This window comes from Suncus etruscus, chromosome 19 (genome assembly GCF_024139225.1).
Source record: "Suncus etruscus isolate mSunEtr1 chromosome 19, mSunEtr1.pri.cur, whole genome shotgun sequence".
NCBI classification, from domain to species: Eukaryota; Metazoa; Chordata; class Mammalia; order Eulipotyphla; family Soricidae; genus Suncus; species Suncus etruscus.
Window position 1 is genome coordinate 38,492,340 of NC_064866.1, and position 72,089 is coordinate 38,564,428.

A 72,089-nucleotide genomic window follows, 5' to 3' on the forward strand; every position below is an offset into this window, starting at 1 on the left:
ACTATCTCTTAGGCCTCTGGACATGCTTTTTTTAAAAAAAATATGTTTTTATAGTTTGTACTCTTTAGATTTCAACTGAGAGGAAGTGACTTTGGGAAGTATATTAACTTCTGTTGAATAGCAAACCACTTCCAAATGTAGTGCTTACATTTTTTTAATTTTTATTGGAACCAAAGTGCATTACAAATCATTCACTGCATCATTTATGGTACATAGTGACAATAAATGAGGGACATTACCACCACCAGTGCTGTCCTCCCTTTGCCCCTATTCCCAGTATGCATCCCATATTTCCCTCCTCTACCCCCAGTATGCTAGTGCAACTGGTCTCCACTTTACAGCTTGTTGTATATTGAGCATCTATTCCACTGTCTTTGGAGATAAAAAGGATAAGAAAAAGGGGAGAAAAAATGGTGACAACTACCAAAAAAACAAAGAAGAGAGAGGAGAGAGAGAGAGAGAGAGAGAGAGAGAGAGAGAGAGAGAGAGAGAGAAATAAAAGAAAAATGGAAGAAAAAAGAAAAAAATGGACTCGGCAAACAAAAATAAAAATAAATCTCTAAATGATAACCACAAGAGTGAAAAAGAATGAGAAAAGTGTAAGAAAAAAGAGAAGGAAAATAAAGTAAAAAACCTAACAAATAAAAACAAAACAAAAAAAAAGTATGAGTGCTGGAGTGATAGGGTTTGGCGTTCCTCCCACTTTTTTTTTTTTTTTTGCATAGGCACAGTAAGCATTGGGGAAGAAAGGGAATTTCCGTGGCCTAAGAGATTCAGGGTTTCTTCATCCTTGAAGCATACCATCATGGGATCAACCCCTGACTCCATATATACTCATTACCCCATCCCAAAGGCTTTTTTGTGATGCCAGGAAAGTTTCCTCTCAGTTGTGTGTGAGAAAATCAAGCCACTGTAGCTAGCGATCTTGGTATATGTGCAGGTTATAGATCAGGGTCTAGGATAGAGTCTCTAGGTTCTAGAGGTTCCTATCCATCGTTGTTGTGGTGTTCAGTCTTCTGTAACACTTGCTCCCTGTTTTCATTCAGTCCCTAAGCCGAAGCCTAGGATATTATGGATCCAGAGGTTCTGCTCAGTCTCTGTTGTCCAAGTTGGACCTCTGCAATAAGACATCTTGTTGTTGTAGTTTTTATGTGTCCTGGACACAACCTAGGGTAGGGTTTTTCCAAGGTAGGCTCTGTTCAGTCACGGTTGTCAAAGTCAATTTTTTGTTGTTGGTGTTCTTATTTTTCACAGTTCAAAGGATGATATCGCTTCTAATTTCCATTTAGTGTTAGGTGATGTGATATGACAGCCTGGTCTTAGGTCAAGTTTTCCTTTCCTTTTTGTTATATCAAAACTGGCACAAGTTGGCGCCAGAGTAGTGTTATAAATCTCCCAATGGAGCTTAGTTCCTGGTGGTGTTGCCTGGAGCTGTATCATTTCCACATCGGGGATCTGGGGTTTTGGATTGGACTAACACTGTCCAATCTCCTGGGGATGATTGTATCCACATGACACATGTTCAGGATGGGAGGCACTCTTCTGCTATAAAAAAGTGAGTTCTTATCGCTAGAAGATAAGATCTTGTTTCTGTGTCCATGGTTTCACCTTTTTTACTGTGCCCATACAAAACCGTATGGTGTCATACTGTGTTGCTGGTGCTATTCTGGGTAAAGATGACAGGCTGCACACACAGTCTCTGTCGTCAGGTTTTGTTCTGAGCTTTTCTTCCAGTCAAGGCTTTTTGTACCAAAAAACACCAAAAATGGTAAGGATAGAGAAAAAATGTATATATTAAAATAGAATAAATAAATAAAACTGAGTTAAAAAGAAAAGGTATTCGAATAAAACAAGTGGTGGTGGAGGCTACTTGTATTTTTAGGAATACACATCTTAAGATGTATTGTTATACAGGTATTGAGCTTCCATAGGCAATATAAGACTCCCAATTAAGTCTTTTGATATATTCTTGTGGGGAGTAAAAGCCAAGGTACTTTTCGATTCACAGGCCTTGGAATTGAGTTTGAGAGATGCTTTGCTGCATTACGAGACCATATAGTGTCTTTGATCTGAGAGTTTTGCTGAGGCCAATTCCTGTATCATGCAACAGTCTACAATTTTGTGGGGGTGAGAGTGACCATCAAGCACGAGTCAGCAGGCATGCTGGTTGTAGTTCTTTGCCGAGGTATGAGAACGGGGACCCAGAGGGTGTCTTTCACTGAGGAGCTGGAAGGTGGTCTTTTGGGGCAGGAGGTCAATTGTGGTGCCTACCGAGTTAGGAACTGAGGGTAAAGAGGGTTAAATTAGGGAAAGATAACGGATCAGGATTGGGAGATGAGGGGATAGAAGAGACGCAGGGGTAAGGGAGAGGCAATACATGACAGGGGCTATATACTATCATCTATCTATCTATCTATGAATTGTTTGTGATTTCAGCTTGGAGTCAGTACGGAAAGTCATGTCTATAAAGAATGACTTTAAAGATCTATTTGAGTGTTATCATCCAAATCTTTGGTATTCCGTTTTCTTTCCTAGGAACTGAATAGAATGAAGAACATTTTTAGATAATGCTTAAAAAGTATATTTGTTTTAAAAATGAGTATTAGTAAAAAAAATGACACCACTGCAGGGCTTCCAGTATAAATACAGGAGGAGTTTCCCTCCCCTCCCATCCCCTCCCCCCAGAGCCCAGTTGCCAAACCTGGCCCTGAAGACCAGTTTGGCATGGGGGAATCTCGGTCTCCTGGACTAAGTGGTCATCCCAGAAGGCCATTGTCCAGCTGTCTGCCCAGATTCCCAGACATACCCGTAGGAGAGGAGCAGGAATCCGGGCATGGGGGATCGTCTGGGCCCATCTGCAGCCTCCCTCTCCAGTATCAAAAAGCATGGGGGGAGGAGTTTGCCTCCTCCCCATCCCCCCAGAGCTCAGGTGCCAGATCTGGCCTTAAAAGCCAGCTTGGTGTGGGGGGCTCTTGGTCTCCAGGACTAACTGGTCAGTCCTGGAGGTCTTTGGCCAGCTGTCTGTCCAGATTCCCAGCCATGCCAGTGGAAGAGGAGCAGTAATCCTGGCGTGTGGGATCTTCTGGGTCCAGCTACAACCTTCCTCTACAGTTTGATAAAGCATGGGAATGGAGATTCCCTCCTTACCCCTCAGAGTCCAGTTGCCAGACATGGCCCTGAAGACCAGTTTGGCATGGGGGTTCTTGGTCTCCTGGACTAAGTGGTCAGCCCTAAGGCCATTGGCTAGCTGTCTGCCCAGATTCCCAGCCATACCCGTAGGAGAGGAGCAGGATTTCTGTAGTGCCTTAAAGTTTAAAAAAAAAAAAAACCTGCTTCAGAGGTGGGTCAGGCCATACACAGACTGCTGCGGGTTTCTGTTGGGTGTAAGAGGTGCTCGGCGGTAACCTTGTGCCTTGCTATTTCCAGCCACCAGAGATTGGATTTCTTCAGTGTTCTTGCCAGAGGTCTTGCCTGCTTCAGAGGTGGGTCGGGCCATACACAGACTGATTCCTGCCAGTTTCTGCTGGGTGTCAGAAGCTCTTGGTGGTCATCTTGTGCCTTGCTGTTCCCAGCAGCCCGAGACTGGATTTCTTCAGCATCCCTATTAGTGGGCTAGCCAATCAATACCACCACCACCACAGCATGTAGAAAAACCCACAATACAAGTGTAACAAATGAAAAACAACACAGGCCAACACCAGGCAATGAAAATGAAGATGGCAATTCTGAAGACGCAAAAACGGCCAACCACCTAGTTAGACTCTCAGATATGGAGTTTAGAGAAGAAATATAGAGGATGTTCACAGAAATTAAAGAAAGTATAGAAGAGAACACAAATAAGAATCAAGAGAATATGAAGATAGAAATCAGAAAACTCCAAACTGAAATATCAGGTCAAATAACAGGTCTGGAGGCCGGAGAGATAGCACAGCTGTGCTTGCCTTGCAAGCAGCTGACCCAGGACCTAAGGTGGTTGGTTTGAATCCAGGTGTCCCATATGGTCCCACGTGCCTGCCAGGAGCTATTTCTGAGCAGACAGCCAGGAGTAACCCCTGACCACTGGGTGTGGTCCCAAAACAAAAACAAACAAGCAAACAAACAAAAATAACAGGTCTGAAAAACACAGTAAATGAATTGACAGACAAAATAGATAAGCTCTCCAGTAGGGTAAAAGAAGCTGAGGATAGAATTGTGTGCTGGAAGATGAGATGCATAACAACTCCATTCAGCAGAAGAGAATGGAAAAAAGCCTTAAAGCAAATAATCAGACAATGGAAAAACCAGTCTTAAAAGAAGAACTGAAAGACCTACTTTAAGACAAGACTGACCAACAGACACACCAACATTTTACACAATGATGGCAATAAATCCTATAACAATTCTTTCTCTCAACGTCAATGGACTAAATGCACCAGTTAAGAGACAGAAAGTGTGTAAATGGATCAAAAAACTCAATCCAAACTTCTGCTGCCTACAAGAAACGCACCTGTATAGTCAGAACAAACATTATTATATATAATAATAATAATAATAAATAAAAGGCTGGAGGAAAATCATGCAAGCAAACAACACCCATAAAAATGCTGGAGTGGCCATACTAATATCAGATGATGCAAACTTTATACTCAGAAATGTTGGAAAGGACAAATATGAACATTTTGTATTAATCAAGGGATATGTAGAGCAGCAAGAAATCACTCTCCTAAACATATATGCACCAAATGAGATTGGCACACATCACAAAGAATGAGAACAAGCAGTGTTGGTGAGGATGTGGAGAGAAAGAAACTCTTACTCACTTCTGGTGGGAATGCCATCTAGTCTAACCTTTAAGGAAAGCAATGTGGAGATTCCTCCAAAAACTGGAAACTGAGCTCCCATACGATCCAGCTATACCACTTTTAGGGATATACCCTAGGAACACAAGAAAACAATACAAAATTTCCTTCCTTACACCTATATTCATTACAGCACTATTTAGCATAGCAAGACACTGGAAACAAACAAGATGCCCTTCAACAGATGAATGGTTAAAGAAACTGTGGCACATATACACAATGGAATTTTATGCAGCCATCAGGAGACATGAAGTCATGAAATTTTCCTATACATGGATGTACATGGAATCTATTCTGCTAAGTGAAATAAGTCAGAGAGAGAGAAAGATGCAGAATATTATCACTCATCTATGGGGTTTAAGAAAGATTAAATACATTCTTGCAATAATTTTCAGAGACAAAAGAGAGAAGGGCTGGAAGTTCCAGCCCACTTCATGAACCTCACCACAAAGAGTGAGGAACTTAGTTAGAGAAATAACTACATAAAGAACTATCCTAACAATGAGAATGTATAAGGGAAATAGAAAGCCTGTGTAGAGTATAGGCAGGTGCGGGGTAGGGAGAAGGGAGAATTGGGACATTGGTGATGGGAATGCTGCAATGGGGATGGGGGTGTTCTTCATATGACAGAAACCCAACCACAATCACGTTTGTAATCAAGATGTTTAAATAAAATATTAAAACAATAAAAGATAAAAAGATAAAAAAACCGTTAAAAAAAAGAATCACACTCCCACATAGGGTTGAGCCAAAGCATGTATGTGCTCAATTCTGAGTCATTCCCTGATGAGGTGTTGTGAAATTTTTAAGACACTACCCCACTTTTTCCAAAGGCCTATTGTGCTTTATCTACAGCAGTGTGAAAGTTCTAGCTTCTCATTACTTTTTTTTTTATTTAAACACCTTGATTACATACATGATTGTGTTTGGGTTTCAGTCATGTAAAGAACGCCACCCATCACCAGTGCAACATTCCCACCACCAATGTCCCAAGTCTCCCTCCTCCCCACCTAACCCCTGCCTGTACTCTAAACAGGCTCTCCATTTCCCTCATACATTCTCATTATTAGGAAAGTTCAGAATGTAGTTATTTCTCTAGTTAAACTCATCACTCTTTGTGGTGAGCTTCCTCTGGTGAGCTGGAACTTCCAGCTCTTTTCTCTTTTGTGTCTAAAAATTATTATTGCAAGAATGTCTTTCATTTTTCTTAAAACCCATAGATGAGTGAGACCATTCTGTGTTTTTCTCTCTCTCTGGCTTATTTCACTCAGCATAATAGATTCCATGTACATCCATGTATAGGAAAATTTCATGACTTCATCTCTCCTGACAGCTGCATAATATTCCATTGTGTATATGTACCACGGTTTCTTTAGCCATTCATCTGTTGAAGGGCATCTTGGTTGTTTCCAGAGTCTTGCTATGGTAAATAGTGCTGCAATGAATATGGGTGTAAGGAAGGGGTTTTTGTACTGTATTTTTGTGTTCTTAGGGTATATTCCTAGGAGTGGTATAGCTGTATCATATGGGAGCTCGATTTCCAGTTTTTGGAGGAATCTCCATATCGCTTTCCATAAAGGTTGAACTAGACGGCATTCCCACCAGCAGTGGATAAGAGTTCCTTTCTCTCCACATCCCCGCCAACACTGTTTATTCTCATTCTTTGTGATGTGTGCCATTCTTTGTGGTGTGAGGTGGTATCTCATCGTTGTTTTGATTTGCATCTCCCTGATGATTAGTGATGTGGAGCACTTTTTCATGTGTCTTTTGGCCATTTGTATTTCTTTTTTGTCAAAGTGTCTGTTCATTTCTTCTCCCCATTTTTTGATGGGATTAGATGGTTTTTTCTTGTAAAGTTCTGTCAGTGCCTTGTATATTTTGGAGATTAGCCCCTTATCTGATGGGTATTGGGTGAATAGTTTCTCCCACTCAGTGGGTGGCTCTTGTATCCTGGGCACTATTTCCTTTGAGGTGCAGAAGCTTCTCAGCTTAATATATTCCCATCTGTTAATCTCTGCTTTCACTTGCTTGGAGAGTGCAGTTTCCTCCTTGAAGATGCCTGTAATGTCCTGGAGTGTCTTGTCTATGTGCTGTTCTATATATCTTATGGTTTTGGGGCTGATATCGAGGTGTTTAATCCATTTGGATTTTACCTTCGTACATGATGATTGCTGGGGGTCTAAGTTCAATTTTTTGCAAGTGGCTATCCAATTGTGCCAACACCACTTGTTGAAGAGGCTTTCCCTGCTCCATTTAGGGTTTCCTGCTCCTTTATCAAAAATTAGTTGATTGTATGTCTGGGGAACATTTTCTGAGTATTCAAGCCTATTCCACTGATCTGAGGGCCTGTCCTTATTCCAATACCATGCTGTTTTGATAACTATTGCTTTGTAGTACAGTTTAAAGTTGGGGAAAGTAATTCCTCCCATATTCTTTTTCCCAATGATTGCTTTGGCTATTCGAGGGTGTTTATTGTTCCAAATGAATTTCAAAAGTGTCTGATCCACTTCTTTGAAGAATGTCATGGGTATCTTTAGAGGGATAGCATTAAATCTGTATAATGCCTTGGGGAGTATTGCCATTTTGATGATGTTAATCCTGCCAATCCACGAGCAGGGTATGCATTTCCATTTCCGCGTGTCCTCTCTTATTTCTTGGAGCAGAGTTTTATAGTTTTCTCTGTATAGGTCCTTCACATTTTTAGTCAAGTTGATTCCAAGATATTTGAGTATGTGTGGCACTATTGTGAATGGGGTTGTTTTCTTAATGTCCATTTCTTCCTTATTACTGTTGGTGTATAGAAAGGCCATTGATTTTTGTGTGTTAATTTTGTAGCCTGCCACCTTGCTATATGAGTCTATTGTTTCTAGAAGCTTTTTGGTAGAGACTTTAGGGTTTTCTAAGTAGAGTATCATGTTATCTGCAAACAGTGAGAGCTTGACTTCTTCCTTTCCTATCTGGATTCCCTTGATATCTTTTTCTTGCCTAATCGCTATAGCAAGTACTTCCAGTGCTATGTTGAATAGGAGTGGTGAGAGAGGACAGCCTTGTCTTGTACCAGAATTTAGAGGGAAGGCTTTTAGTTTTTCTCCGTTGAGGATAATATTTGCCGTTGGCTTGTGGTAGATGGCTTCAACTAGATTGAGAAAGGTTCCTTCCATTCCCATCTTGCTGAGAGTTTTGATCAAGAATGGGTGTTGGACCTTATCAAATGCTTTCTCTGCATCTATTGATATAATCATGTGGTTTTTACTTTTCTTGTTATTGATGTTGTGTATGATGTTGATAGATTTACAGATGTTAAACCAGCCTTGCATTCCTGGGATGAAACCTACTTGATCATAGTGTATGATCTTCTTAATGAGGCATTGAATCCTATTTGCCAGGATTTTGTTGAGGATCTTTGCATCTGCATTCATCAGCGATATTGGTCTGTAATTTTCTTTTTTTGTAGCATCTCTGTCTGGTTTAGGTATCAAGGTGATGTTGGCTTCATAAAAGCTATTTGGAAGTGTTTCCGTTTGTTCAATTTCATGAAAGAGTCTTGCCAGGATTGGTAGTAGTTCCTCTTGGAAAGTTTGAAAGAATTCATTAGTGAATCCATCTGGGCCTGGGCTTTTGTTTTTCGGCAGACCTTTGATTACCATTCTAATTTCATCAATGGTGATGGGGGTGTTTAGATATGCTACATCCTCTTCCTTCAACCGTGAAGATTATAAGAGTCCAAGAATTTATCCATTTCTTCCAGGTTCTCATTTTTAGTGGCGTAGAGTTTCTCAAAGTAGTTTCTGATGACCCTCTGAATCTCTCTCATATCAGTAGTGATCTCTTCTTTTTCATTCCTAATACAAGTTATCAAGTTTCTCTCTCTCTCTTTCTTTGTTAGGTTTGCCAGTGGTCTATCAATCTTGTTTATTTTTTCAAAGAACCAACTTCTGCTTTCGTTGATCTTTCGGATTGTTTTTTGGGTTTCCACTTCATTGATTTCTGCTCTCAGCTTTATTTCCTTCTGTATTCCTATTTTTGGGTCCTTTTGTTGAGCATTTTCTAGTTCAATTAGCTGTGTCATTAGGCTACTCAGGTAAGCTCCTTCTTCATTCTTGATGTGTGCTTGCAAAGCTATAAATTTTCCTCTCAGTACTGCTTTTGCTGTGTCCCATAAGTTCTGAGAGTTTGTGTCTTGATTGTCATTTGTTTCCAGGAACCTTTTTATTTCCTCCTTGATTTCATCTCGGAACCACTGGTTATTGAGTATGAGGCTGTTTAACTTCCAGGTGTTAAGGTTTTTCTTAAGAGTCCCTTTGGAATTCACAAATAATTTCAGAGCCTTGTGGTCAGCAAAGGCAGTCTGCAAAATTTCTATCCTCTTGATATTATGGAGGTATGTTTTATGTGCCAGCATGTAGTCTATCCTGGAGAATGTCCCATGTACATTGGAGAAGAATGTGTATCCAGGTTTCTGGGGGTGGAGTGTCCTATATATATCCACTAAGCCTCTTTCTTCCATTTGTCTCCTCAGGTCTAGTATATTCTTGTTGGGTTTCAGTCTGGTTGACCTATCCAGTGTTGACAAAGCCGTGTTGAGGTCCCCCCACAATTATTGTGTTGTTATTGATATTATTTTTCAGATTTGTCAACAGTTGTATTAAATATTTTGCTGGCCCCCTCATTCGGTGCATATATGTTTAGGAGAGTTATTTCTTCCTGCTCTACATACCCCTTGATTAATATAAAATGTCCATCTTTGTCCCTTACAACCTTCCTGAGTATAATGTTTGCATTATCTGATATTAGTATGGCCACTCCAGCTTTTTTATGGGTGTTGTTTGCTTGGATAATTTTTCTCCAGCCTTTTATTTTGAGTCTATGTTTGTTCTGACTATTCAGGTGCGTTTCTTGTAGGCAGCAGAAGGTTGGATTGAGTTTTTTGATCCATTTAGCCACTCTGTGTCTCTTGACTGGTGCATTTAGTCCATTGACATTGAGAGAAAGAATTGTCCTGGGATTTAATTCCATCTTTATATCGAAATTTGGTGTGTCTCTTGGTTAGTCTTGTCTTAAATTAGGTCTTTCAGTTTTTCTCTTAAGACTGGTTTGGAGTCTGTAAAGTTTCTGAGCTGTTTTTTGTCTGTGAAACCATGTATTCTTCCGTCAAATTGGAAAGTGAGTTTTGCTGGGTATATTATTCTGGGTGAAGCATTCATTTCATTCAGTCTTGTCACAATAACCCACCACTGCTTTCTGGCATTGAGTGTTTCTGGTGACAGGTCTGCTGTAAATCTCAAGGACGCTTGCTTGAACGTAATTTCCCCTTTTGATCTTGCTGTTTTCAGAATTCTGTCTCTATCTGTGGGATTTGTCATTGTGACTAGGATGTGTCTTGGGGTGTTTTCTCTGGGGTCTCTTTTGGTTGGTACTCTTCGAGCATGTAGGATTTGATCACATATATTCTTTAGCTCTGGAAGTTTCTCTTTAATGATGTTCTTGACCATTGATTCTTCCTGGGAATTTTCTTCCTGGGTCTCTGGGACTCCAATGATTCTTAAGTTGTTTCTGTTGATCTTATCATAGACTTCTATTTTCATCTGTTCCCATTCTTTGACTAATTTTTCCGTTGTCTGCTCATTTGCTTTAAGTTTTTTGTCCAATCTCTCCTGCTGTATGGAATTGTTATGTATCTCATCTTCCACAGCACCAAGTCTATTCTCAGCTTCTGATACCCTGTCCCAGAGCTTAACCATTTTGTCATTCACTTCGTATACTGACTTTTTCAGGCCTGTTAATTGATATGTTATTTCAGTTTGGAGTTTTGTGATTTCTGTCTTCATATTTTCTTGGTTCTTATTAGTGTTCTGTTCAATTCGATTCATGGTTTCTTTGAGTTCTTTGAACATATTCCATATTGCTAGTCTAAAGTCCTTATCTGAGAGGTTGATTATTTGGTTGGCCATTATCTGGTCATCAGAATTGTCCTCTTCATTCTCTATGTCTGATGCTGGCCTGCGTTGTTTCCCCATTGTCACACTTGTATTTTGGGTTTTTCTACGTGTTGTGGTGGTATTCATTGGCTATATGATGTAGGCAGCACACTCCTCTGGCTCTGCCCTTTCTGGATGGGCTGACTTGTCTCTAAGGGAGGGGAGTCCTCCGTGGGTGAAGCCTCACACTGGATCAAATCTTAGGCCCAAGCATTCAACGGAGAAGACAGTCCGAAGAGGAATTCTTGCTTCTGTGTTATAGCTCAGTTCTTAGTGTGATTTTTTCTTCTTGTTACGATGGTGTTCTTTTCTTAGAAAGAGCACACGGCCGCTCCGCTTCGCTACGCGGCTGTGCTCTGCTGGAGCTTCTTTTGCCCCACTCCCAAGAGTTTCACACAAGAGGACAGTAGAGAAACATTTACAAGGAGCACTCACAGTTGGGCTCCACTGGGCGGGCGCAGATTCGTGGCTTTTCCCTGCCTGATGTCCCAAACAGGGCAGCTGGCTTCTGCGAAAGCCCGCCGGTTTTCACGTTCTGGAGACCCGCCCTGGAAATGGCATCTGGGAGAGCAGATTTCTGGAGCCTCTTTTGTCCCACTCCCAAGAGTTTCATGCAAGAGGACAGTAGAGAAACATTTACAAGGAGCACTCACAGTTGGGCTCCACTGGGCAGGCGCAGATTCGTGGCTTTTCCCTGCCTGATGTCCCAAACAGGGCAGCTGGCTTCTGCGAAAGCCCACCGGTTCTCACGTTCTGGAGACCCGCCCTGGAAATGGCGTCTGGGAGAGCAGATTTCTGGAGCCTCTTTTGCCCCACTCCCAAGAGTTTCACATAAGAGGACAGTAGAGAAACATTTACAAGGAGCACTTACAGTTGGGCTTCACTGGGCGGGCGCAGATTCGTGGCTTTTCCCTGCCTGATGTCCCAAACAGGGCAGCTGGCTTCTGCGAAAGCCCGCCGGTTTTCACGTTCTGGAGACCCGCCCTGGAAATCCCTAGCTTCTCTTTTCTTATTAGTCCTTGGCAGAGTTGGTCTTTTCCACGTGAGTTGTGCTAATAGTTATGCTACAATTGCATGTGTATTTATATATATATATATATATATATATATATATATATATATACATATATATATATATATGTGTGTGTGTGTGTGTGTGTGTGTGTGTCAGGGGATACTCTTGAGAATTACTGCACACAGGAATTTCTTCTGGAGGAATTACAGGGCCATATGGGATTAAAAAAAAGGGTGAAAAGGTGATAAGTCTTATATTTTTCTTTTTACATATTATCTCTTTTTTATATTAGGATAATAGTGACTTTACAATGTCAGCCAAGAATTGTGCCTTTTCTTTTTCTGAAAAAGATGCAGTAAATGACAAATTTTTCCTTAAATGTTTTGTAGAATTCAAAACAATTTTGTAGATTGTGAAGTCTTCCTAGATTTCTTTCTCTCAACTATTTAAATATTAATTCATTTCTTTAGCAGATCTATGCTTAGTCTAATTATTTCATCAGGGGAAAGTTTTAGTGGTCACTTTTAAGGAATTGGTCTGCTAGTTGTAGAATCTCTGTACACAGAATTCTTCAGACAATTCCCTACATATTATTTTAATATCTATGGTTTTTTATTACAACTACTCTCTTATTTCACATATTGATAAATAATGCCTTTTCTTCCATTTTCTTTGGTAATCATGCTAAAGAATTATCAATTTAATTATATTTTCTTTTTGTTTTGTTTTGTTTGTAGTTGTCATTAAATTTAATGAAATTTACTTTTTCATAATTTTTTATGAAAGTACTATGGTTACAAGATGTCTGACAATAGATGAGTGGCTAAAGGAAGTGTGGTACACAATGGAATACTATGCAGCCATCAGAAGAGATGATGTCATGAAATTTTCCTACATATGTATGGACATGGAATCTATTATGCTGAGTAAAATAAATGGGAAGGAGAGAGATAGAAACAGAATAGTTTCTCTCATCTATGTGTTTTAAGAAAAGTAAAAAAAAATTTAATAATAGAGATAAATGCTGAAAGTCTGACCCACAATAAAAACTTAACCATCAGAGTGTGGAGTTCTGTTGAAGAAATTACTACACTGACAACTACCATGACAATGGCAGTGAGTGAGAGAAATAGAATGCCTGTCTTGAATGCAGGCAAGAGGTGTGGGAGGAGGGACATGGAGGGCATTGGTGATGGGAATGTTGCACTGGTGAAGAAGGGTGTCTTTTTTTATATAACTGAAATCCTACTCCAAACATGTTTGTAATCATGGTTGTTAAATAAAGATATGTATTTAAAAAAACATCCCATTCACAATTGTGCTCAGAAAATCAAATACCTTAGAGTCAACTTAACTAAGTAGGTGAAAGACCTATACAAAGAAAACTACCAAACACTGCTTCAAGAAATAAAGGAGGATACAAGGAAATAAAAACATATAACCTGCACAAGGATTGGAAGGATGAAGATCACTGAAATAGCGACACTTCCCAAAAAATTATATGGATTTAATGCAACCCCTCTAAGTATATTCATGACATTTTTTCAAGTAAATGGATTAAATACTCCTGACATTCATTTGAAGCAATAAATGATCATGAATCTTTAAAGAAATTCTTAGGTAAAAGAAGATGGGAGGTATCACTTTCCCCAACTTTAAACTGTAATACAAAGCAATAGTTATTAAAGCAGCATGGCATTGGAACAAAAACAGACACTCAGATAAACGGAATAAAATGAAGTATTCTGAGTCTGAGTCCAGGTATACAATCATTAATATTTTATAAAGGAATAAGAAACACAAAGTGGAGCCATGAAAGCCTTATCAACAAGTGATGTTGGGGAAGCTGCTCAACTACATAGAAATTGTGAACTCAGACCTCTCTTCAACACCATGCTCAAAGGTCAAATCAAAGTGGATTAAAGACCTTGATATCAAACCTGAAACATAAGGTATATAGAGGAAAACAAAGACAGAAACACTCCATGACTTGATTCTAAAGGCACCTTCAATGATGAAATAATACTTCATCCTAGGGCTTTCTCTACTGAAGACCCATTTTCTCTGATGTCTGTTCAATTTACCCGTATTTGCCAGTGCATAAGATGACTTTTGAAGGGAAAAAAGTCAACCCAAAATCTGGAGTCGTCTTATACGTTGAGTATATCCCAAAAAATGTCTTGATATGCCGCTAAATGAAAATCATATGGATATTGCCATGGAACAAATTTTCCAACTCGATCCTGCACCAATCACTGCAAGGCTGCTCGGACCAACACTATAACACACCCAATCCAAGTAGGCTTTTGATGCATGCAAATTAGACAATGTTCTGGACCCGAATCTACACTGTCAAAAGCCCGCTGAAATGGGCCAGAGTCAGAAAGAAGTCTATTCCAGTATAACCTTTGAACCTTTGCTTGTTGTGATTGGCTCACGGTGGTACATACAGTTGCAGCACAGGAACGTTCTGTCTGATACAGTGAAGATAGGCCTAAACCTATGTTTTAACTGTAAAATTAGGGGGCCGTCTTACACGACCAGTCATTTTATACACCGGCAAATACAGTATGTTCTCCTGTGAACTACATATATTTGCTGGTCAATATACCTAAAGAAAGCATGTCCTGGGCCTCTTCTTTAGTTATGAAAGACATGTGGAGCCATGAACACGTCTATCGGCCACAGGCTTGCTGTATTTGAGCACATTCCTGACTGTTTCTGAATTTCCAGCTGCACTAATCAAGAATCTGGAACACAATTGAGTCATATCTCTGTCCTAGGGTTGCTTTATATCACTCTGAATACTTATCACCAGAAACTAGAGAAGAAATAAATTTTAAACATTTATTCAAAGACTATATCAGACTGTTTAATGAACGTTTTAATTGAATCACCATGAGATACACAGTTATAACATTGTTAGTGATTAGTTTTCTCATATAATGTTCCAACACACATTTCTTTACCAGTAGCAATGAGTAAAACCACCCCTTCTTGAATAGATTCATTCCCACACGAAACCCTAGGAAAATTTAGGCTTCAGCCAGCTCCTGAAGAAGTGAGAGGCACTCATACAGGGCAGTCAGTGGCATCTTGGCTTCCAGATCCCAGGTTATATTATTGCTATTTAGATCTATATTCAAGCCACTCTCTTTCAGCAGATCATATGTGACATCCACTCCATTCCCCTGCAGTGGAGTAAGAAGCTCTTCTTTGATGGTGAAAGTAATACTATCAGGGGATTTGAAGTTGGGCTCCAAGATACTCCTTATCTGGAAGAAACAGTATCAGATATTACAGGTTAGCCTTTGAGGTTGGAGGAAGAAAATGTTCTATCCCAGGTCCATAAGAAGCAAAGAGGCAAAATTATGTATAGAGTCAAAAATTATGTATAGAGTGGTCATACAGTAGTAGGGCATTTGCCTTGCATTAAGCTGACCCAGGACACACGCGGGTCCAATCACCCAACAACTCATATGTTTCCCCGAATCAGGAGCTATTTCTGAGTACAGAGCACCCCACACAAAAAATAAGAAAAGATTTTGTGTATAGTCAGACTCCATCCAGGTGAACAGAGGGACCCAAGCACATCAAGAAAATTCATTGAGCATTGGCTCTTTGGCTACTATATAATTAAACTAACACTTAACCTGCATTTTTATTCTATGTAGACATGGAATATGTGCATAAGAGTATATTTATCTATACTTACATATTAATACATATAGCCATATGTATAAATATATAATATGAAGCTTGAAAAAAGACACAAATGTGTAACTGTAACTAGACCAGAGTTTAATCCAAATCCTCTGAACTCTTGAAATATCAGCTCTGTGTGGATATTTTAAAACTGTAGAGACTCTCTGGAGAGTTTGACATGGAAACAAGCTCTCTAAGGTAGATTCATACCCTAGTGGACCTGTTTTACAGGGGGGAATATGAGCCAGAAATTTCTAGTAACCATATAGAATGGGGTCTCCTCTGTGCATAAAAGCTATTTTCTCTTTTTTTTTCAATTCCTTCTTATTTCAGGCCCCTCCCAGTCCTCCCAAGATGGTGGTCTCTGATGATTTCTCACCACTTCCCGCTGATAGCACAGGATCTTCTTCTTCATGGACAATGACAGAAGGTTGTGTTGGATATCATTCAGCACTGAGGGGAATGAGATATGGGGAAAGAATAAGGAAGACACTGAATATCTTTTTTCCATAGCTGTATCTGTGAAAGAATAACTCAAGGCAGAAAAATGAATACCTTCTAACCTGAAGATCAAATGCCCTACTCAGAGATACTGTCTTTTTGTGATAATCTCCAAGAGTTAAAGCCAGAAGATGGTATTTTGACACCAGGAGTCTGAACATCCACCACAATGATAGGATGAATGAAATTGTGCTGGTGTTTCTTAGTCTCAGGCTCTGTGTTTATATGGTTATTTATTATAGTGATGCCTGGAGTGTAATGTAGTGTGAAGATCAAAGTGACAGTATTTTTAAGACCTTGGAGAGGTAATATCTAAAATCTCCCCCTTTGGGCTGGTGCATCTGGTAGTGTGTTTACCATGCATATGGCCAAGTAGAACTCAATCCCAGGCATCCCATATAGTTCCAAGTCCACCAGAAGTAATTTCGAAGTGCAAAATCAGGAGTAACACTTGAGAATGCTAATTTTTGTCCAACACTTAAAACAATAGAAAATTGAATCCACTTTGGTCCAAATAAAAATAATTTTTAAAAAACTGAATAAAATTTTTCTTTACTAGAGCACTAACTCAATAGGCAGGAGCATATGTTTTGCATGCAGAAGGCCCGTATTAGATATCTGTCTTCATAGGTCTCCTGAGCAATGAGAAAGGAATATTCCCTGAGTACATACCACTGGGTTTCACTTCAAAACAAAAAATATATTTTTCAGGGTGTCTGAAATTGGGGTAATGTATATGTACAAAAACGTGGCTTTTCCAGTCCTCTCCCGAATCACTCTTACCCATTATGGCTTCAAGGATATAAATGATGCCGGATAGTAGATGCTGCAACTTATTTCCTGGGTAATTCTTTCTCAGTTCATTTAGAATGATTTCACCAGGGCCATCCAAATGCCCCTGGGGAAATTGATCCATCTATGGAATACCAAGGTTATTGTTATTAATAATAATAATGCTATCATTATCATATAAAAACAAGAGTAAATTTCTGTCTTATGAGTTTGTGATTAAGTAGCCAAAATATGGGTGCCTTTAGAGCTCTACTTCCTCTAGAAGACTCCTATATGTCTCAAACTAAAGAGCCCACTTTAGAGTCTTAGTTACTTTTCCTGGAACAAGAAGCCAAATTATTAATTATTGGCATCTCTTTTATGTTCCTTGCTTTTAGCTTCCCTCCTCATATATCTAAATTTTAAAATATTCAGCTCTTGCAAATGTATAAGTTTTATAAACCCTAGGTAACCAGGAATGTCCTCACCATATCCAGAAGGTCCTGAAGAGCCTTTCGGTCCCCAAGCATGACCAAAATATTTTTGAATAAAGCAACCTGAACATTCTTTGATAACTGAGATAGTGTCTTCATTTCACGTGATATCTCTTCTTGTAGTTCCTTGAAATCTTCTCTCGGAAATCAACATCATCCAGAAAAACAGTATAAAACATTCATTAGGACATGCCTGTGATTAATTATATGCCCTACTACATAATACATAATAAGAGGTAGAAACTTCTGTCTCATTCAACATCTGATAAATACTACCTCTGCATCTGATCTCCAGAGTGGAGAAAACAAAATACATGAGATAGAATAAATCACCATTGAAAAAGGAATGGGGATATTTAGAGAACAGAGGCAGATTCTGAAAAGGGATCACTGGAAGTGGGGTAAATGACCAAAGTCATGCCTGGAATAATGGGCTTTCTATCTTTGGACTCTGGAGTTCAGATCCTTAGGAAATCTGGGCTTACTATGTATATCAGTTAAGTGAAGATGTAACTGATTAGCTAAAGAACCTGGAATATTACACGGCACATATGACCTCATATACTATGTTTTCCTATTTATCTAATTCACTAAATGATCAAGAGGGTGCTACAGACAGTTTTGGGTATAATTAAAGTGATCGTTGAAGTAGAATGAAATTGGGATAGATCATGGTAAGTGAAATAATTCAGAAATAGAACAAAGACTAGATTATTTCACTCATCAGTGGCACAGAGAGAAGCAAAACAAGGTAATTAGACACTGTCATATGATAACAAAACCCATGCGCTGTAGTACAGAATTGAACTACTAAGTAAAAAAGGAGGAGGTGGATGATGAGGTAGATTGAAGTAATAAAACGATAGTGTTTTGTTTGGGTTCTTAGGCACGTTGGTAATGTGAGAAGTGGTAGTAGTATACAAAAAAATCATAAACACTAACACTATTTCCAATGTGTGATTAAACTGTAATTCAATGAATATTTTGTTAATATTTTAAAAAGATATTTTGATGAGAGTGATCGGTCATCACTTCAAAGGAAGTGTTAAAGGAAATGTATTTCTCCATTTTTTCTTTGGTTTTTTCCCATAATCCTTTTTTAATTACTTTTTTATATAATTTTTTTATTGCTGACATGTCATTTTGGTTACACTATTTTATGTATCTAAATTAAGTTCTCTACAAGTGTTTGCTAATCGGTGTATAAAATAATGAATGAATGAAGCCATTAACAAAGCAAGACGTATTAAAATGCTTACATAATTGAGTACTAATTTAAGTTGTAGGTTCTTGCTATTTCCCATCATAACCCCGAGCTTCCTTTTAACAAACACCTTGACAAAAGTGTTCTTATATTTCTTTGTAAAGACAAAGTGATCAGAGATTCTGTTCATCAACAGATGCGCTTTTAAGTGACTGGAGGTTCTGCACTTCTATCATATTCTCCATCCTGCCTGTCTTTCTATTCCATATTCAACTTATTCTAAATATTCTATTTTAGGACTTCATAGACCTCTTTCCCATACTACAAAAAACTATGCAGACTATACAGCAATGGTGAAATATGTATGGAAAATTTTCTGCTCAATGACATGTGCAGATAGGATCCTCCACAATACACTCATGTATTGGCAATATCTTTCTTCTAAAACCTAAAAAAGAGAAATTAAGTTCACAATGAAGTATAAGTCACTTCATTTCTCATTTCTTCTGCCCTCAACTTTCCAATCTCCTTCTGTCAACTCCTGCCTGTTCTTTGCCAAGGATCCAGATTTCAAAGTCTTGCATATAGACAAGGCCAATAAGTACGTTTTTAGTAGTTCTTGTGAAGGTGACGGTGGTAGGGGAATCTTGATTTATTTTCATGACTTTAAATTAACAAAAAAAAATGCTTACCGCCCTTAATTTCGGGTTCCCCTGAAAAGAGAAAGAAAAGAGCTCATGCACTCCATATGTTTTAGTCTCCCATTCAAACTTAACCCCTTACAACACCTTCCTCTAAGAGCCTCTATTTTTACTCTCCCTTACACCTTCGAATTTGTATCTTACCTGACATAGGATATGACAGCATTTGTGGTTTTATTTCTGAAAAAGTATAAATAGAAGACATAAGAATCTTGGATTGAAATGAGCTCAGGAAACCCTCAAACCCCAATGTTCAATATCCAACTTCGCCTTAAAGAAGTTTCCCTGGGATGTGTCTGGGGTCTGGGGATGTGTCAGGGTCAAAAGAAAGGAAAACTGGCAGGAGGAGAAGATTCTGGCTGCCTGTAACTCGACAAAGCTGTATGGATAGCTAAAGGAAAACATATTGTACAATGAGAGCAAGTTAAAAAACCTGCTCATCTCTGAAACTCACCATGTTCAAAGGTACTCTGCTTTTTATCATCGATGAGAAGAATCCCTAGAGAGGGAAATAATCCAAGTCATGAGTTTGAAATATAGTAAAATGGGCTCAATCCCCAGCACTGCATATGGATTCCCGAGCACCTCAATGAAAACCACTGAGCACAGAGACAAGATTAAACTTAAACACCAGTGGTCAAATCAAAATCGTCATCATCATCATTATGGTCAACATTATCATCATCAATAACCATGACAGGATTTTCTAGAATACTCCTACTAGAGTTTTTCCCATATCTACACCTGCAGAAACTCCAGAGTTGCTTTTCTCAATGTAAAGGGATCCCTTGTATCCTTATTTATTCTTCGTTTTAATAATAAATTTATTTACACATCATGATTACAAACATGATTGTAGTTGGGTTTCAGTCAAAAAAAGAATACTCCCCCTTCATTAGTGCAACCTTTCCATTATCAACGCCCCCAAGTTTTTCCTTTCCCACTCCCCACCTGTATTTGAGACAGGCTTTCTACATCCCTCACTTACTAACATTGTTATGATAATTCTCAGCGTAGTTACTTTTCTAATTGTATTCACCACTCTTTGTGGTGAGCTTCATATTCATTTATTCTGATTCTCCCTGCACACCTGCTAAAACTCATATTCCCTTAAGAATATTCCTGAATATACATTCAATGAATATTTCTAGTGATCATTGTGGACTTTAACTCCACTCTCCTTTCCCAAACTGCGGAGATGTGAGTGAGGACATTTCAATTTGTATCAGTTAGTTCCAGACAGATTAGATCTAACACTTCTTTCTCTTAGAAAATATACAGCTCACTCTCCAGGCAAATGAAAACAGGGGTTAACAGATGGGATTATATTAAGCTAAGAAGCTTCTGCACCTCAAAGGAAATAGCACCCAGGATACAAGAGTCATCCACTGAGTGGGAGAAACTTTTTACCCAATACCCATCAGATAAGGGGCTAATATCCAAAATATACAAAGCACTGACAGAACTTTACAAAAAACCCGATCGAAAAATGGGGAGAAGAAATGGACAGGCAATTTGACACAAGAGAAATACAAATGTCCAAAAGTCACATGATAAAATGCTCCACATCACTAATTATCAGGGAGATGCAAATCAAAGCAATGATGAGGTACCACCTTACACCACAGACATTGGCACATATCACAAAGAATGAGAAAAAGCAGTGCTGGCGGGGATGTGGAGAGAAAGGAAGTCTTATCCACTGCTGGTGGGAATGCTGTCTAGTCCAACCTTTATGGAAAGCGATATGGAGATTCCTCCAAAAACTGGAAATTGAGCTCCCATTTGACCCAGCTATACCATTCCTAGGGATATACCCTAGGAACACAAAAATATAATACAAAATACCTTCCTCACACTTATATTTTTGCAAAACTATTTACCATAGCCAGACTCTGGAAACAACCAAGATGCCCTTCAATAGATGAATGGCTAAAGAAACTGTGGTATATATACACAATGGAATATTATGCAGCCATCAGGCGAGATGAAGTCATGAAATTTTTTTATACAGGGATGTACATAGAACATATTATGGTGAGTGAAATAAGTCAGAGGTAGAGAGAAAGATGCAGAATAATCTCACTCATCTATGGGTTTTAAGAAAAATGAAAGCCATTCTTGCAATAATATTTAGAGACAAAAGACAGGAGGACTGGAAGATCTAGATGACTACATGAAGCTCACCACAAAGAGTGACAAGTTCAGTTAAAGAAAGAACTACAGTGAGAACAATCATAACCATGTGAATGAATGAGGGAAGTAGAAAGCCTGTCTAGAGTACAGGTGGGGTGGGGTGAGGAAGAGGGAGATTTGGAACATTGGTGATGGGAATGTGGCACTGGTGAAGGGGGGTGTTCTTTACATCATTGAAACCCAACCATAATCATGTTTGTAATCAAGGTGTTTAAATAAATATATTAATTTAAAAAATAAAGAAAATATACAGCTCAATCCCCAGCTTAAAATCAATGAACTAGTTTGCAATATTTCTGTCATATTTAGATTACCTCCCTTGTTTGGGATAATAACCTCTAAGCAGATATACCTCTAACCATCTTTTATCCAAAAAGTTCAATAGATCACCCTGAAAATCCAGTATTCCAACCCACTAAATGCAAAGTACAATGGGAAAACTAAGGAAGAAAAGTGCATTTGGGGATACAGAGAAAAATTCTGACAAATTTCCAAGTCCACCAAAACACCTGAGCTTTAAAGATGAGGACCCAAACTCAACACTTAATGTTTTAGCAATATAAATCAAGCAGTCACTAGCTGGGGTGAAGGAACTTGATACTGTCTATAGCTGTGGCAGATAGAATTGGTATGAAAACATTTCATGCCTGAAACGCTATTATAAAAGCTATACAGAACACTATATCCTAGGAGGGATAATGGGACTTTCTCTGAGAAAATTCTTTAGAAAGCAATCATCAATTTGGAGTCAATCAACTCTGTACAAAGTTAAGGGGTCCTTCTCCCAGTATGGGGATACAGAGAGAGACTGGAAGAGAAAAGGACCAGTAAATCTTGCAAGCCAATATCAAAACAAGGAAAGGAGGGATCAGAAGATGAATGACTCCCAGAGCATCCCTTTTATACCAGCAGTCACTAAGGTGCAAACATTTGGATCTTGATGAGTGGTAGGTGCCATAGGTGGGTATCACTCCCAGCTCAAGTATGGAGCAGACATTTCTTATCAGGGGCCTGCAATCTTTAAGACATAAAGAGCCACTTGGGCTCATTTCTGAAGGAAAAAATGACCTGGGAGCCACAAAACCATCATACTATTTAAAAAAAATATAGCACTCCATACATTGTTTTTATCTTAATGCTATTTTCAGGATTATGTAGTTAACTGTTGATCTGAAGAAAAATAACTTTTATTTAACAATGTAAAATAGATTTGTGCAAGTATATAGCCAATTAAAATATTTAAGTGATAACCCCGTCCCCCTGCTATAGGCCCTGCTGTTGGAGCTGCGGCAAAGCTTCAAAAGAGCTTCATGCTGCTCTGGAGCCACAAGTTGCCGACCCCAGGCTTAGGTGATATAGCCCGATGCTTATCATTCTCGGTTCTAATCCTGCAGTATAACTTCCTGAGCTGATTCATTCCGCACCCCCACACACACACACTCATTCATTTTAATCTCTAACAGGTTCATGTTGAGTGTTTAGGATTATGATACAATTCAGTATTATACTTGATGTTTATACTTTCTGAAAGTATAAAGTATTAGGACATCTTACACCAACAAAACATGAGCACAGTAGCTGCAGTTTTATTGGTTTGGTTTGGCTTGGTGTTTGTATGGATGTATTCTGGAGAAGCCCTACTCACTGGTGTGCTTCTAGCTCTGCATTCTGATCATTCTTAATAGTGCTCTGGAGAACATGTGGGATGCCAAGAACCAGGATCAATCATGTGCAAGGCAAGTACTGTACCTGCTGTATTATATCCCAGTCCACTGAAGTTTTATTTGTGACTGCATTAACATGCAATTGAAGAATATATAAGTGAGAGAGTGGAGGGGAAGCTCAAAAAATAGAAATATTGGGGTTTTAAGCCACATTTCCGCAAGTCCTGTAGAAATCTTTGTATTTAACCACAAGCCAGTGGCAAATATTATCCTCAATGGAGAAAAACTAAAAGACTTCCCTCTAAATTCTGGCACAAGACAAGGCGGTCCTCTCTCACCACTCCTATTCAACATAGCACTGGAAGTACTTGCTATAGCGATTAGGCAAGAAAAAGATATCAAGGGAATCCAGATAGGAAAGGAAGAAGTCAAGCTCTCACTGTTTGCAGAAGACATGATACTCTACTTAGAAAACCCTAAAGACTCTACCAAAAAGCTTCTAGAAACAATAGACTCATATAGCAAGGTGACAGGCTACAAAATTAACACACAAAAATCAATGGCCTTTCTATACACCAATAGTAATAAGGATGAAATGGACATTAAGAAAACAACCCCATTCACAATAGTGCCACACAAACTCAAATATCTTGGAATCAACTTGACTAAAAATGTGAAGGACCTATACAAAGAAAAATATAAAACTGCTCCAAGAAATAAGAGAGGATACGTGGAAATGGAAATGCATAACCTGCTCGTGGATTGGCAGGATTAACATCATCAAAATGGCAATACTCCCCAAGGCATTATACAGATTTAATGCTATCCCTCTAAAGATATGCATGACATTCTTCAAAGAAGTGGATCAGGCACTTTTGAAATTCATTTGGAACGATAAACACCCTCGAATAGCTAAAGCAATCATTGGGAAAAAGTATATGGGAGGAATTACTTTCCCCAACTTTAAACTGTACTACAAAGCAATAGTTATCAAAACAGCATGGTATTGGAATAAGGACAGGTCCTCAGATCAGTGGAATAGGCTTGAATACTCAGAAAATGTTCCCCAGACATACAATCACCTAATTTTTGATAAAGGAGCAGGAAATCCTAAATGGAGCAGGGAAAGCCTCTTCAACAAGTGGTGTTGGCACAATTGGATAGCTGCTTGCAAAAAATTGAACTTAGACCCCCAGCTAACATCATGTATAAAGGTAAAATCCAAATGGATTAAAGACCTCGATATCAGCCCCCAAACCATAAGATATATAGAACAGCACATAGGCAAAACACTCCAGGACATTACAGGCATCTTCAAGGAGGAAACTGCACTCTCCAAGCAAGTGAAAGCAGAGATTAACAGATGGGAATATATTAAGCTGAGAAGCTTTTGCACCTCAAAGGAAATAGTGCCCAGGATACAAGAGCCACCCACTGAGTGGGTGAAACTATTCACCCAATACCCATCAGATAAGGGGCTAATCTCCAAAATATACAAGGCACTGGCAGAACTTTACAAGAAAAAAACATCTAATCCCATCAAAAAATGGGGAGAAGAAATGAACAGACACTTTGAAAAAGAAGAAATACAAATGGCCAAAAGACACATGAAAAAGTGCTCCACATCACTAATCACCAGGGAGATGCAAATCAAAACAACGATGAGGTACCACCTCACACCGCAGAGAATGGCACACATCACAAAGAATGAGAATAAACAGTGTTGGCGGGGATGTGGAGAGAAAGGAACTCTTATCCACTGGTGGGAATGCCGTCTAGTCCAACCTTTATGGAAAGCGATATGGAGATTCCTCCAAAAACTTGAAATCAAGCTCCCATATGATCCAGCTATACCACTCCTAGGAATATACCCTAGGAACACAAAAATACAATACAAAATCCCCTTCCTTACACCTATATTTATTGCAGCACTATTTACCATAGCAAGACTCTGGAAACAACTAAGATGCCCTTCAACAGACGAATGGCTAAAGAAACTGTGGTACATATACACAATGGATTATGCAGCTGTCAGGAGAGATGAAGTCATGAAATTTTCCTATACATGGATGTACAAGGAATCTATTATGCTGAGTGAAATAAGTCAGAGAGAGAGAGAGAGAGAGAAACGCAGAATTGTCTCACTCATCTATGGGTTTTAAGAAAAATGAAAGACATCCTTGCCATAATAATTTTCAGACACAAAAGAGAAAAGAGCTGGAAGTTCCAGCTCACCACAGGAAGCTCACCACAAAGAGTGATGAGTTTAGTTAGAGAAATAACTACATTTTGAACTGTCCTAATAATGAGAATGTATGAGGGAAATGGAGAGCCTGTTTAGAGTACAGGCGGGGGTCGGGTGTGGAGGAGGGAGACTTGGGACATTGGAGATGGGAATGTTGCACTGGTGATGGGTAGTGTTCTTTACATGACTGAAACCCATACACAATCATGTATGTAATCAAGGTGTTTAAATAAAAAAATATGAAAAAAGGAGAAATATTTGTATTAGGCACTTCTTGTCCACCTTTACATATGTTATCATGTTATCATGGAGATATTGAAGTATTTCAATAAGGACACCCTTTAAGGTGTGGGCTTGCTCTATACAGCTTACAACTAAAACTGTTTCTCCATTATCCCTCCCCTTCTCCCTGAAGATATCAAGGTTTCACCGTTGATAATTTTGTTTCTCCAGAGAGGCAAAGCTTCTCTTCCTCCACCTCATTCAACTTCAGCTTACCCCAGACTTTCTTCTGAATAATCAGTTGCTTCTTTGTATAAGCCACCACCACAGGCTGTGGTAAAGGCTGTGGCTGATTTGTTTTTTTGTCAGTGCTTATCTGGCCTTGAACCTGGGGAGAGAAGCCAAGTCCTACATTAATATTTTCTTGTAACTTTAAAGATCAAATAGATCTAGAACCCATATAAAAAATAAGTCTCTGACTATCTGTGCAAAGCTGGGAGAGGGATGCTGATCACAGGTGAGCAGAATCCTGTGTGAAACCATGTGTCTATCACAAAGCCTGTGCACCCTTAAAGCAGAAACAACACAGAGATGAACATAAAATGAGGACAACGCTTAATAGTGTGTTGTTGATTATTTTGATGTTGATGTAGACAAACTAGTTTCTAAATGTATTTTCTTAATTTAAAATATTTGGGGTAGGAGCTGGAGAGATAGTACAGCTGGAAAGTTGCTTGCCTTGTATGCAGCTAAGATGAATTTTATCCCTGGCACTATTAAACGGTACCTTGAGTGTTGTCAAAACTGTTCCTTGAGCACAAAGCAAAGAGTAAGACTTGAGCATTTCTGGATATGGGCCTCAAACCAAAATAAAGAAATAAACAAATAAATTATGCTTATTGTGAATAAGACATTAATAAAATGTTCTCATACATATTCAAAGTTTCCTCAAAACATATCTGCTCAGGGTAGCCCTGCATTAAGAGTTCATTAGAGATATTTCTGTTGTTATTGCTTTTAGGCCATACCAAGCAGCGTTCTAAAAGAGCTTCCTCACAGTTTACTTCTGGCTCTACACTCAGGAATTACTCCTGGCAGTGCTTGGAGGACCATATGGGATGCTGTGGAACAAATACAGTTGACTGAATGCAAGGCAACTGCCCTACCTGCTGTACTATCGCTCTGATCCCCCATCCATTAGAGATTTAATGTTAATGATCCCTCATTTCAAGTTATATAATATTTTTAATATGGCACTGATGTACCAAACTTGAGATTCTCCAGAATCTTCCTTTACCCAAAGAAAACTATAGTTCTATGTGGTTGGATGTATTTACATTTTATCATTTCTCAATAATTTCTATGTAATAGTCTATCAATGAGCATATTGGAATACTCTCAGATGTAAAGTAGATTTCCTTGGCAAGGAAAGTGTAAGAAGCAGTGACATAATCTTTGGATTTCTCTCAGAATTCGGGCCTCATTAGGTTAACTGTAATCTTGGTGTCCCCAGTGCCCTTTAAAAAGAATGTGTACCCAAACTGAAATATCTTGGAGTCAACTTAACAATAGGTGAAGGACTTATACAAAGAAAACTACAAAACCCTGCTTCAAGAAATAAGAGAGGACATGCAGACATGGAAACACATACCCTGCTCATGGATTGGCAGGATTCACATCATTAAAATGGCAATACTCCCAAAGCATTCTACAAATTTAATGCAATCCCTTTAAAGATACCCATGATATTCTTCAAAGAACTGGACAAAACACTCCTGAAATTCACTTGGAAAAAAACACACCCACGAATAGCTAAAACAATCCTTGGAAAAGGGAATATGGGAGGCATTACTTTCTCCAATTTTAAATTGTACTATAAAGCAATAGTTATTAAAACAGCATGGAATTGAAATAAAGACAGATCCTTAGATCAGTGGACTAGACATGAGTATTCAGACAATATTCCCCAGCTATTCAATCAATTAATTTTTGATAAAGGGTCAAGAAATTCAAAGTGGAGCAAGGAAAGCCTCTCAACAAGTGGTGTTGGCAAAACTGGTTAGTCACTTGCAAAAAAGTGTACTTAGACCCCCAGCTAACACCATGCACAAAGGTAAAATCCAGATAGATTAAATATATTGATATCAGGCCTTAAACCATAAGGTATATAGAACAACACATAGATTATACACTCCATGACATTGAGACTAACGGCATCTTTAGGGAGGAAACAAAACTCTCCATACAGGTGAAAGCAGAATAAACAGAGGGGAGTATATTAAGCTGAAATGCTTCTGTTCACTTCAAAGAAAATAGTGTCTAGGATACAAGAGCCACTCACAGAATGGGAGAAACTATTCACTCAATACCCATCAGATAAGGGGCTAATATCCAAAATATACACGGCAGTGATAAAACTTTATAAGAAAAAAATATAACCCCATCAAAAAATGGGGGAGAAGTCATGAACAGACACTTTGTAAAAGAATAAATACAAATGACCAAAAGACACATGAAAAAATGCTCCACATCAGTAATCATCAGGGAGATGCAAGTCAAAACAACTATGAGATACCATCTCACACCACAGAGACTGACACACATCACAAAGAGCAAGAACAATCAATGCTATTGGAGATGTGGAGAGAAAGGAACTCCTATTCACTGCTAGTGGGAATGCCATCTAGTCTAGCCTTTATTGAAAACAATATGGAAATTCCTCAAAATTGGAAATTGAGCTCCCATACGATCCAGCTATATCATTCCTAGGGTTTTACCCTAGGAACACAAAAATACAATTTAAAAATCCCTTTCTTACACTATAATCATTGTAGCACTATTTACAATAGTCAGACTCTGGAAACAACCAAGATGCACTTCAACAGATGAATGGCTTAAGAAACTGTGGTACATATACATAGTGGAATATTATGCAGCCATCAGGAAAGATGAAGTCATGAAATTTTTCTATACATGGATGCACATGGAATCTATTTTGCTGAGTGAAATAAGTCAGATGGAGATAGATAAACACAGAATAGTCTCACTCATCTATGGGTTTTAGATAAGAACTTTTTTGTATATGTATTATTTTCCCATTTTAATGTGCCTATGCAAAATAGAAACAATGCCACAAGATATTGTTGATGCATCTGGGAGGCAATGAATAAAGTCCAACATTTCCTGTAACTTGGTTCAAACATGCATTCTATACAGAGATACTCTTTTACCAGTACTGCTTATAAAACAGATCTCGTAGGGGGAAAAGCAAACAATCAAATAACAAAACCAGTGGACAAAATTTTCTCTATATGAGGATATTCAGAAAGAGTTATAGATGTTAAGGGAATGCATCTAAGATATACAAAGGAGATACATATGTCCCTTTTACGTTTTAGAAATAGTCAAGAGGGAGGGTGTTGTTTTCGAAAGACCCCACTTTGGTCTGTGATTATGCCAAGCGAAGAGCACATGGAGCCATGTCATTCCTGTGTTGCCTATGAAGCTTCCGACTCCCCCACAAGTGTTTGCTTCCTAATTGCTCGAAGTGGCAGGTTCATTAGTCCCCTCCCCGCTACCTGCAGGGACGGGGAAGCCAGGGGTCTCCTTTAAACTGCTCATCGCCAGAACCCACTTGTTGGGACCCTTAGCAGGCAGCCAGGGGTAACCCTGGGGATCCGGAGGAAGTGGAGAGAAGGCTGAGGGGGGAGGCAGCTGGGACTGCATCTTCCCCTAAGCTTGGCAAAATGCCTACCATGTGGAGCCATAGCATCCCTGTGTTGCCTGCTGAAGCTTCATACTTCCCCCAAAACATTACTGTGAGAGATATGTAATCCACCTTGGCCATAACAAAAATCATTAGTATTGAAAAATGGTTAAATGTGGGCCCGGAGAGATAGCACAGCGGCGTTTGCCTTGCAAGCAGCCGATCCAAGACCAAAGGTGGTTGGTTCGAATCCCGGTGTCCCATATGGTCCCCTGTGCCTGCCAGGAGCTATTTCTGAGCAGACAGCCAGGAGTAACTCCTGAGCATCGCCAGGTGTGGCCCAAAAACCAAAAAAAAAAAAAAAAAAAAGGTTAAATGTGAGGTAATAGTACGTGGGAGTGAGGGAATAATGGAATAAAATGAGCTTCTGGGCGGCATTCTAAATATGAAAAAAAGATTAAACACAATTATATCCACATATTTGTCTATATGTTCTGTGCAGGGGCACTAGTCCCTGTGTGGTTTCACAATGGGGAGGTTTAGGAAGAACTTCCTGAAGAAAAGGACTTCCTGAAGAAAGGACCTCTTCTGGCTTGCCCAGGGATGTGTCCCAGGGGAATCACTAGAGTTCTGGTGGACAGAGGTAGCAGGGTGCTGGGGTGACCCAAGCCCCGCACCCTTCCTAGGCCTGGCTAAAAAGGACTTTGGCATGGTGGATGCCTGCCAAACCCCATGCTGGCAGAAACTCCTGGCTCCCAGGAAGGAAAGAGATCCTTTAAGAGCTGGAAGGCCCGAAGATCAAAGCCCCACTCAAACCTCTCCTCTTGAGCTGGGTGGGAGATGGGGAAAGCCTAGGGGAACTTTAAGCTCCTCCAAGGACCCACCTCGCCAGCTTGCCCAGGCATGTGGTCTAGGGGAAGTCCTGGCGTTCTGGAGGACAGAGGTAGCAGGGTGCTGGGGTGACCCAAGCCCCGCACCCTTCCTAGGCCTGGTTATAAAGGCCTTTGGCATGATGGACGCCTGCCAAACACCATGCCGGCAGAAACTCCTGGCTCTCAGGAAGGAAAAAAAGGGTTTTAAAGAAAAATTAATAATATTATTGTAATAAGTCCAGAGACATTAAAGTTTAAGGGCCAGAAGAACTGGCTCACAATATGAAGCTCACAACAAAGAATGGTGAATTCTGTTTGGGAAATAACTACACTACCATCTAGCATGACAGTTTTAATGAGTGAGATAATTAGAATGCCTGTCTCCAATACAGGCAGCAGTGGACGGGCACTGGTGGTGGGAAGGCAGCACTGGTGAAGGGAGGTGTTCTCTTTATGACTAAAACCCAACTACAATCATGCTTGCTATTATGGTGCTTAAATAAAACTTTTATATTAAAAAAAAAGAAAAAGAAAAGATGTGTACCTTGACAGAAGTGTTCGGAGCAATGGAAAGTTCTCCTGACAACTTCAAATCATTTTTGGCATTGAAACTAGTATAATTGATCAGTTCCAAAGTTTTTGACACCACATACAATTTTGCTTTTTTTCTCCGAAATTCCTCCAGGAGTGTTAGCTCTTGTTTTAAACGTGTCCTGGTGTAGAGAAAGAATAAGAAAATTAACATGGAAAAGGAAAAAAAATGTCTTTCTAAGTTTATCTTGGTTTTGCTTCTTCTTGGAAACTGAAAGGGGGACAGTCATTAGACTTTTATAAGGGAGCTCCACAGTGTGGAGCTAGATTTTATCTTATAGGTTATGTCACCTTAAATAGAGGACTATTTTCTCTGACATCAGGGGGCCTCATTCCCTTATTAGGCTCTGAGAAAAGCATCATATTACTAGGATATCTGTGTTTCCCAAGACTCTTGGTTTTAGAGATCATTTATAGATTTGTAGCATGAGTTTCTCTTATCAGAAAATGCTAGAGGTAGGTAGATACAGATGGTTGCAAACATTCTTTAAAAAGCTCAATTGGCAATTTGGTGAACCTTGGTTATACCTACTAGAAAGCACAGTAATGATAGGATGTGTGTGGAGCAGAAAGTATGACAATGAGGATACCAAATGATTTTGTCAATTAATTAATACTGGATAAAGAGGGTGTAGATTTAGAATTAAATAAACCATTGCAGATAGGCTGGAGGTGTGAATACAGAGGAAATGTGAGCAGTTTGAATAACTAAAGGCAGATTTTAATGCTATTTTAGTTCCATCACTCTACCGATGATTATTCAAGGGTCAGCGCACAGGATAATAGCTGTTTGGAATATTAAGAAATCCTTGGGGCCAGAGCAATATCTCACTGGGTAGGGCATTTGCCTTGCGTGTGGCTGAACTGGTTCAATTCTTGGCATCCCATATGGTCTCCTGAGACTGCCAGAAGTGATTTATGAGTGTAGGAAGGAAGGAAGGAAGGAAGGAAGGAAGGAAGGAAGGAAGGAAGGAAGGAAGGAAGGAAGGAAGGAAGGAAGGAAGGAAGGAAGGAAGGAAGGAAGGAAGGAAGGAAGGAAGGAAGGAAGGAAGGAAGGAAGGAAGGAAGGAAGGAAGGAAGGAAGGAAGGAAGGAAGGAAGGAAGGAAGGAAGGAAGGAGAAATAAAGAAATACTTAGCTCCCTTTACGAAGGAAAAGTGTATGCCCACGGCCCAGTTTTCTCTTTTTCTCTAGGGTTATAATCTGTAGGGAGCCCCTTAAGAACAGGCGAAAAATGCAGGGCTGAAATGCAGGGCCTTGGGACAGGCACAGAATTTTGCTAAAAGCGGGCAGCTTTGAAAATAATTGTAAATTTTTAAGATTTAAGGCTTCTAAGGCACAGAAAGGCAACAAGCAGAGAGCTATGCTAAAAGCAGGCAACCTTAAGGAATAAATGAACATTTAAGATTTAAGGTTTGTACAGAAACAAAGAAAGCACAACACTTTGGTCCTGGGAAACTGAGTCTAAATTATGAGTCTCTGTCATCTGTAGATTCCGACATGCCTGAGATGAGTTCCATTATCAGTACATCCCCGACCTGATGGAGACAGATCCCATTAGCTGTACATTCCATCCTAATTGCTGATGGGTCCTGTTATCTGAAAAATATGGTCTGTTCTGTGTATATTTCCTACCGACATATTTCGGAGTGGAGCTGTGCCCACAAAAAAGTATTTAAACCGGACCTTGTGTTTCAATAAATGGAATTGGATTCGGACTTAGCAGGAATTCTTTTCCCACTTTTGTCTGTCTCCGTGTCTGCCTTTGTCTGTCTGTCATGTGTCTTTGTGTTTGCATCTCCCTCCAAGAAAGAATAACCACATATTAATTGATGTGTCCCTGCAGGCAGGGGCACCCACAATAATCCAACCTCCTAGCAGTGCTATGTTATCTGGTCTGTTTTAATGTATTCCATTGGCTAATTTCAGCAAGGTTTCTGACTTATCCACTCTTGAAAATCCCAAACAATTCTCAAGGCCAAGATACTTTAATACTCCTTGACCAGGCTACTTTTATTCTATTCATTTGTTTTGGAGTTCACATACAGTGATTCTTAAGTGTTACTCCTGAGCTTTCTGGTCAGAAATATCTCCTGGCAGGCTCAGAGGACCATATGTGATGCCTGGATTTGAATCACCATTCGTCCTGGATCTGCTGTGTGCATAACAGACACCCTACCACTATTCTATCTCACCGGCCCCTGATGTATTTTTCTTGCCTAATTACTATGGCAAGTACTTGCATTGCTACATGGAATAGAAGTGTTAAGAGGGGGCAACCTTGCTAGATCTTAGAGTTTTCCCCATTAAATATAATGTTTGCAATGGTTTTGTGGTAAATGTGCTTTGACAATACTGAGGAAAATTTCTTCTATTCCCATATTTTTTAGTCTTTATAATAAACAGGTGCTATTCACTTCAAAGGAAATAGTTATTTACAATGAACACACCTGACTTTTTAAGGGATTTGTTTGCTGAAATGATTGTCCTCCAACCTTTGACTTTGATTCTGTGTTTATTCTGACTGTTCAAATAGATTTCTTGCAGAAAGCAAAATATTGCATTCAATTTTCTGATCCATTTTGCTACTCTGTGACTCTAACTGCAGCGTTTAGTCCATTAACATTGAGAGGGATGAGATTTAGTGTCATCTTTTATTGTAGGGGTGTGATTTGCTTGTTGGGCCTGTCTTGCTTTAAAGTAGACTTTAAATTATTCTTTTAAGCCTGGAGAAATCATTTTTTCTTTGTCTTTTTTTTGGGGGGGGGTGACAAACCCTGTGACACTCAGGGGTTACTCATGGCTATGTGCTTAGAAATCTCTCCTGATTTGGGGGACCATATAGGACACCAGGGATCTAACAGAGGTCCGGCCTGGCTCAGCTGTGTGCAAGGCAAATGCCCTACCAATGCCCTATCGCTCTGGCCCCAAAAAACCATTTTTCTATCTAAACAATTGTAAAAATTCAAATAGTCCTTTTTACCATTAACCACCCTTTAAAATTATAGTTCAATTAGTAATCTTACAAGACATCAAGAATTCTAAAACAAAAAGCAGACTGGAAAGATAGTACAGTGGATAACGCACTTGCCATGCATACATCTAACCTGGTTTCAATCCACAGCAACCTATATGATCACTCAAGCTCTCCTGGGAGTGATTCCTGAGCACAGGGCCAGGAGTAACCTCTGAGGATTACTAGATATAGCTCCAAAACAACAACGAAAATACTAACATTATACAGTGTCCTTTCATAACTTGTAGTTTCTAATTGTCTGTAATTTGAGGAGTGGAGAGATAGTACAGAAGGTAAAGTGCTTGCCATGCATGCAAATAATCCAGATTCAATCCCCAGCATTAAATGGTCTTCAGACAACTACAGGAATGATCCCTAAGCACAGAGTTTGGAGTTAGCCCTAAGCACTACAAGATGTGACCAAATATCAAAAATTATAATATATAAATTTTTATTTGACTTATTTGCTAGTATGAGTAAAATTAAAAATTTTCATTTTAAATGATAAAAAGACATTAATTTTATTAGTTAGTCCTTTAGAAGATCATTGGCCATCATCTATTCCTATATACATATAGAGACAGATTAAGCCAGGATAAAATAATAATAAATCCCAGTATGCTAATATAAAATTCACACAATTAATTAGACTTTTACTCATGTCAGTACTTTTTAGTTTATTTATATTTTTATATAAAACATAGTTTTATTTAGAAAATAAGAGGAGATAGACAAGAAAAGAAAGAATGAGATCCCAATCAAGTAAAAGAAAGGAAATGAACATCCCAAATTTTTTTTTTTTTTGGTTTTTGGGCCACACCCTGTGACGCTCAGGGGTTACTCCTGCCTATGTGCTCAGAAGTTGCTCCTGGCTTCTTGGGGGACCATATGGGACACCGGGGGATCGAACCGCGGTCCGTCCTAGGCTAGCGCAGGCAAGGTAGGCACCTTACCTCCAGCGCCACCACCCGGCCCCATCCCAAGATTTTTTATTAGTTTGTTTATAATGTTAATTTTCTCATTCCACCACCAATCCACACAAACACTGATTTAGATTGTTCTTTAGACATAGTAACTGTAAAGGAAAGAACAAACAGAAAATCTAAAAAAGCTTTTATTTTTTATTTTTATGCCTCATCTATCTGGCTACAAAATGCCTCTTTATCCCAAAAGACACATCTTTTGCAAACCAATTTTCTATGTCATGCTTACCTCTGGTAAAAGTCTACCCACATATTTGGTGTGATCTCTTTCATTTGAATCTCAGGGTCGAATTCAAGGGACTGATTTTTCTCCATTCCAATCAAAAGTCTAAGTGCTCCCAATAATCTGTTTGTAGTCTTTGTAGTCAGATTACCCTTTGTATTCTTGGATTTGCAGGGAAATTCAATTGGTTCTTTCACAGGATCTGAAAAGAGAAAATTTGATCACACATTTTCCTGAGTAGGCTTTAAATTAGCTGACATGGAGATTGGAATAAACTAAAATTATTTTGCCCCAAATTTAAATTGTTTAAATCAGTGTTTACACTTGAGGACCAGAGCCTGTCTGTATACCATTCCACAGACCAGTAGTTATAATCACTGGATTTCAACTTTTCTACATCTACAGACTGGTGCTGCTCAATGATATAGAGGTTGAAAACCAGTTGAATAAATTGAAACTGTTGAAATCCACTGATTTAAATTTCTAAGCCAGGAAATGTACTAACCAATTAATGTTTAAGTGACAATTATTGCTTAGTCACATTTTGATAACAAAGGGAATGTCCTATCATTTAATAGCTGTGGGTCATTTGTGTGATGCTGTAGTTCTATGCAATCTTCTTTGTGACAGCACATAGAGTAAAAATATGGGAATTCACTACTCCATGCAGTGACCTCGGTGTGGATCCTACTTATACTAGATCACAGCTGTATAAATTAAAACTGGTATTTTATAAACTTGAATTTATCCTTGCATAAATGTAATAATATTCCTAATTTTAGGTGCTTCTGTATTAATTCATATGCATACAGGTTCATAAAATTATTAAATTCTCTGTCTTATATCCGTATGCCTTGTCTTTTATCAAGGGTGAGCTTGTTATCTACCTGTGTCAGTGGTTTTCATCTCAAATGCTACCCCACCTCTGACTAAGCACTTCTTAATTTCTTCATTGCTAACTGATCATACCTGGAATTGGAGAACCTGGCTCCAGGATATCCAGGAGGGAGAACTCAGCAGGAATATCATATGACTTCAGAAAATTTGATTTCATCTTCTTTTGCCATAACAAACTAAAAGGATGGAAATGCTTAGCACTCGTTCGATTGGTAATTGGTTTCATCTCTCCATTGGCCAACTCTTTTTCTATAATCTTGGCCACGTCTCCAAAGCTTGGCATGTTTCTAACAACAGAAGGGTATGAAAACAAAGTCCAATTATGTTGGAAAAGAAATGTACTATCAACACTTAATTTATGGCCTAACAAGTTGTACAATATTATCATCAAATGTCAGAGAAAAAAATAAAATTTGGTAAGGGGACATTAGTGGTCATGTTTTGTTTGTACTTTTAAAGGAAAGTCTTCACCAAAAATGACAGTGAACAAGAACTTGTTGTTACAAGTGTTATATATGCTATGCATCTCTTGAAAGGGTGTGTTATATATGCTATGCATATCTTGAAAGATATGCAATGCATATCTTTGATTGTTGTATTGAAATAAGACATAGATAAGCAGAAAACAGTGTTAAACTATATACCGGTATTTCAGTCTCCCCTATATTAACTTATTATTTTGAAGACCATGATCTATGAGAGGGAGATTAGAGAGGTAGCTAACAAGAGAATATGACTCATATCACTGTCAGGGGAAAAACAGAGAGGGTTTACCCCAAAAAATAATGAAACACTTGGGACAAAGGTTCATGTAAATGAAACGGATGTCATGGTATAAACCATGACACGTACCAGACAGGCAAAGGCTAAGGGGCTAGGATTAAAATGGAAACACCCAAATTCCTGCAGCCATCAGATTGTTCCTGTGACTACACAAGGGTGAGATTGATAACTTTGCCCAGGACTCTGACTACAATCTGTTAAAATTCAAAAATTGAATCGGTTGGAATTGAGTTAGCTCTATCTCTAGACATCTTGTCTAGACAGTCATTTCTGCATCTTGCTTTTGATTCTATCCATGCCAAGGACTATAACTGGATTGAGTTTATTTAATATATTTCCTAATTCTAGTCAAAACCTATAGAACTTGACCTGAATAATAGCAACTATCGGTACTGTGAATTATCCTCCATTTATTTACCTGTCACTGATAAACACTGAGAATGTTTCATCTCCAGACCCAGATGCTCCCAAAGCAAACCCTGTCATGTGTGACCCTTATATAAATAAGTGAATGATTAGTTTTTTTAAGTAAGGAAAAAACAGGACTATATATCATCACCACTTTTACTTAATTTCATAATAGAAACTATAACTAAAGCATTTAGACAAATCAGCATATGAAAATAACAGATCAAAAAGAAAAATAAATTATTATTGATGCAGAAGATAAAATAATATAATAAAAACTAAATATTATAAATCTATTATAAAAATTAATATATCAAAAAATAAATTAATTGAACAGTGTAATTCATAATTGCATCCAAATAAACAAATACCTAGGAATAAATTTAATCAAGAAGGTGAAGAATTGAATATCAAGTACCTATAAGGCACTATTAAAGGACATAGACTTTCTACTTCCCTCATTCATTCATATTATTAGGATAGTTCTCGGTGTAGTTATTTCTCTAACTGCACTCATCACTCTATGTGGTGAGCTTCATGAAGTGAGCTGCACTTTCCAGCCCTCATCTCTCTTGTCTCTGAGAATTATTGCAAAAATGTCTCATTTTTCTTAAAACCCATAGATGAGTGAAACTATTCTGCATCTATCTCTCTCCTTCTGACTTTTTCACTCAGCATAATAAATTCCATGTACATCATTTCATGACTTCATCTCTCCTGACAGCTGCATAGAAAGCCTGTCTCAAGTACAGGTGTGGGTGAGGTGGGGAGGAGGGAGATCTGGGAAATTGGTGGTAGTAATCTTGCACTGGTGAATGGGGGGTGTTCTTTACATGACTGTAATCATACAACTACAATCATATTTGTAAACATGGTGTTTAAATAAAGATAATTGAAAAAAAGACATAGACAATATATTGAGAAATGTAGAGATATTCCATTTAAATAAATGAGAATTAATATAGCCCAAAAGTGTTTTTAATAAAATTAAAACATGCTTAATGCAATTGATATATAAAATACCACTAACATTTTAAGCAAATAAAGCAAAAATATAAAGAAACATATAGAAGCATGTTTCTAATTTCCCTAATACTTACTGTGCCTATGCAAAAGATGAAGAAGAAGAAGAAGAAGAAGAAGAAGAAGAAGAAGAAGAAGAAGAAGAAGAAGAAGAAGAAGAAGAAGAAGAAGAAGAAGAAGAAGAAGAAGAAAAGCACAAAACCTTGCCGTACCAGCCTTCTTTCTTTCAATTTTTTTCTTCTCTTTTCTACTTTTTCTTTTTTTATTTTATTTTGGTTTTTATTTTTTTTCATTCTCATGGTTATTATATGATGGTGTTTGTTTTTAGTAGCTGGATGCTGCTTTTTGTACATGCTTTTTTTTGGTTTTTGTTTTGTTTTCTTTTTTCCCTTTTAAATTGATATTTATAACCTCTGGACTGAATCCTCCCAGTTTTTTTTTCCAACAGAACCACATAACGTAAATCATCTTGTTCTGCCTCATAAATTGAATGGGAGGAAAATAAAGGGTACCAGGATCAAACCCAAAGTCAATGACAACAGAATCAATACCCAATCTATACAACAAGCTATACATAGGGTAACAGTTACACTAGCAGTCCAGGGGGCAGATGAGGGAGATATGGGATTCATGCTGGAAAAGGGTAGAGAGAGGACAACATTGGTAGTGGGAATGGCCCTGATTTATTGTCACTATGTGCCTTAAATATTACTGTGAAGAATTTGTGTTTCACTTTGTTTTACAATAAAAATTATTTAAAAATTTTCTTTACTAAGCTTGAGCTATGTCCTGTGACAATGAGCGACCTGGAAAAACTCTGATATTCATCAAGAAAAACATGACTGTGACATTCTTTTGTAGTTTACCAGTCCCTGTTATCGCAGTCACAGGAACATCTTGCCCACTTATATTTGTTTTGCATGTTTGCTTAAGATAGCTAGTTTGTGCCCTGTATAAGTTGCCTTTGCCTGATGAATAAATAGAGGTTTCCCACTTGCACTCAAAAAAAAAGGAAAAGGAAAAAGAGAAGAAATATATGGACGCATGTTTGAAAAATCATAAAATAAAATGTTTGCTATTGAATTAAAAATATCCAATTAGGGGCCAGAGAGATAGCACAGCAGCGTTTGCCTTGCAAGTTGCCAATCCAGGACCTAAGGTGGTTGGTTTGAATCCCAACTTCCCATATGGTCCCCAGTGCCTGCCAGGATCTATTTCTGAGCAGATAGCCAGGAGTAACCCCTGAGCACCGCCAGATGTGGCCCCAAAAAAGAAACAAATCAAAAAACAAAAAATATCCAATTAAATTAATGAAATAGAACTGAAACCCAAAAGTAAATCCACATACTTATGATAAAATATCTAAATCTTGGGGCTGGAAAAATATCATGGAGGTAGGGTGTTTGCCTTACATGCAGAAGGATGGTGGTTCAAATCCTGGCATCCCATATGGTTGAGCGAGCCTGCCAGGAGTAACCCCTGAGCACTGCCGAAAGTGACCAAAAACAAAAACAAAAAAATCTAATATCTTACAATGGAGCAAGGAATGCACTCCTCAGTAAAAGATGTTGGAAAAACTGGCAGCATTAGTTATTTTTTTAACTCTTATGTACCTAAATAAATTTAAGATAGAATCAATACATGCCACAAATTATAAAATAGGGGACCAGAGAGATAGCATGGAAGTAAGGAGTTTGCCTTTCATGCAGATGGTCGATGGTTTGAATCCTGGCATCCCATATGGTCCCCTGAGCCTGCCAGGAGCGATTTCTGAGCACAGAGCCAGGAGTAACCCCTGAGCACTGCCAGGTGTGACCCAAAAAGAACAAAAAAAAATTATAACATAGGTGAAATGCTCAATAACAGTAGTTTTGAGTTCTTTTTTTTTTTTTTGTATGTTTGTTTTGGGACACACCTGGTGATATTCAGGGGTTACTCCTGGCTACATGGCTATGTGCTCAGAAATAGCTCCTGGCTTGAAGGACCATATGGAATGCTGAGGGATCAAACCGTGGTCCATCCTAGGCTACCATGGGCAATGTGTACGCCTTACTGCTTGAGCCACTGTTCCGGCCCCATTGTTGAGTTTTTTACCCTAGCAGCATGGGAAATTAAGCAAATAATTAAGATTATATTTATTGTAATGCTTCTGCATGGAAAAAATACTTTTAAAATGATTGAAAGGGTAGGGGCTAATACAACAGTTAGTGTAAATGCTTTGAATGTGCCCAATCCCAGTACAGTGCAGTACTACAATGTCCCCCCATGTGACAGAGTGAAGCTCTGGTGACCATGATGTGCCACATCCCTGATCCCTGTCATTCAGCCAAACATCTAGATGAGAATCACCATGACAGTTCTTTGGATTCCCTGAGAAACTCGTGGGAAGTCAAAATTAAATTAATAAGAAAACACAACAAAAAGGTATCTATTCAATTAGATATTTGCACATCATACACATAGAAAGGGCTGTGTAGGTATGATAGGAGCCCATGCAGCTTAATACAAAGGAAATGAAAAAGTGGGCAAAAGATTTTAATAGATATACAAACTTCTGCTATTAGATATAAAAAGGGAGGGGCCGGCGTGGTGGCGCGAGAGGTAAGGTGTCTGCCTTGCCATGCTAGCCTAGGATGGACCACGGTTCGATCCCCCGGCATCTCCTATGATCCCCCAAGCCAGGAGTGACTTCTGAGCACAAAGTCAGGAGTAGCCCCTGAGTGTCACTGGGTGTGACCAAAAAAAAAACGGAGAAAAAAATATATATAAAGGTATGTTGATCATTAATATTCATTAGGGAAATACAAATTGAAATAATATTTTACTCCACCTACAAAATGATTTTCATTTTAACCAGAATAAGCAATGTTAGAGATAGTATAAAGACAAAGGACTCTAGTGCATTGTTGGTATGAATGTACATTAAACAACTTTCTTGCAAGAGTGGTCTCTCAGGCAGTGCACAAGAAGCTCAGTGTTCCACCTGGTGATACACAGCCAACCCAAATTACAATTCAATGCAAGAATATGCTGGTGATCAAACCCAGTAATGCTAAAGATTATTAACCAGGCCACCCTACTGTATCTCAAGTCCAGGACTGGGCACTTTGATTCTGGGGACAATGTGGTGCTGGGGATAGAACATGCAAGGAATGTATCTTAACCCATATGAAACTATTCCACATGCAAGAAATGCAAAGTTCAAGAAATGCATTTTAATCCCGGTAAAATCTTTCCAGTCTGACTGGAATTTTAAACAATTCATGGAGCTTCCTTAAGAAGCTAATATATATATATATATATAAAATATATAATATATAACATATATATTACCAAACAATTCCACTTTAAGCACTTATCCAACTAATATAAAACATCAACAACAAATAGTATATTTATCCGAAGATTGTAGTTTTTTTGTACAACAAAAATATAGAGGTAAAGTACTATCAATAGATGATTTCAGAAGACACGGTAGATTTATATAATAAAATACTACTCATCCACTTTTAGAAAAGCAGAAATAGTTCAATAGAACTATATAAAACAAAATAAATAAAAAATGTAATGTATTGAATAATCTCACCTACATGTGCAATATAAAGGCATAAAGTTGAAAATAGACAAAACAAAATAAAAAGGGAAAACCAGTGGGCATTATTAATAAAAAAGCAAGTTTACTGGAGGAAAAAGAATGAGGAAGAGAAATGAAACATGGAGAAACTTACAGACAAATTTTTGAAGAAAACATTAAAGAAAAGCAGCAGAGAAGATTAATGGAATAGATAAAATCATTTCAGAGTTAGTTACATCTCGTATATGGGAATAGAGCAGCACAGCAACAATCAACAAAGATCACAGACAAAAGCCAGTACTAGACTTTACACTCACAATTGACAGGTGTAAGCTACTTTTCATATAAGAATAATTTAGCATTAAAATTTTGTTATCTAAGCTTTTTAGGCATATTTATTATTTTTAACTCTCCATTTTTAAGAATGCTAAAGTTTTTTCTTTCATTTAGAACAAATTATATCTACTCAAAATCTATGTAACTACATGTGTTTTGTCCTCTCTTCATTTGTTCCTGATGCCTGATTGAAACTTACCTAATTGGAAATTGCTTTGTCCTGCAGAGAAAGCACAGTGGAGAAGTTCTTCTTCACTAAACTATGAACCTCCTGGTGTGGAGAATAATTTGTCAGAGATCTGAGCTTGAGTTTTGGAGCACAGAAACTTAGCTCTGAAGATCTTCTCAATTAAACACTTAAGAAACTGAGTCAAGAACTAAGACATTTCAGGATAAGCAATAAGGATATTCCAGAGAATTGTCTTGTGGTGAAAAGGACCTGTCTGAACAAATCTTTGACTCATTTAAATATTTTTCATAAAACAGGTCTAGGCGTTTCCTATTATTATTATGTTTCTTCAGTGCTGTTAATGCAACCTAACAAGGTTGGTTTTAAGTGATAGACACCAAAGCAAGAAACAATGCCAGTCTCTTCCCAACCATTGCCTGTGGGGCATAGAGATAATTATGCCATTTGCAGGTGGAAAGTTTCATTTCTCCTTTCCAAATCATTTATCTCAAATTTCCTTTGCTTGCCTTGCTACACTGAGTGGGATTTACAGTCATTTCTTTCTCTTTCACTTGTGTGTGTATATATGTGATAATGGGAACAACGTATTCAAATACTATCACTAGATTTTGTATAAAAGTTCATGAGTGATGAACTCTTGGCAAGCTCAGGAAACTATATGGTATGCTGAGCATCAGACTCTGCCCCCTATGCTATCACTTTGGCCTCTGGACATACTTCTTTAAAAATTATAAGTTGTACTCTTTAGGTAGCAAGTGAGAGGAAGTGACTTTGGTAAGTATATTAATTAAATTCTGTTGAATAACAAACCACTTCCAAATATAGTAGCTTAAAGTTTAAAAAAAAGGAAAAAAATCAACCCTCTTTACCCTCAGTTCTTAACTCACTAGGAACTGAGACCGTTGCCCTGACCAACAAGATGCCATCCAGCTCCCAAAGTGAAAGGACACCCTATCAGCCAGTCCCATACCCTTGACCCAGCAAGAAGCTCTAACCACCACTCCTGCTGATTCATTCTATATGGCCCTTCTTCTCACACACACCCCTCAATGTGGACTGTTGCATACTACAGATTCTATTCCAGAAGGACCCCCCAGTTCAAGTACACTACTTGTCCCCTTACTGCTGTGAAACATTTCTCAAACTCAGTAAGACCATGGTGTGGGATGAAAATGTTCTCTGCCTTGGAAACAAATGGTGGGCACCCTAATTTTAAACCTCGGTGTCCAATCACTCTGGATACCATATATAGTGCTCATTATGACAATGCCAGATAAAATACTCTAATTTACTCACTTCCTTTTGTTTATGTCTTCTATTAGTACCCAAAGCTTAAGATCATTCAGACCACAGAAGCATTCAATGGTGCACCACAGACTTACATTAAAGGTTCCAATAATCGAACACAGTTTTGCAAATCACTACTTTCTTTTTTTTATTTTTTCTCTCACTCTTTTCTCCTCTACTTCTTTTTTCTTTCTCTCCTTTAATCTTCTTCACCAATTCAATATATGTTAAATAACGTCCTTGCTGTCAAGTTGCTCCTTAAAAGGTACCTCTCTACTTAAGATGCAGCAGACGATACTACACAGGGTAGCCACATCTTATAGTCCTCACTACCACATTGCTTAGTACTCTAGATGCAAAGACTGTTTATCCTAAAAAGCTCCAGCCACTGTATAACTCTGAAACCTTTATTTAACAAAGACCACCCCTGTTAGAGATGAAGAGCATTGAAAGTGGAGAATGCTCCAACACTGACACACTGGCCCAATCTTTTACAATTTAGTTTTACCGTATTTACTTATTCTTCATTTCTTTCTCTCTTATAGTTTCCCCCTTCTTTCTCTCCTAATCCATATCTTAGCCAATTATTTATCTTTTCTTAACCCAATTATTTCTTAAGATCTCAGACCCAGCCTATGAGGGTCAGGCCTCCAACAACAACCTAAGAATAGAACACTAATGTCTGTCTTTATGTGGCATGAGTTTGTAGACAGTGGACTCCTCTCTAACTGCCAAACTTAAAATGTAAATAAGCCATGCCTAAAGTGTATATAGCCTCTACTATATATTATCCTCCCACCCCTTTCAGAAATCTTTCTAACCTCTCATCCCCCAATCCTGATCCATCATCCTTCCTTATTTAACCCTCTTTACTCTCATTTCTTAACCCTTTAGGTACCGAGACCAATTTTCTGCCCCAATAAACCACCACCCAGCTCCCAAACTGAAAGGACAACCACTCAGACTCACATCTTGTGCCTCGGCAAGAAACTACAATCAACACTCCTGCTGATTCGTGCTTTATGACCCTTCTTCTCACCCTCCTAATCATGGACTGGTGCATGTTACCAATTCAGCCCCAAAAGGATCCCCATTCCAAAGACACTACCTGATCCCTTACAACTAAAAATTATTCCTCAAACTCAACAAGACACGATGTGTGATGAAGACATGATGATGAAAAAGTGCCCTGGACTTTACCCCCCACAAGAATATATCAAAAGACTTAATAGGAAAGCTATATTTCCTTTATATATTTAATACCTCTATAATAATACCTCCTAGTCTGTTTATAACCAAATGTAAGTTAGTCTCTTAAACAGTATTTCTCTTTAATTCCTTTTTAAAATTTATTTTATTTATTTCTTCTATTATATATAAATATATATGTATATAGATTTTTTTTTATTCTCTTCAACTTTACCAGAGTTGGTTCGGCTTGGTACACAAACTCTTCAAGAAAAAGTCTTACCTGGGATAAAAACTCAGATCAAAACCAGGACACAGATATTGCGTAGCCTGTCATTCTTACCCACAAATCCACCATCCCCTTTTGCATAGGCACTCTAAACAAGGGGAAAACTTATACAATGAAACAAGCTCTTATCTACTAGGGATAAGAACTCATACATTTCATAAAACATAGAAGCCTCCAACTCTGAAGATGTGCATATGGACCCAACTTTGTCTCCATCTAATTAGAGAGTGACCATCCAACCTAGAACCCCAGATCCCAGACATGGAACCAACACAATTCCCAGCAACAGCACCAGGAACCAAATTTCTCCCTTAGAAGTTCCCAATACCACTCTGGTGTCAACTTGCAACAGTTTTAATATGACACCCTGATATGAGGAAACTGCAACAACTTGCCCAATCTCATCACCTAATGATATGATGCAATCAGGAGACATGTCATCCTTTGCTCTATGCAAAAACTAAAATTGCTAACTACAGAAGACTCGGTATGATGCAATCAGGTGCTGCAGACGGGTTAGCGTTGCTAAGCAGAAACTTCGTGGGGTTCGGGAACCTTTCACAGAGAGAGAAGCGGGAGCACAAGTGGACAAATATGAAATATGAAATAAATGAGACCACACAAAATACATTGTATGGGGACCCTCGTCCAAGGGACGAGAGACAAATTTACTTTTCAGCAGATGACTTTTTTATAAGCACAGACTCTGGTATGCAAGGTGTCCTCAAAGAGCAGAAGAGCAGTACAATGGGGAAATAGGCCTTGAATTTACATATTAAAAGACCGTTCTTCAGGTGAGAAAGAACTCTGCTGGAGGTTGTGAAACTAGAGCTTAGAGATGTTTTTGGTTTAGCAAAAAGCAGGTTTTTCAAGATACCAAAAGCAGAGAGACAGAGATATTTTTGATGTCTATGTAGTAGCCAGAAAATAGATTTTAGGGCGGACGGAAATAACTGTTTACCATCATAGAGCTAGACTGAGAAAATCAAGCTGTTGGCGCCAGGTTATACGAACTAGCCAGCAGGGAACTTTTGGCGGGCTTTTGGTATTGACATTTTTTTGTCTGTAAGAGAGCTGAGGCTGGATTTCTATAGTAGCCAAATAGAGAGAAAAATGTAATGTTACAGCCATGTTGGAATTACCACCAATGATCCACGCAAAGGGTCAAATTATTAACTTCGCTAAGCAGGCCTTTTGGCAAATAATTCTTTTAGAGTAAAGCACTGCACCAGGGAAGGGAAAAACCATGTCTGGTGCGTGCTTTCCTTAAATGGGAGGTAACAAGGAGACATGTCATCCTTTGCTCTATGTAAAAACTAAAATCGCTAACTACAGAAGACAGAATCTATCGAGGGACCAATGACAAAGATACTAGCTTAGGCTTCGGCCTAAGATTTGTACAAAAACCAATCTCTAATTCTAGGGGTCTGACTTTGATAACTGGGACTAAGCAGAACTTCTAGAACCATATTGAAAAACTCTATTCTAGGTTCTGTCCTAGGATCTGAGCAAAAACCAAAACCACTAATTAAGAAGACTGACTTCAACAAGAGTGATGGAACAGAACTTCTAGAACCTTAAAGAAAAACCCTCTCCTAGCCTTCATGACCTACACAAATAATGAGATCTGTAGATACAGAGGCTACAACTGAGAGGAAAGTTTCTTGGCACAATAAAAAGACCATGGGCTGTGAAAATGAGAGTGTATCAATTCTATACTAGTTCCCATGGCAGTATGCTTCAAGGATGGAAAAACCATGTATCATTTAGGACAAAGGAATTCTCATTATAATTTTTTATATATTTACTGTGCCTTTGCAAAAAGAAAGAAAAGAAAGAAGGAAGGAAGGAAGGAGGGAGGGATGGAGGGAGGAAGGAGGGAGGGAGGAAGGAGAGAGGGAGGGAGGAAGGAGAGAGGGAGAAAGGGAGGGAGGGAGAGAGGGAGGAAGGAGGGAGGGAGAGATGGAGGGAGGAAGGGGGGAGGGAAGGAGGGAAGGAAGGAAGGAAGGAAGGAAGGAAGGAAGGAAGGAAGGAAGGAAGGAAGGAAGGAAGGAAGGAAGGAAGGAAGAAAGAAAGAAAGAAAGAAAGAAAGAAAGAAAGAAAGAAAGAAAGAAAGAAAGAAAGAAAGAAAGAAAGAAAGAAAGAAAGAAAGAAAGAAAGAAAGAAAGAAAGAAAGAAAGAAAGAAAGAAAGAAAGAAAGAAAGAAAGAAAGAAAGAAAGAAAGAAAGAAAGAAAGAAAGAAAGAAAGAAAGAAAGAAAGAAAGAAAGAGAGAAAGAGAGAAAGAAGAAAGAAAGAAAGAAAGAAAGAAAGAAAGAAAGAAAGAAAGAAAGAAAGAAAGAAAGAAAGAAAGAAAGAAAGAAAGAAAGAAAGAAAGAAAGAAGAAAGAAAGAAAGAGAGAAAGAAAGAAAGAAAGAGAGAGAGAAAGAAAGAGAGAGAGAGAAAGAAAGAAAGAAAGAAAGAAAGAAAGAAAGAAAGAAAGAAAGAAAGAGAGAGAGAGAGAGAGAGAGAGAGAGAAAGAAAGAAAGAAAGAAAGAAAGAAAGAAAGAAAGAAAGAAAGAAAGAAAGAAAGAAAGAAAGAAAGAAAGAAAGAAAGAAAGAAAGAAAGAAAGAAAGAAAGAAAGAAAGAAAGAAAGAAAGAAAGGAAAGGAAAGAAAGAAAGAAAGAAAGAAAGAAAGAAAGAAAGAAAGAAAGAAAGAAAGAAAGAAAGAAAGAAAGAAAGAAAGAAAGAAAGAAAGAAAGAAAGAAAGAAAGAAAGAAAGAAAGAAAGAAAGAAAGAAAGAAAGAAAGATAGAAAGAAAGAAAGAAAGAAAGAAAGAAAGAAAGAAAGAAAGAAAGAAAGAAAGAAAGAAAGAAAGAAAGAAAGAAAGAAAGAAAGAAAGAAAGAAAGAAAGAAAGAAAGAAAGAAAGAAAGAAAGAAAGAAAGAAAGAAAGAAAGAAAGAAAGAAAGAAAGAAAGAAAGAAAGAAAGAAAGAAAGAAAGAAAGAAAGAAAGAAAGAAAGAAAGAAAGAAAGAAAGAAAGAAAGAAAGAAAGAAAGAAAGAAAGAAAGAAAGAAAGAGGCAAAAGCTGGCTCCCTGTGTGTGACACCAGGCGGGGAAAATCCGCGAAAGTACACCGGCCCAGTGGGGCTCAGCTGTGAAAGACTGTGAGTGTGACCTGTCTATGTCTGTCTACTGTCCTCTTGCGTGAAACTCTTGCGCCGTGCACTCTTTCTAAGGAAAGAACTCCATTGCAACAAGAAGGAAAAATCACACTAAGAACGGCGCTATATCACAGAAGCAAACATTTCTCTCTGGACTGTCTTCTCTGTTACATGCTCGGGCCTAAGATTTGACCCAGTGTGAGGCTTCATCCACGGAGGACTCCCCTCCCTTAGAGGCAAGTCAGCCCATCCAGAAAGGGAGGAGCCAGAGGAGTGTGCTGCCTACATCATATAGACAATGAATACCACTACAACACGTAGAAAAACCCACAATACAAATGGGGAAACAGCGCAGGCCAGCATCAGACATAGAGAATGAAGATGACAATTCTGAGGACCAGATAATGACTGAACAACTAATCAACCTCTCAGATAAGGACTTTAGACTAGCAATATGGAAGGTGCTCAACAGACTCCAAGAAACCATGGATCGAGTTGAACAGAACACTAATAAGAACCAAGAAAATATGAAGGCAGAAATGACAAAACTCCAAACTGAAATAACATGTCAACTAACAGGCCTGAAAAACTCAGTAAACGAAGTGAATGACAAAATGGATAAGCTCTGGGACAGGGTATCAGAAGCTGAGAATAGACTTGGTGCTGTGGAAGATGAGATACATAACAATTCCATACAGCAGGAGAGATTGGACAAAAAACTTAAAGCAAATGAGCAGACAATGGAAAAATTAGTCAAAGAATGGGAACAGACGAAAATAGAAGTCTATGATAAGATCAATAGAAACAACTTAAGAATCATTGGAGTCCCAGAGACCCAGGAAGAAAATTTCCAGGAAGAATCAATGGTCAAGAACATCATTAAAGAGAAACTTCCAGAGCTAAAGAATATATGTGATCAAATCCTGCATGCCCGAAGAGTACCAACCAAAAGAGACCCCAGAAAAACCACCCCAAGACACATCCTAGTCACAATGACAAATCCCACAGATAGAGACAGAATTCTGAAAACAGCAAGATCAAAAGGGGAAATCATGTTCAAGCAAGCTTCCCTGAGATTTACAGCAGACCTGTCACCAGAAACGCTCAATGCCAGAAAGCAGTGGTGGGATATTGTGACAAGACTGAATGAAATGAATGCTTCACCCAGAATACTATACCCAGCAAAACTCACTTTCCGGTTTGATGGAAGAATACATGGTTTCACAGACAAAAAACAGCTCAGAAACTTCACAGACACAAAACCAGTCTTAAGAGAAAAACTGAAAGACCTAATCTAAGACAAGACTACCCAAAAGACACACCAAATTTTGAAATAAAGATGGCGTTAAATCCCAGGACAATTCTTTCTCTCAACGTCAATGGACTAAATGCACCAGTTAAGAGACACAGAGTGGCTAAATGGATCAAAAAACTCAATCCAACCTTCTGCTGCCTACAAGAAACGCACCTGAATAGTCAGAACAAACATAGACTCAAAATAAAAGGCTGGAGAAAAGTTATCCAAGCAAACAACACCCATAAAAAAGCTGGAGTGGCCATACTAATATCAGATAATGCAAACTTTATACTCAGGAAGGTTGTACGGGACAAAAACGGACATTTTATATTAATCAAGGGGTACGTAGAGCAGGAAGAATTCACTCTCCTAAACATATATGCACCGAATGAGGGGCCAGCAAAATATTTAATACAACTGCTGACAAATCTGAAAAATAATATCAACAACAACACAATAATTGTGGGGGACCTAAACACGGCTTTGTCAACACTGGACAGGTCAACCAGACTGAAACCCAACAAGAATATACTAGACCTGAGGAGAGAAATGGAAGAAAGAGGCCTAGTGGATATATATAGGACACTCCATCCCCAGAAACCTGGATACACATTCTTCTCCAATGTACATGGTACATTCTCCAGAATAGACTACATGCTGGCACATAAAACATACCTCCATAAGATCAAGAGGATAGAAATTTTGCAGACTACCTTCGCTGACCACAAGGCTCTGAAATTATTTGTGAACTCCAAAGGGACTCAGAAGAAACACTTTAACACCTGGAAGTTAAACAGCCTCATGCTCAATAACCAGTGGGTCCGAGATGAAATCAAGGAGGAAATAAAAAGGTTCCTGGAAACAAATGACAATAAAGACACAAACTCTCAGAACTTATGGGACACAGCAAAAGCAGTACTGAGAGGAAAATTTATAGCTTTGCAAGCACACATCAGGAAGGAAGAAGGAGCTTACCTGAGTAGCTTAATGACACAGCTAATAGAACTAGAAAATGCTCAACAAAAGGACCCAAGAACAGGAAGACAGAAGGAAATAACAAAGCTGAGAGCAGAAATCAACGAAGTGGAAACTCAAAAAACAATCCGAAAGATCAACGAAAGCAGAAGTTGGTTCTTTGAAAAAATAAACAAGATTGATAGACCACTGGCAAACCTAACAAAGAAAGAGAGAGAGAGAAACTTGATAACTCGTATCAGGAATGAAAAAGGAGAGATCACTACTGATATGACAGAGATTCAAAGGGTAATCAGAAACTACTTTGAAAAACTCTACGCCACTAAAAATGAGAACCTGGAAGAAATGGATAAATTCTTGGACTCTTATAATCTTCCACGGTTGAAGGAAGAGGATGTAGCATATCTAAACACCCCCATCACCATTGATGAAATTAAAACAGTAATCAAATGTCTGCCGAAAAACAAAAGCCCAGGTCCAGATGGATTCACTAATGAATTCTATCAAACTTTCCAAGAGGAACTACTGCCAATCTTGGCAAGACTCTTTCATGAAATTGAACAAACAGAAACACTTCCAAATAGCTTTTATGAAGCCAACATCACCTTGATACCTAAACCAGACAGAGACGCTACCAAAAAAGAAAATTACAGACCAATATCACTGATGAATGCAGATGCAAAGATCCTCAACAAAATCCTGGCAAATAGGATTCAATGCCTCATTAAGAAGATCATCCACTACGATCAAGTAGGTTTCATCCCAGGAATGCAAGGCTGGTTTAACATCCGTAAATCTATCAACATAATACACAACATCAATAACAAGAAAAATAAAAACCACATGATCATATCAATAGATGCAGAGAAAGCATTTGATAAGGTCCAACACCCATTCTTGATCAAAACTCTCAGCAAGATGGGAATGGAGGGAACCTTTCTCAATATAGTGAAGGCCATCTACCACAAGCCAGTGGCAAATATTATCCTCAATGGAGAAAAACTGAAAGCCTTCCCTCTAAATTCTGGCACAAGACAAGGCTGTCCTCTCTCACCACTCCTATTCAACATAGCACTGGAAGTACTTGCTATAGCGATTAGGCAAGAAAAGGATATCAAGGGAATCCAGATAGGAAAGGAAGAAGTCAAGCTCTCACTGTTTGCAGATGACATGATACTCTACTTAGAAAACCCTAAAGACTCTATCAAAAAGCTTCTAGAAACAATAGACTCATATAGCAAGGTGGCAGGCTACAAAATTAACACACAAAAATCAATGGCCTTTCTATACACCAACAGTAATAAAGAAGAAATGGACATTAAGAAAACAACCCCATTCACACTAGTACCACACAAACTCAAATATCTTGGAATCAACTTGACTAAATATGTGAAGGACCTATACAAAGAAAACTATAAAACTCTGCTCCAAGAAATAAGAGAGGACACACGGAAATGGAAACACATACCCTGCTCATGGATTGGCAGGATTAACATCATCAAAATGTCAATACTCCCCAAGGCATTATACAGATTTAATGCCATCCCTCTAAAGATACCCATGACATTCTTCAAAGAAGTGGATCAGACACTTTTGAAATTCATTTGGAACAATAAACACCCTCGAATAGCTAAAGCAATCATTGGGAAAAAGAATATGGGAGGAATTACTTTTCCCAACTTTAAACTGTACTACAAAGCAACAGTTATCAAAACAGCATGGTATTGGAATAAGGATAGGTCCTCAGATCAGAGGAATAGGCTTGAATACTCAGAAAATGTTCCCCAGAGACACAACCATCTAATTTTTGATAAAGGAGCAGGAAATCCTAAATGGAGCAGGGAAAGCCTCTTCAACAAGTGGTGTTGGCACAATTGGATAGCCACTTGCAAAAAATTAAACTTAGACCCCCAGCTAACATCATGTACAAAGGTAAAATCCAAATGGATTAAAGACCTCGATATCAGCCCCAAAACCATAAGATATATAGAACAGCACATAGGCAAAACACTACAGGACATTACAGGCATCTTCAAGGAGGAAACTGCACTCTCCAAGCAAGTGAAAGCAGAGATTAACAGATGGGAATATATTAAGCTGAGAAGCTTCTGCACCTCAAAGGAAATAGTGCCCAGGATACAAGAGCCACCCACTGAGTGGGAGAAACTATTCACCCAATACCCATCAGATAAGGGGCTAATCTCCAAAATATACAAGGCACTGACAGAACTTTACAAGAAAAAAACATCTAACCCCATCAAAAAATGGGGAGAAGAAATGAACAGACACTTTGACAAAGAAGAAATATGCATGGCCAAAAGACACATGAAAAAATGTTCCACATCATTAATCATCAGGGAGATGCAAATCAAAACAACGATGAGATACCACCTCACACCCCAGAGAATGGCACACATCACAAAGAATGAGAATAAACAGTGTTGGCGGGGATGTGGAGAGAAAGGAACTCTTATCCACTGCTGGTGGGAATGCTGTCTAGTTCAACCTTTATGGAAAGCGATATGGAGATTCCTCCAAAAACTGGAAATCGAGCTCCCATACGATCCAGCTATACCACTCCTAGGAATATACCCTAGGAACACAAAAATACAATACAAAAACCCCTTCTTACACCTATATTCATTGCAGCTCTATTTACCATAGCAAGACTCTGGAAACAACCAAGATGCCCTTCAACAGATGAATGGCTAAAGAAACTGTGGTACATATACACAATGGAATATTATGCAGCTGTCAGGAGAGATGAAGTCATGAAATTTTCCTATACATGGATGTACATGGAATCTATTATGCTGAGTGAAATAAGTCAGAGAGAGAGAGAAAAACGCAGAATGGTCTCACTCATCTATGGGTTTTAAGAAAAATGAAAGACACCCTTGTAATAATAATTTTCAGACACAAAAGAGAAAAGAGCTGGAAGTTCCAGCTCACCTCAGGAAGCTCACCACAAAGAGTGATGAGTTTAGTTAGAGAAATAACTACATTTTGAACTGTCCTAATATTGAGAATGTATGAGGGAAATGTAGAGCCTGTTTAGGGTACAGGCGGGGGTTGGGTGGGGAGGAGGGTGATTTGGGACTTGGGTGATGGGAATGTTGCACTGGTGATGGGTGGTGTTCCTTTTATGACTGAAACCCAAACACAATCATGTATGTAATCAAGGTGTTTAAAAAAAAAAAAAAATTAAAAAAAAAAATACAAAAATTAAAAAAAAAAAAAAAAAGAAAGAAAGAAAGAGAGAAAGAGAGAGAAAGAGAAAGAAAGAAAGAAAGAAAGAAAGAAAGAAAGAAAGAAAGAAAGAAAGAAAGAAAGAAAGAAAGAAAGAAAGAAAGAAAGAAAGAAAGAAAGAAAGAAAGAAAGAAAGAAAGAAAGAAAGAAAGAAAGAAAGAAAGAAAGAAAGAAAGAAAGAAAGAAAGAGAAAGAAGAAAGAAAGAAAGAAAGAAAGAAAGAAAGAAAGAAAGAAAGAAAGAAAGAAAGAAAGAAAGAAAGAAAGAAAGAAAGAAAGAAAGAAAGAAAGAAAGAAAGAAAGAAAGAAAGAAAGAAAGAAAGAAAGAAAGAAAGAAAGAAAGAAAGAAAGAAAGAAAGAAAGAAAGAAAGAAAGAAAGAAAGAAAGAAAGAGGGGCTGGAGAGATAGCATGGAGGTAAGGCGTTTGCCTTTCATGCAGAAGGTCATCGGTTCGAATCCCAGCGTCCCATATGGTCCCCTGTGCCTGCCAGGAGCAATTTCTGAGCATGGAGCCAGGAATAACCCCTGAGCACTGCCGGGTGTGACCCAAAAACCACAAAAAAAAAAAAAAAAAAAAAAAGAAAGAAAGAAAGAAAGAAAGAAAGAAAGAAAGAAAGAAAGAAAGAAAGAAAGAAAGAAAGAAAGGAAGGAAGAGAGAGAGAGAAAGAAAGAGAGAGAAAGAAAGAAAGAAAGAAAGAAAGAAAGAAAGAAAGAAAGAAAGAAAGAAAGAAAGAAAGAAAGAAAGAAAGAAAGAAAGAAAGAAAGAAAGAAAGAAAGAAAGAAAGAAAGAAAGAAAGAAAGAAAGAAAGAAAGAGAGAGAGAGAGAGAGAGAGAGAGAAAGAAAGAAAGAAAGAAAGAAAGAAAGAAAGAAAGAAAGAAAGAAAGAAAGAAAGAAAGAAAGAAAGAAAGAAAGAAAGAAAGAAAGAAAGAAAGAAAAGAAAGGAAGGAAGAAAGAGAAGGAAGGAAGGAAGGAAGGAAGGAAGGAAGGAAGGAAGGAAGGAAGGAAGGAAGGAAGGAAGGAAGGAAGGAAGGAAGGAAGGAAGGAAGGAAGGAAGGAAGGAAGGAAGGAAGAAAAAGAAAGACACAAACCTTTCAAGTAGTTGCTGGTTTGGGGTTTTTTACTGTTTTTGTTTTTTTTTTCTTTTTCTTTTTTTGGGGGGGCTTGTTTTGTTTTGTTTTGTTTTCGTAGTTGATGGTTTTGGGTTTTGGTTTGTTTGGTTTTTTTGTTCATTTTGTACTTTTGTTGTTTTTTTCCTTTTTTTCTTTATTTAAATATCTTGATTACAAATATGATTGTGATTAGATTTCAGTCATATAAAGAACACCCCCCTTCACCAGTGCAACATTCCTACCACCAATGTCCCAAATCTCCCTACATCCCACGCCACCCCCACCTCTACTCCAGACAGGCTTTGCAGTTCGCTCATTCATTCACATGATTATGGTAGTTCTCAATGTAGTTATTTCTATAACTGCACTCACCACTCTTTGTGGTGAGCTTCATGAAGTGAGCTGGTAGTTCCAGACCTCCTCTCATTGTCTCTGAGGATTGTTGCAAAAATAACTTTTACTTTTTTTAAAACCCATAGATGAGTGAGACTATTCTGCGTCTCTCTCTCTCTCTCTCCTGACTTATTTCACTCAGCATGATAGATTCCATGTACATCCATGTATAGGAAAATTTCATGGCTTCATCTCTCCTGACAGCTGCATAATATTCCATTGTGTATATGTACCACAGTTTCTTTAGCCATCTTGGTTGTTTCCAGAGCCTGGCTATTGTAAATAGTGCTGCAATAAATATAGGTGTGAGGAAGGGGATTTTGTATTGTATTCTTGTGTTTCTAGGGTATATCCCTAGGAGTGGAATAGCTGGGTTGAATGGAAGCTCAATTTCCAGATTTTGAAGGAATCTCTATATCCATAGAGATTTCATCTCTAAATTCCATAGAGGTTGGACTAGATGGCATTCCCACCAGCAGTGGATAAGAGTTCCTTTCTCGGGCCCGGAGAGATAGCACAGCGGCATTTGCCTTGCAAGCAGCCGATCCAGGACCAAAGGTGGTTGGTTCGAATCCCGGTGTCCCATATGGTCCCCCGTGCCTGCCAGGAGCTATTTCTGAGCAGACAGCCAGGAGTAACCCCTGAGCACCGCCGAGTGTGGCCCAAAAACCAAAAAAAAAAAAAAAAAAAAAGAGTTCCTTTCTCTCCACATCCCCCCCATCACTGATTGTTCTCATTCTTTGTGATGTATGCCAATGTCTGTGGTGTGAGATGGTATCTCATCGTTGTTTTGATTTGCATCTCCCTGATGATTAGTGATGTGGTGCAATTTTTCATGTGCCTTTTGGCCATTTGTATTTCTTTTTTATCAAAGTGTCTATTCATTTCTTTTCCCCATTTTTTGATGGGATTAGATGTTTTTGTTTTTTTTTGTAAAGTTCTGTCAGTGCCCTGTATATTTTGGATATTAGCCCCTTATCTGATAGGTGTTGGGTGAATAGTTTCTCCCACACGGTGGGTGTCTCTTGTATCCTGGGCACTATTTCTTTTGAGGCGCAGAAGCTTCTCAGCTTAATGTATTCCCATCTGTTGATTTCTGCATCCACTTGTATGGAAAGTGCAGTTTCCTCCTTGAAGATGCCTTTAGTCTCAATGTCATGGAGTGTTTTACTGACATGTTGTTCTATATACCTTATGGTATCAGGTCTGATATCAAGGTCTTTAATCCATTTGGATTTTACCTTCGTACATGATGTTAACTGGGGGTCTATGTTCACTTTTTTGCAAGTGGCTAACCAGTTCTGCCAGCACCACTTGTTGAAGAGGTTTTCCCTGCTCCACTTAGGATTTGCTCCTTTGTCAAAAATTAGATGATTGTCAAAGAAAGACTTTATCATAAGTCCCACTCCTGGAACTGTGCAGATACTGAGATCTCTAGATACTGAGATCTTATTTCATCACCCAGGAAGGAGCAGTTTTCCAAACAGCACGAAAGCACCACCGGTAGAGTAAATAAAACTGAAAGGAGTCTACAGTTAATCCCGTGACAATATATCCCAAGGGTGGAGAAATCCCATAGTGCTTAGGCCAAGTGAATTCCTTTTCGAATAAACCCAATATTTATTGTGCCAGTGCAGGAGGGAAAAAAAGGCAAAAAGCACAAAACATTTTTTATCTTTTATATATTATTTTTTCTTCATTTATTATTATTATTATTTTTATTTACCTATGTACTTTTTGTCGATTTCTTTGTTTTGGTGTGGATATTGAAGTTGTTGTCCCTATTTATATTTATATTGTCTTTTTTTTTCTTCTTTACTTTTCTTTCTTTAGGTGCTCCGCCATGTTTTTTAACTCAAGACCATGGCTCTTTTTGTGGTGACTGGAGTGCTCACTGGATATTTGACACTTCTTTTTGTACTGTTGGGGTGTTTCACCTTCTTTTTCTCTTTCATCTCTCAAACTGACGATGAGAGCCTCTAGAAGGATTCCGCCCATTTTCGGCATATTAGACTTTTACCCCAGTTTATTACTTTTCTCTTCTTCAAATAAAACCACATAACTTGAATTATGTAATCCTTTCTCCAGTTAGAGGGGGAAATAAGGGAGGCACCAAGACCAAGACTACTAAGTAGTAAGCAAGGTACCGAGGGGACCACATATTCTCGCAGCCCTGGGGGTGAGGGAGGAGGATATGGGTTATAGGACGAACACGGAGGTGTAGGGAGGACAAATTGGTGATGGGAACCCCCCTGATTTTATGTAAATATGTACCTATAATATTATTGTCAACAATATGTAAACCACTACGATCAAAATAAAAATTATATTTAAAAAATTAAGTGATTGTATGTCTGGGGAACATTGTCTGAGAACTCAAGCCTATTCCACTAATCTGAGGGCCTGCCTTTATTCCAATACCATGCTGTTTTGATAACTATTGCTTTGTAGTACAGTTTAAAGTTGTGGACAGTAATGCCTCACATTTTCCTTTTCCCTAGGAGTGCTTTAGCTATTCAAGGGTGCTTATTGTTCCAGATGAACTTCCTAAGTGTTTGATCCACTTTTTTGAAGAATGTCATGAGTATTTTTAAGGGGATCACATTAAATCTGTATAATGCTTTGGGGAGTATTGCCATTTTAATGATGTTAATCCTACCAATCCATGAGCAGGGTATATGTTTCCATTTCTGTGTGTCCTCTCTTATTTCTTGGAGCAGGGCTTTATAGTTTTCTTTGTATAGACTCAGAGAAAGCATTTGAAAAGGTCCAACACCCATTCTTGATCAAAACTCTCAGCAAGATGGGAATGAAAGAAACCTTTCTCAATCTAGTTGAAGCCATCTACCACAAGCCAATGCAAATATTATCCTCAATGGATAAAAACTAAAAGGCGTTCCTTTAAATTCTCATACAAGACAAAGCTGTCCGCTCACCACTCCTCTTCAATGTAGTACTAGAAGTGCTTGCTATAGAGATCAGGCAAGAAAAAGATATCAAGGGAATCCAGATAGGAAAGGAAGAAGTCAAGTTCTTATTGTTTGCAGATGACATGATATTCTACTTAGAAAACCCTAAAGACTCTACCTAAAAGCTTCTAGAAACAAAAGACTCATATAGCAAGGTGGCAGGCTACAAGGTTAACACAGAGAAATCAATGGACTTTTTATACACCAATAATGATAGGGAAGAGATGGACGTCAAGAAGGCAATCCCATTCACATTAGTGCCACACAAACTCAAAATACCTTGGAGCCAACTTGACCAAAGACGTAAAGGACCTATACAAAAAAATCTGTACTTTTACTGTTACTGCCTTATGGTTTTTTGTTTTGTTTTGTTCCCTTTTTCTTTCTTTCTTCCCTTTCTTCTTCTAAAGGGTATTTGTAACACCTAGATGAACTGCTCATAGTTCTTTTTGTTTCTTTGTTTTTGTTTTTGTTTTTTCTCTCCCTTACCTTTTCTTATATCTCCAACAGAACCACATTACTGGAATTATCTGGGTCAGCCTCATAATATGAGGGGAGAAAATGGAAGGTACCAAGACCAGACATTCATATGAACATTTAATGGAAATAAAAATAATCAGACTTGGGACCGGGCGGTGGCGCTGGAGGTAAGGTGCCTGCCTTACCTGCGCTAGCCTAGGAGACGGACCGCGGTTCGATCCCCCGGCGTCCCATATGGTCCCCCAAGCCAGGAGCGACTTCTGAGCGCATAGCCAGGAGTAACCCCTGAGCGTCACCGGGTGTGGCCCAAAAACCAAAAAAAAAAAAAAAAATAATCAGACTTGAACACCAAACTAAAAGTCAACGACAACAGAATTGATACCCAATATATAACAAGTTACTAAGTAGGAAACAGTTAAACTAGCTTTATGGGGGTTTAAAGGAGGGAGACATGGGATGCACGCTGGAAACAGGGATGGAGGGAGGACAACACTGGTGGTGGGAATACCCCTCATTTATTGTCACTATATGCCTTAAATATTACGGTTTTATATTTGTAATTCACTTTGACCATAATAAAAATTAAAAAGGAAAAAGAAGAACAGAAATGAAAGAAAGAAAGAAAGAAAGAAAGAAAGAAAGAAAGAAAGAAAGAAAGAAAGAAAGAAAGAAAGAAAGAAAGAAAGAAAGAAAGAAAGAAAGAAAGAAAGAAAGAAAGAAAGAAAGAAAGAAAGAAAGAAAGAAAGAGAGAAAGAAAGAAAGAGAGAGAGAAAGAAAGAAAGAGAGAAAGAAAGAGAGAGAAAAGAAAGAGAGAAAAGAAAGAAAGAAAGAAAGAAAGAAAGAAAGAAAGAAAGAAAGAAAGAAAGAAAGAAAGAAAGAAAGAAAGAAAGAAAGAAAGAAAGAAAGAAAGAAAGAAAGAAAGAAAGAAAGAAAGAAAGAAAGAAAGAAAGAAAGAAAGAAAGAGAGAGAGAAAAGAAAGAAAGAAAGAAAGAAAGAAAGAAAGAAAGAAAGAAAGAAAGAAAGAAAGAAAGAAAGAAAGAAAGAAAGAAAGAAAGAAAGAAAGAAAGAAAGAAAGAGAGAGAGAGAAAGAAAGAGAGAGAAAGAAAGAAAGAAAGCGAGAGAGAGAAAGAGAAAGAGAAAGAAAAAGAGAGAAAAGAAAGAAAGAAAGAAAGAAAGAAAGAGAGAGAGAGAGAGAGAGAAAGAAAGAAAGAAAGAAAGAAAGAAAGAAAGAAAGAAAGAAAGAAAGAAAGAAAGAAAGAAAGAAAGAAAGAAAGAAAGAAAGAAAGAAAGAAAGAAAGAAAGAAAAGGAAGGAAAGAAGAGAGAGAAAGAAAGAAAGAAAGAAAGAAAGAAAGAAAGAAAGAAAGAAAGAAAGAAAGAAAGAAAGAAAGAAAGAAAGAAAGAAAGAAAGAAAGAAAGAAAGAAAGAAAGAAAGAAAGAAAGAAAGAAAGAAAAAGATTGAAAGAAAGAAAAAGATAAGAAAGAAAGAAAGAAAGAAAGAGAGAAAAGAAAGAAAGAAAGAAAGAAAGAAAGAAAGAAAAGAAAGAAAGAAAGAAAGAAAGAAAGAAAGAAAGAAAGAAAGAAAGAAAGAAAGAAAGAAAGAAAGAAAGAAAGAAAGAAAGAAAGAAAGAAAGAAAGAAAGAAAGAAAGAAAGAAAGAAAGAAAGAAAGAAAGAAAAGGAAGGAAAGAAGAGAGAGAAAGAAAGAAAGAAAGAAAGAAAGAAAGAAAGAAAGAAAGAAAGAAAGAAAGAAAGAAAGAAAGAAAGAAAGAAAGAACGAACGAAAGAAAGAAAGAAAGAAAGAAAGAAAGAAAGAAAGAAAGAAAGAAAGAAAGAAAGAAAGAAAGAAAGAAAGAAAGAAAGAAAGAAAGAAAGAAAGAAAGAAAGAAAGAAAGAAAGAAAGAAAGAAAGAAAAAGAAAGAAAGAAAGAAAGAAGAAAGAAAGAAAGAAAGAAAGAAAGAAAGAAAGAAAGAAAGAAAGAAAGAAAGAAAGAAAGAAAGAAAGAAAGAAAGAAAGAAAGAAAGAAAGAAAGAAAGAAAGAAAGAAAGAAAGAAAGAAAGAGAAAAGAAAGAAAGAAAGAAAGAAAAGAAACACAAAGCTGGGAGTCCATCTAGAGGCTATAAATATTAATTTAAAAGAAGAAAGGCTAAAAAGAAGAAAAACATAACAAAAATAAATAAAACAAGAAACTACAAAAACGCACACCAGCAAGGTCAAGTGTGAAACATGGAAACACATGTGCAAAGACTTCCTGAAAGCTGGCAAAAGGGAGTTCAGGAGGGCGGGTGCTGAAAACCGTGGCCTGGGGGAGGGGCCCTGAGTGTTCTAGGGGTACCGGACACTCACCCCTCCACCGAGACTAGAGTCCAGGTAGGGGCGAGGCAGGGAGGGGAGACCCCAAGTTCTGGGCAGATGGGCTAGAGAGGAGTAGGGCTCTCCCCATCCCTCCTTCTCTCCTAACCCAGCTGTCCTAGTCCAGGCTGCCCCAAAGTCCTGGGGTCCCCTCCGCCCTGGGCCTGGGCTCTGGGCGGTACCGGACTGGGGTGTCGGTTGAGCTGCCACTGGCTCGTGGGTGCCTTTCTAGGGCTTCCTGCAGGCCGGGCCCGCCCGACGTAGCATCCTCCAGCTTCCTCCCAGAGGCCTGTTTCCCAGCTTGCCTGCCTTTGCCTTATCACCTTGGACAATCAATCGTATGTTACTGTTATTACCTTGCGTTCCCTTGTTACTTTTTGTACTGTGTGTTTCCATGTATGACCATGTCTTACCATTATTAGCGTCATTACCATGTGTTTCCATTAATTATGGTGTGCTGCCATGAATGACCATATGTTGTCATGTATTGCTGTACGTTGTGTGAGTTGCTTTGTTTTACTGTGTGTTACCATGAATTGTCATGTGTTGTTGATCATTTTCATAAATTATCTTAAATTATCCTGAATTAATTTCTGGGAATGATTACCCTATAGAGTTGTGCTGGTTGGCTCTGCCCACCAGAGGCTTCTCCTTGGCCTATTTCTTCCATCATGAAAGAAAAAAGAAGGGGACTGGAGCGGTGGTGCAAGTGGTAGGGTGTTTGCCTTGCAAGCGGCTAACCTATGACAGACTGTGGTTCGATCCCCAGGCGTACCATATGGTCCCCCAAGCCAGGAGTGATTTCTGAGCACATAGCCAGAAGTAACTCCTGAGTGTCACCGGGTCTGGCCCCAAAACCAAAAATCAAAAAAGAAAAGAAAAAGAAAAGGGGAACTAAAGTTGCACCTCAAAAATGGAAGCAGGATATGAGGCCAGAACCAAGGAGAAAAAATGCTTGTTCTGAATCCTCTGCTGAGTACTGTCCTGAATATCTATAAAGAGATCTCACTAGTCCTCCTCACAGTCCTAATAGAGGCCCTGAGCTGGAGAGACAGTACAGTAGGAAAGTGCTTGCCTGGCACACAGCTGATCGTGATTCTGTTCCCAGGAGTGCAAGCAGAACCAGGAGAAAGCCCTGAGCACCACCTGGTGTGGACCAAAAGCCAAAAAAAAAAAAAAAAGAAAAAGAAAAAGAAAAGAAAAGAAAACTCTAACAGGGAAAGCCTTTTAAATCAAGAACCTTCTCTGATTGGGGAATGAAATCTCTAAAACGTTACTTGATGAACGCTGATGAAATATATGATGTTATGAGGCCAAAGTGATAGTACAATGGCTGGACACTTGTCTTTCTGACCAAGGCTGACAAAGTTCAATCCCCAGCAGGCCATATCATCTCCTAAACCCTAAGAGGAGTGATTTCTGAATCCAGAGCCATTGTGACCCAAAGAAAGGAATAAAGGAAGGCAGGAACAAAGGAATGAAGGAAGGAGTGAAGGAGAGATTAAGAAAGGAAGAAGAGAGGGAGGAGAAAAAGACAAAAGAAAGTAGGGAAGGAAGAATGGAGGGAGGGAAGAAAGCAGGAAGGGAAGGAAGAAAGGAGGCAAAGAATGAGGATAGAGGGAGAAAAGGGAAGGAGGGAAGATATAAAGGGAGGGAGAGAAGGAGAGAAGGGGAAAAGGGAAGGTGAGGAGGAGGGCCCATAGTACAGGCAGGACACTTGTCTTGCACATCCCTGAGCCATGTTCAAATTCCAGCACCCTGAAATACACAGCGATAATACCATGGGTTCTCTACCATACAATTCACAGTCCCTGGTATAGCTCAAGCCCACCCTCCTCCTAGGCCCCCAAAGACAAGTACAGCTACAGGTAATCCTAATTGCCAGTATTTTCCATTCATGTGAACACACACGTACTGCATCAATGGGGACACCAAGGCATGAGAGAAGGCCCCTCGGAAATAGAAAGAGGTTCTTAAGCCCTGGAGAATCTTGAGTTCTCTTCCCACAGGTGTGGAGTGGTTGAGGTCACCGTGATGGGTGCCCCTGCTCCTCACATCAATGAGACCCGAGGGTTTACGACTGGCCTTCTCCTCCCTCAGGGGCCCCCTCAGGACCATGTCTTCCTTGTTTGAGAGGGACACCAAGAGCTTGGTCAAAGTGCTGGGAAGAAAGGGGGAGCTGGTGCCTGTGGACAGCTTGACCAATGCCCTCCTCCTACGTCCTTTCTGCCTGGTGAGGAAGAAGCGCAGACGCCACCCCTGGCCTTGGGACACCCCAATCATCCCCACAGAGTACTCGCTCCTGGACGTGCTAGAGCCCGGCACCCCAGAACCAGGTACTTTGAGCAGGAGGGCAGGGGATGCTAGTGGTGGGCGGTGGATGTGGCCAAGCAAGTGAACACCCTCTGCCAGGCACACAGTAACCTCCAACCTGCCTGGCCTATCAACTATGGACTACGGACACCCTCCCCTGCACTGTGGGGGGACAAAGGAGATCTGGTATCTTCCTGTTCCATGCTGTATGACAGTAATGACAGGTCATTCCATACATACGGTGGCAGTGGTTGCCATGGATGGAGTCAGCTGCATGCTATGACCTGTGACCTGTCCCTGCATCTGTCTCAAAATCCTGACTAGGGGAAGTTCTATTTCTTCTCTGTGCCTTTGTATCTTTGCATAAATGGGGACAAGAGAGATAATAGAATGGATAAGGACTTCCCTTACTTTGTGCTGACCCAATTTGGTCCCTGACCATCCCTAAGCATTGTCAGGGCTGAACCCTAAGCACAGAGGCACAAATGGGCCCTGCGCATCACTAGTGTGGCCTCCTTCCCACTCAAAACAAGCCCTCCATAAAGTCAACAGCCTCAAAGAGAAAACAGACCTCCAAAGTTGCCTGACTTACCCGGGATTGTACCCCCAAGTGGGGGCAGCAGACACAGCCTGGAGCTGTGACAAGTCAAGTTTGCCACCACCACTGACTGGCACTACCATGACCTCTTCTCCCCAGAAGTAAGCCAGAGTCAACCCTTTCATATCCAGGAGACAGGAGTAGGAACAGGTGCCCTGGAAGCAAGCTCTGGGCTGCAAAGACAGTTGACAACCAGCAACAAGGCAAGCCGCAACGCTAAGCTGGCTGTGCAGACCCTCAGCGTGTCCCCCAACACCTGGGAGGCCCTGGTGGAGAATAGGTGAGTGAGGATAGAGTCTATCTATTGGGGTCTGCCTGGTCCCTCCAGGCTCTAGAAGGAAGTGAAACAGGAAAGTCCTAAGTGGGGGTTGGGTCTACCAGTAGAGATAGGGCCCAGGGAAGAGAACATGGACAAGCCGGAGGGTCTGATGTCAGGGCAGAGATTGCCAGGAGAAGACACAGATGCCGTGACTGGATGTGGAGCTCAGGTATGGCAGAGAACATGGCAGAAAGCACCTTCTCACATCTTCTAGGAAGATGTGAACTCAACAATACAATTTTCAAGAGAAGTTAGAAACTAACAGGTGGGGTGGGAGGGGGGGAGATTAGGGGTGGATGGATCGATGGGTAGAAGGAAGGATATTAAAGAGGGAGAAAAAGGCTATGAAATGTGATAGACTGGAGCCAGGGGATGACAGAGATCCTTTCTGTAGAAATCAGGGTTTTATGTAAAGCTTGAATAACTTCCACCTTTCATTAAGCCCAACTTGCAGAAAGCCAGACTGCAGCCTCTATCCTGGGTAATTTACCCAGTAGGAGATGGAGGTGTCTGATTTTTATCCTCCACCCTCTCCCCTTTTCCAAGCATCTGGACTGATCTTAATTGAGTAGGTTCTGAGCACAAGCCCCACATTCTAGCAATCTTCCTACCTCCATCATGGGTCCGAGATGCCCCCAGCAGGAGGCTCAGAACTTGAAGATGCTGGAAGAGGCCCTTCATCTATGCGTCTTCTCCTGCCCCTCATTTGCTTGCAGGAAAGTGAGGGTGCCACAGCCCTCGTTCCTGAAAAACTGGGAGGAGAGAGAGAACCTATATGTGGTAACAGAAGCTGTGGAAACCGTGCAGGACAAGACTGAGGGAACAGGACAGTCTGGCCACCCAAAGGTGCAGGCATTGTTGAGCTAAGTGGGACCTCCAAGAAGTTCTACCCACACCCTGCCTCAAAATCCCCTTGTCTGAGGGTACAGTGAGTGTGTGGGTGCTTGTGCCAAGACTCTCAGCATGTCAAAATCCCTTGGAGAGAAGCTGTTGTTTGGGGCTTGTTTGGCTTAGTTTGCTTGGGCTTGGGGAAAGGGCTCAGCCAACTGGGCCAGGAGCCCCACGAAGGTCGAATACTGATACTGGGAGCCATCAGAGCCACCCTAGCAGTGACGCAGGAGCCATGTGCTGCAGGTATTGGACCTCTGTTCACTATAATTCAAGGCTGGGAAGAGAATGTTAGAGCACAGACTTAGTATACACAAGGCCTTGAGTTCATCCCCAAGTGCCTGATGGTCCCTGAATAGTACTGGATGTGGCTGAACTTCTTATCAAGATGTGCCAGGAGTTGCCCTTTTTTTAAAAAATATTTTTCTTCATTTAAGCACCATGATTAAGTACATGATTGTAGTTGGGTTTCAGTCATAAAATGAACACCCCCCTTTACCAGTGCAACCTTTCCACCACCAGTGCCCCCCATCTCCCTCTTTCCCCACCTCCTGCCTGTATTCGAGACAGGCATTCTATTTCTCTCATTCATTAGCATTGCCATGATAGTTAGTGTAGTCAAGGACTTGTCCTCTAAAGAAAGGTTTTCCCATGAATAAAAATGCTGACATACAAACACCTAAGGCCACACCCCTGCCCTCCACACAGCAGTCCTTCAGTTCTTCTGAATTTTTTGTTTTTTCTTTGTTTGGAAGCCACACCTGGCTATGCTCAGGCTTATTCCTTGGCATTATGCTGCAGGATGATTTGTGGCAGGCTCCTGGGGCCATTAGGGTGGAAGGTATCAAAGTTAGGTCTGTTGCATCCAGGGGGTGTTAGCAACTGTGTCATTGGGAAACCTGCTGTGAGGAGCAGGAAGGATCATGGTATTAGCCTTCAAATTCATCCTTTTTATAGTTTCTGGGGAAACACTCTGAAGTGGGGAAAATGGGCTGTTCTTAAGATTCAGGATTGTGGAGGGGAGATCTAAGCCCTAGCTGTGCTCAGGGCCTAGTTCTGTCTAGTTCTCTCTCTGTGCTCCAGAGTGACCCCTGATGCTCAGGGACTCAACCAAAGTGAGTTGCATGCTAGGCAAGAATAACCCCAGTACCTCGCTGACCTTGGACTTGAAGTGTTTGAGTCATCTCAAAAACTGTGTTTTCCAGAATGGCTACATCCTTTTATATCCCCTTCAATAGCAAACAAGGAATCCCTCTTTCCTCATTTTTTCCAAGATTTGTTTCGTTTGTTGCTGTTATTGGTGCAGGGTTTTGGTGGAGGTATTGACTTGATATGGAAGTAGGTGCTGGAGGTGGAACCCAGAGTGGTTCAAGATGCAATATTGGGAGGTGCTCCAAAGTTGATTCAATGCTCCTCCCCTTTGGGATAATAGCATTTGTTGGAGGTCCCAGTCATTCCCTGGTTGGTTGGAGATCCCTGTGTGAGATTATTTTAGAGCCAGCATGGACTCCCCTAAAAAAGATGCTTTTGACTTTTGTGCTGTTGCTGTTATTTTGGCCAATACTTCTTTCAAAGATGTTGGCCTTGCTGTGTGTGTGAGCATTCCCAACAGTCCCCTCTAGTCTCTGCAACCCAACCATTGAAGACCTTCCCCCTATGTGCTCCCCAGGACCATTTCCCACGGGCCCCAGAATCCTGTGGGCCTGTAGTCATAGTTTCATCCTTCCTGCCAACCATGTAGGTGCAGGGCCAGGTGCCAACAGAGAAAGTATTGTCCATCCCACAGGGCAGCATTATGGCCTACAGGGTCCTACGCCTGGTAATCAAGGAGGATCGCTGGGGTAAGTAGGAATGGAGGGCTGTGGAGGGGAGAGCAGTCAGTATATGAATAGCATCCTGTCCCTGGGGAGCTGCTAAGCTGGCCAACATGAGGGGAGCGGCTCCTGCCCCAGCCTGTACTTGCCCTGAGGGGTATCATTTGGCTGGGGTGAGATCTGGCCTTCATCCAGTCTTGGAGCCCTTCAGGGTGGAGGGTGAGATGCACTCTGGATGCCCAGCCCTTACCCTCGAAGCTGCAGGGCAGGTCTGGGTGGGGGGCAGGATACACCCCATTCTCTACTGGAAGGGATAGGAGCTGAAGGCTCCCAGGCACTAAGGGGTAAGCATGACTGTGTGGCTTGTCATCTGGAGGGTCCTGTGCTGTCACTTGAGGAGGAGAGCCCCAGCAGTCTTGGCTCTCAGAGACCCCAGCACGCCTGGCCCTAACTAAGATGGCCAGCAGAGAGAGGTACAGACACCTCCTGAGTTGTAGTTTACCCTCTCTCTGCCCCCCCCAACAGCTGTTCTACACCTGCCCAAAGGCAAGTTCTGCGGAGACACCAACAGAGGTGAGCGCCACCACCCTGGCTGGAAAGCCCTTTCCCAGGTGCCAGGGCTAAGTTCTGAGAAGTCCTCTCTGTCCACACCATTCCCATCACTCCATAGGTGGGTGGACCAGCGCTTTCTAGGCCTAGTGAGGCAAGAACAGGAACATGCTAAGAGCACAGAGAGAAAATGAATCGAAGAATGGGGAGTGGGAAGTGGGCCTTCTGAGCCCCTACAGGCTACCCTCACACACAGCTTTTGCTCCAACACTCGGGGCTGGGTCCCACCTCACCAAGTGAGGGGATCAAGCCACAATGAATTCTGGAAAATTCTCAAGAGGTAGGGAAAGCTATGACCAAGATGGGGAGAAGGAGGAATCGCAGTCACCCACCCCATACTTATCACCCTGATGCTCATGAGCCGACTTCAGCCTCCCTGTGGGATGTAGGATCTGGGTGAGGGCCAGGAAACCTCTTGCAGAGAAGCCTGAGTGGGCTCTTTTCAGGCAAGGTGGATTGTGGGGGAAAGTGCGGGCATGGGGATCAAAGACAGGGTGGATGGAGGAGCAAGAGGCAGGCCCCACCCTAGCCCAGGGGTGACCATTCTCTCCTGCCCTCCACAGGCTCCAGCTCTGACAGGGCCCTGGACCAGCAGCTTGGCTTTGGGGGCCTGCAGAAGAAATTGGGGGCCCAGCTACAGGACCTGGCGACACTGTCCCCCGAGCTGCGCCTCAAGCTGCTAGGCGCCCTCCAGGAGCTTCTTCGGACCCCCAAAGCCCTACAGGAGCTGGAGGACTCGGTAAAGGGCTCATAGGCCAGCTGGGTGGGAGATTTGGAAGTACAAAGGGCAGGGAAACTCACACATACCCGGTTCTCCCGTCCCCACCCCTGCAGCTGGAGAAGGCCTTGGACAAGGGGGTGGTGGAACAGCTTGGTGGCCCTGGGGGCCTCATCTTGAGCAGCCTGCAAGATCCCGCGGGCAGCCTGCCGCCCTCAAAAAACACAGCCATCCTCTGCATTCTTGGTGCACTCGTGGGTAAGGGGCACTTCGAGACCCAGCGCCTTCTTTCAGCCTTGCACCTTGCCCCCTCACCCCTGGTTCAGAGCAGCCGCCTGGCTTTGGTTCTAGGTTTCATGCAGGGATCTCTGGATGACAGGAGGTGGTGGTAGCCCTGCAAAGCGCTTCCCACAAGTCAGTGCAGATCAGCAGCACCTCCACAGCCAAGGGCAGGAAAGAGGGTCAGGCCGTGAAAACAGCCCAGAAAGTCAGGGTCTTTATTCCCCAGAGTCCCCTTTCTGGTACTGTTCTGGCTAAGAAGAACTGATGGGCCATAAGGGGGCTGGAAGTGGACAGTGCTCAAATTTCACATAGGCAGGATCACATGTGTGTATGGGGTGTGTGCCTAGGCCCCATCTTGTGCTACTGACCATCAGTTCCCTGCAGCCCTCTTCACTGGGTCTCCCCATTGCGCCATGGCTCCCCTCCATGCCCAGCGCCTGTCCAGCCCCACCCTCAAGAGCGTGGGAGCCTTGGCTCTCTTCTTCCAGAGAGCTGAATGCAAATTCACTGAATGCATTCCAGGAAAGTGGGTCCCTGGGTGCATTTCCTGCCTGTCTCTTCTACTTCCACGTAGGGGCAGGGCACAGAGGCAGGTGTGGTTGGACCTGGGCTGTAAGGAGGGAACTATTGGAGGCTAAGCATCCTCTTTGGGTCCTAAGGTGGTTGGTTCGAATCCCATATGGTGCCCGGTGCCTGGCAGGAGCTATTTCTGAGCAGATAGCCAGGAGTAACTCCTTAGCAACGCCGGGTGTGACACAAAAACAAAAAAACAAAAAGAAAAACAAAAAATTCAGTGCTTGTGAGGTGGGCTGGTGGAGTTCCAGCCTTCCAGAACCTTCCGGGCAGAGATGCCAGGGCTTGAGGCTTCTCCCCACCTGGGGCATAGATACCTCTCAGCCCAGTCACCAGGATTTTCTGCTCCACTCTCTCCACAGTGCTCAGCGACACCCAATTGGACCTATTGGCCCAGTGCCTGGACAGGGGGCTCCTACCTCAGCTGTTAGAGCTGGTGAGCACCCTGGAATGAGGGGAAACATTGCATGCAGTGGTGGGACACTGGGCCATTTGAGAGGGGAGGATAAAGGGCCCTGCAGAGGCCACCTTTAACCCCAAGTCGCAGCTTTGCGGGGAACAAGGTTCAGAGCCTGGGCAAGGGTGGACAGCCCGCTGCATTGTCCCCCCAGGTGGTGAGCATCCTGAAGGTGACCTTTGACTTGAAGGAGGAAGCCACCTTCTCTCTCCCCTCAGAAGCTCTGTCCACTCTGCCCAAGGAGGACGCGGCCCTGGCCCTCAGCCTGGTGGAGAGCTGCGGGCTGGAGCTGCAGGGCTCTGTCCGCCCGCTCACCTGGGATCCCGACGTACTGCCCCAGCTCTCTGCCCTCTACGGTGCCCTGGAGGGGCTGAAACTGCTGGCCAGCCCCTGTGCGGGAGCCCAGCAGGCCCAAGCCTGAGAGGCCGCTGCCTCCCGGGGGCTCTTGGCAGTGGATTGGAGCTTCCATGCAGTGCCAGAACCCACCAACTAGGGGCCCTGCTCTCTTCAGCCCTTTCAAGGCTGCTTCAGACATCAGACAACATCTTGACATCTAGGGGAGAGGTACCCCCTAGAGTCAGCCTATGGTTTCACCTTGAATCAGGATTCTGGCAGGAAAGTACTTTGCTGCCTAACCAATCACAGCCACGCAGCTTTGGGCAAATTATTCCCACCTCTATGCTGGGTCTCATCTAGCTCCCTGTGCCAACCCTTAAAATGGAGGTGGCCCCAATTCCTGATTTCCCAGTTGTGGTGGAAATGGCACATTACTATAGATAAAGAGCCCCCCAACACGCTGGTGTCAGCTGTCACTGTGTGGGGTTGACTTGGTGAGGGGGTCACTGTGCCTGACAAGAGTCCAGGTCACTTGAGAACTCGGGCCATCACCCTAACATTTCCGCTCCCAGCACCTTTCTGCAGTTTTGCTTTCTCTCTGCCCGGTGACAGAGGTGTGTGGGGTCCTTGAGGTGCCAACCCTTGAAGCACTAGGTCTTGTGCAGTGGATGTACCCAGGAGATCCAGAGTTTGTGGAACAGGGGTGGGAGGGAAGTTCCTGGCCTACTCCATCTTCTCGTCATGGAAACATGCTGGAAAATATGGAAACATATCAGCACATATTGCACACACAGACACACACACCCTCAAGCAGCAATCAGACCCAACCCAATTCCTGATAGAGGTTGTGGTAAAACACGCACACACCCCAAGCAGCGATCGGTCAGACCCAACCCAATTCCTGATAGAGGTTGTGGTAAAACACGCACACACCCCAAGCAGCAGTCAATCAGACCCAACCCAACCCAATTCCTTGGTAAAACATGACCAAGCACAAGTATGTGGGGTAGGGGGAGGGAAAGAGAAGTGTGTGACTGAGGTGGTTCATGTGCACATGGAATTATGCATATTTCCACCTCAGTGATTTGGGATAGGGGCCTATTCCCAGAAGCACTCAGGATTTCTCCTAGCTCTGTGCTCAGGGGCCACTCCTAGTGGTGATCTGGGGACTGTTTGGTGCCAGGGCTTTGGTACAAATCATGTACTCAACCCTTTGAGCATTATATCGGGTACCAGTAATCTTTTAAAGAAATTACTGTTTGAAAACAAAAACAAAAGGGGCCAGAGTGATAGCACAGCAGCAAGGCGTTGGCCTTGCACGCGGCCAACACAAGACCGACCCTGGTTCGAAACCCGGCATCCCATATATAGTCCCCCCAGACTGCCAGGAGTGACTTCTAAGCACAGAGCCAGGAGTAACTCCTGAGCATCGCTGGGTATGACCCCAAAACAAATTTTCCTACTTGGGGCCACACCCGGTACTGCTCAGAGCTTACCACACCCACAGTGCTTAGGAATCACTTCCAGGGAGACTACAAGGGATCAGATGGGGTACTGGAGGATCCAAAGGGACTCATATGCAAAGCAAATACCTTACTTAACCCCTGTACTATCTCTCCAGCCTACTCAGTGAGTGATCTTGATTGTGTACAGTCAGAAATGGGCATAACTGGAAAGAGAGCACTCGTAAAGCAGATGGCCTGGTCGTGCTTACTCTTAGCACGCTAACTTCATATATTCTTTGGTTTGGGGCCACAGCTGGCAACGCTAGGGTTACTCCTGGCTCAGCACTCAGAAATCACTCTGGGCAGTCTCGGGATACCAAATGGGATGCTGAGAACTAAACCGGGGTTGGCTGCATACAAGGCAAATGCCCTACCTGCTGCTATCATTCTGCCTATATATATATATATATTTGGTTTCTGGGTCACACCAGGCAGCGCTCAGGAGTTACTCCTGGCTCTATGCTCAAAATCGCTCCTAGCAGGTTCGGGGGTCCATATGAGATGCCGGGATTCCAACCAACGACCTTACCTCCATGCTATCTCTCCAGCCCCATATATTCATTCTTTTTTTTTTTTTTTTTGGTTTTTGGTTTTTGGGCCACACCCGTTTGACGCTCCGGGGTTACTCCTGGCTATGTGCTCAGAAATCGCCCCTGGCTTGGGGGGAACCATATGGGACGCCGGGGGATCGAACCGCGGTCCGTTCCTTGGCTAGCGCTTGTAAGGCAGACACCTTACCTCTAGCGCCACCTTCCCGGCCCCCATATATTCATTCTTAATGAAGACGCTGATCTACCAAAACAATAGTCAGGCTTTAT

At 40.4% G+C, this 72,089-nt stretch overlaps 2 protein-coding genes across 2 annotated transcripts; one reads left to right on the forward strand and one right to left on the reverse strand.

Moving 5' to 3' along the window:
* Window positions 1-14,866: 14,866 nt before the first annotated feature.
* Window positions 14,867-36,104, reverse strand: LOC125997186 (gasdermin-C-like). Its single transcript, XM_049765624.1, has 10 exons — window positions 35,894-36,104; window positions 34,931-35,126; window positions 30,657-30,825; window positions 29,113-29,266; window positions 25,811-25,942; window positions 19,662-19,706; window positions 17,297-17,436; window positions 16,821-16,953; window positions 15,916-15,989; window positions 14,867-15,106 (listed from the first exon to the last, which is right to left on the reverse strand). Exons 1-10 carry the CDS (start codon window positions 36,102-36,104, stop codon window positions 14,867-14,869), a joined length of 1,494 nt encoding a protein of 497 aa, XP_049621581.1.
* A 26,871-nt stretch (window positions 36,105-62,975) lies between these two features.
* LOC125997187 (gasdermin-D-like) lies at window positions 62,976-68,510 on the forward strand. Its single transcript, XM_049765625.1, has 6 exons — window positions 62,976-63,195; window positions 63,870-64,050; window positions 64,806-64,935; window positions 66,719-66,818; window positions 67,964-68,139; window positions 68,235-68,510. The coding sequence occupies exons 1-6, from the start codon at window positions 62,976-62,978 to the stop codon at window positions 68,508-68,510; spliced, it is 1,083 nt and encodes a 360-aa protein (XP_049621582.1).
* The last annotated feature ends 3,579 nt before the right edge of the window (window positions 68,511-72,089 follow it).

Excerpts from the sequence above, each read along its gene's own strand:
- LOC125997187 (XM_049765625.1), top strand. The coding sequence starts at position 62,976 with ATGTCTTCCTTGTTTGAGAGGGACACCAAGAGCTTGGTCAAAGTGCTG. Across the intron at positions 63,196-63,869 it reads GCCCGGCACCCCAGAACCAG|AAGTAAGCCAGAGTCAACCC; the intron begins GTACTTTGAGCA and ends TCTTCTCCCCAG. Across the intron at positions 64,051-64,805 it reads GAGGCCCTGGTGGAGAATAG|GAAAGTGAGGGTGCCACAGC; the intron begins GTGAGTGAGGAT and ends ATTTGCTTGCAG.
- LOC125997186 (XM_049765624.1), bottom strand. The coding sequence starts at position 36,104 with ATGCCAAGCTTTGGAGACGTGGCCAAGATTATAGAAAAAGAGTTGGCC. Across the intron at positions 30,826-34,930 it reads TGGGTAGACTTTTACCAGAG|GACACGTTTAAAACAAGAGC; the intron begins GTAAGCATGACA and ends TCTCTACACCAG. Across the intron at positions 25,943-29,112 it reads TGGCTTCCCCGTCCCTGCAG|GACTTGGCTTCTCTCCCCAG; the intron begins GTAGCGGGGAGG and ends ATATTAATGTAG.